Source organism: Coffea eugenioides, chromosome 2, assembly GCF_003713205.1.
Source record: "Coffea eugenioides isolate CCC68of chromosome 2, Ceug_1.0, whole genome shotgun sequence".
Classification (NCBI taxonomy): domain Eukaryota; kingdom Viridiplantae; phylum Streptophyta; class Magnoliopsida; order Gentianales; family Rubiaceae; genus Coffea; species Coffea eugenioides.
The window spans coordinates 60536779-60608867 of record NC_040036.1 but is presented as its reverse complement, the minus strand read 5'-3'; the positions used below and the strand labels follow the sequence as shown (position 1 = coordinate 60608867).

Genomic DNA, 72089 nt, shown 5'->3' with positions numbered 1-72089 from the left:
ATTTGGTTTTGGGACTAATTCGAAAACCCTAAGTTGGGGTTAGGATTGAAACCCTAGGTGCTGTATTAATCATAAGTTCGAGTGGTGGTTAAAGTTAGTTATGCTAGTGTGTGTTTTAGTGTGGGTAAGTATAGGATTTGATCCATTTTATATAGGTTAATAAGTTTAAGAAGGTTAGAAACCCTAAATGAGTAAAACCTCTAGTGTTATGATTTATTAGAAGTTTTAAGTTGGGTTTAAATCCTAATTTTGCCCTTGACAAAAAGGTTATTGTTTAATTGCTTTTATGTGGGATAAAGCATGTTTAAGTATAGGTGATTAATATATGAGGGTGATTAGTGAAGTAATTAAGTGTGGTCAAGTGTTTTAGATTAGATTAAGTTGGTAACCTATGGAGTAAATTGAAAGCTTTTCAAATGTTTAAGGGCAAGAGTTGATCAAATGCAAAGTTGAAGGTGTGAGGGCTTGAGAGCAAAAATGAAGCTTTTGTGTGATTGGTGGAAGTAGAAATATCTTCCAAGGCTTTGACCATCTTATACATATCATAAGATTACCATAAAAAACAAAACAAAATAAGAAAGAAGAGAGAGAGAGAGAGGTGGCCGAGAGCAAGAGCAAAGAGAGAAAGGAAAATTTCTTCAAAGTTCTTCTTCATCTAGCTTCCATCTTGATCTTGGGGTTTAAGGGAAACAACTTGGGCCTTGTTTGTGGTAGCTTTCTTCATTTACAAAGCTTTCTTGAAGGTAAAAGTATCTCTCTCTTGGAAGTTAAAGTTGGGGAATTAATTTTGAAGCCATGAAAGTGAAGTTTTGTTGTGATTATGAACTTGTATGATTCATGTGGTGTTTATGGTGTTGATTGATGGTTTATTTTAGTGGTTTATTGCTGCCCAAATTTTGGTTAAGTTTATGAAAGAATTAGGGTTTCTTGCTTCATAGTTATTCAAGTTGATTTGGATGATTGTTTGGCTTGTATATGGAGCCTATGATGTGTTAATTTCACTTGTGTGGTTAATTGTTAGTAAAATCAGATTTTGACCATGAAACCCTAGACTCCATTAGGTTAGTTTAGCTTGGCTAGAGTTTAGTTGGTTAGGGTTTGGTTAGTAGATTGTTGGAATAAGTTCAATGGTGCCAATGAAGTGAGGATAGGGATTTTGGTTAGTGTTTGGTAATTTTATGGTCTTAGAGGGAAAGTTTTGGCCATTAGTAGGCCATTTAGAAGTTAGTATATGTGTGCTTATTTGGTAGGAATTGGGTTAGAAAGCTTGCATAAGAACCATAGAACGGACCGTGCGGTTGCGGCGCGCAAAAACCGGCAAACTGGAAACCAAGGCTGTTCAGCATCTGAACTTTGGCTCCATTTTTCTTGATGTTACGTATGGATTCAGGGTTTACCCAAAACATAAAAGTTGTAACCCATTAAGTCCTTGTTGTGCCTGAAAAATTTCAGCCCAATCCAATTAGTAGATCCTGAGTTATGGCCAAAAATTTCACTTCTGTTCTAAACCCAGGATTTTGTTACGTTTCTGGATTTTGCCTCTGTCCGTGTTTAGTTCACTTCGATAACGTGCGAACTGAGTGTTGATACCTTCATAATAAATGTAGATCTTGGTCTTAGCTTCGAAACAGTATAAAGTGCATCCAAATCCGAGTTCTGTAGCTTCAGTTATGACTAAAACAAGATCGGTTGTCAGAATTGCCTTCGAATTTGGACAGTTCTGACAGGAACTTTGAACCCCTTTTTCCTTATGCTCCATACTGATTCAACTTTTGGTCAAAACACAAAAGTTATAACCTTATAAATAAGCTTTCTAACGCTTCTGGAATTTCTTGATTCTGATTTCTGAGTCATGAGTTATGGTGTTTCAAACAGGACCTGTTTGGTAACCCGAAATGAAATGACTGGAATAGTTTTGTGTATTTTTGTCCTGATTCCATTGAGATCTGGCTTGAGGTACCTTCATGAAAGTTGTAGCCCTTCTTCTTAGCTTCGTAACGGTACCTGATGCACTTCGATCCAATAACCCTAACCTGAAATTTGATCAAAATAGTTTTAGGTGCCAAATCTGCCGTTTCCGTTGCCGGCCGTTTACGTTTTCGTTTGCCGTTTCCGCACTTGCATGTGCCAATTTTGCCGTTTTGCTTGTTTTAGGCATGTTAGTAGCTGTTTGTGATATAATGTGATGCAATCTTCTATTTCAGATAGTGGTGAGTAAGACGGAGCCGGTGGGGCCTACTAGCTATCATTCGCGACGCGATTTTCGTACTTTTGCTATTTTGGTTCTTTGGGTAAGTATTCGGGCCGTTTTGTATATAACTTGCTTATGTGTTTAAGGTGAATGAAAGGGTACCTAGGCGAGGGTGTACTTTATCGCACTCGACCTAAACCCTAATTTACATGCATATTTATACATGACATGTCTAAATGAATTATTTTGGGTTTGAACCCCTTGAGCTTGTAGCTCGGGGTGACGTTTGTGAGTTTTGGGTTTGAACCCCTTGAGCTTGTAGCTCGGGGTGAAGTTTGTGAGTCGGGATCGATCTTCCGACCTAGATGGACTATTCGAGCCAGCCGGGGCTTGGTCGAAACCAGTCCAACCTAGTCTGAGGTCACCAAGTTTGTGAATCCGGTTCACCGAGAATGTGAACCAAGTTTGTAGGTTCAAGTTGTGAACCAAGTTTGTGAACCGAGCTTGTGAACCAAGTTCAATTTCGTTCGCTCGAGTAAGTTTGTGAGGTGACTGGCCAGTAAGAGCGATAAGGTGTTAGGTGGGTGTACAAGTGGAGTTCTACGGACTTTATTTGTGGTCGACGGAGTGTCGGCAGGAGGTCACGCTTGGTAAACGACTTGGCTTTGGAGCCAACCTGTATCCTTCATTTGTATTGTTACTTTTGCACTTGACTGGACAATTTTGTGAAATAGTTGGTTACCTAAATGTGAAATTTACGTTTTTACCATGTTTACTTACTAAGCATTTAACTTACCCCATTTCCTTTGTTTTCCTTAGCAGGGGACGATGCGGGGAACTCCTTGGCACATTCACTAGTATAGTTAGGTTTGCTTGTAATAGTTGGACAATTAAGATGGTTGTTTTGTTTTGGTGGTTTGTATAAGGACCCTCCTTAGGGTCTACTTTCTGCTGGTTGTTATCATAATGTAATATAGTGGTTTGACTAACTGCTTTTGGGGATGTAAATAGAACTCTTTTGGAGTTGGCTATATTGTGAATAGTACGCTTTTGGTTTATCTAGTTTTTATTGTTTTGAAATTTCGAGTCCTGGCGCGAGCTAGGCAGGCGTCCCGCCGATACCCTAGGGTTCGCCCTTGGGAGAAACGGAGGCGTCACAAAATGTTTCAGTATACTCGAGTATTACCATAAGGTTTGGAGATTATTGAACTGATTATTGAATGTAGGGGATTGTTTATTGTTTTGGAGAACATAAGGAGGTGAATTGGCGGAATGTACAATGATATTGAAATGAATGTACAATGACAGTGCAATGAGTGTCTCTTGACACTGAAATGAATGCTCAATGACATTCAAGTGGCTCTAATGCGAGCACTGTATCTTTTTAAAAGTGATTGTTTAGTGAAGTGTTTCCTCAATTACTTAATGAAAGTGATTGTACAGTGAAATGTGCACTACTTGCTTAATTGTACTGATTTAAGTATTTATTAAATGTTACTTGCTCGGCAAACTCACTGAGATTTAGCTCAGCCCTTTTAGCTTTATTTTCCTTACAGGAGTTGGAGATTAAAAAGTGATTGGATGGAATTAGAAAGTTATTTTGGGAAGATTCTTCACTGTGTGTATATATTGTAGCCATGTTTTCTTTTGTAATTTGAGACGGTTGAATCTTTTGTTTTGAGTTGGTGTAATATTAAGAATGTATGTTTAGAACATATGTTGTGTTTCTATTATTGAACGAATTTATGTTTCAAGCTGATTGGAGTTGTACTTAAGAGTGAATGTTCAGTTGTTCAATGATAATGTTATCTCTGAAGTTAATGTAAGTGAGTGAGTCCTGGCGAGAGTCAGGCAGGTGATCCACTAACTTTTAGGGTACATCCTAGAAGAAAGTAGGGTCGTCACATGGACTACTTTACTTATTTCGCTCCCATTAAATACGTTTCTTTTTTTTTAAATTTCCCTTGCGCATAACTTGAAAGTTCAAGAACGTAAATTTGCTGAATGTAAACATAGTAATACAGGAATGAGGCTAAAATTAGGTGCTAAATAATCAATTTTTATTCATAAGAAAATAACTGAGTTCCTTGACCAACTTTTGTAAAACGTACCTCACATTGTGTACAATAACTTTTTTCGTCGCTTACAAATTTACATTGGTCAAATTTGGTCCTTACCTAGATTTTTGACTATTTTTTTGCCGGAATTGATCACGTGTCTTGCATGTGATCATTTTTTAGGGGCAAAATTGTCAGATCAAAATTTACATAATCCATCTATAGTCCCTTATATTTCACAAAATGAATTATTTTGTCCCTCAAATTTCATAAAATGAATTTTTTCATCTTTCGCATTTCACAAAATGAATTTTTTATCTCTCATTGAGCAAGTGTACAATAATTTTTTTTTAAATTTATGTATATATCTATTTGATTTCACCTGAACAGTAAAAATAGCATATAATATATCTCTATTTGATTTCATCTAAATAAACTAATTGTAGTTGTACATATGCTATTCAATAGATATATACATGGGTTTAAGTCTAACAATTTTTTTTAAACCCATATATATATTTTTTTATTTCACCATGTGAATCTATTCAATATTTGTAACCTTTTCTATTTTGGTAATAATTCATGTATTGAGTTGTGTAATAAGACCATCTAATTAATCGGTGTTAATTCGAATTCTATAGTCATGTTAACAAATTGCAATTTAAATCTAAAATTTTTACTCATTACCTTTAAGACCAACAATTGAATTTCTTATCTTATGACTATCTTAAATTTTGAAAGTGTCAATCACTTATTTCTTTTTGTCATACTTTTCCTTTATTTGTTTTTCTGTCCAAATTTAATTCGATATAAACACTTGACTATGTTTAGAATTAAATGTCTTCTTTTTTTTTCAATTTTGGAGTAAAAAGAATGAACATGAGTGAAAAATTAATAATTTTTTTAAATCCCTGTATATATCTATTTTAATTTTACCTAAACAGTACGTTCAGCCAAAATCAAATAGAGATATATTACATGCTATTCATATTGTTCAGGTGAAATCAAATAGATATATATATTAGTTTTTAAAAAAAAAAAGTTAGTTGTACACATGATCAATGAGGGATGAAAAAATTTATTTTGTAAAATATGAGGGATAAAAAAATTCCTTTTTTAAAATATGAGGGACGAAACAATTTATTTTGAGAAATGTGAGGAACAAAAAATTCATTTTGTGAAATGTGAGGGACTATGGATCGGATTATGTAAATTTTAATTTGACAATTTTACCCTTAAAAAATGATCACGTGCAAGGCACGTGGTGGATTCCGACCAAAACTAGTCAGAAACCTAGATAGGGACCAAATTTGATCAATGTGAATTTGTAAGGGACGTAAAAGTACACTTTAAAAGTGAGGGACGAAAAAAGTCATTTTGTAAAATGTGAAGAACGTTTTAAACGATTTTCCCTTATTTTCAGTGAACTTCTTTTGGAGATTTTAAAAGTTTCTATGTATACTTTTGATGTCCCCTTCATTGTACTTTTTCTTGTTAAGTTAATAATATGAAGGTGGTATTTTCTAATGAAAAAAGGAGTTTTTTCCTCTAATTATTAATATTCTAAATTTATGGACTACTTTACTTATTTCCCTCCCATTAAATACGTTTCTTTATTTTTTTTTTGTTTCCCTTGCGCATAACTTGAAAGTTCAAGAACATAAATTTGCTAAATGTAAACATAGTAATACAGGAATGAGGCTAAAATTAGGTGCTAAATAATCAATTTTTATTCATAAGAAAATAAATGAGTTCCCTGGCCAACTTAACCAACATAAGCATTGACAATATTGATCTTAGAAACTTTGCTATGGCCTTCGTTGTAGCAATCATGTTTGTAGAGGAATTATCAGATCAACATAGGCAGTGACAATAATGATTTGGCGGTGGACGATCGAAAACTTTGCAGTGGCCTCCCTTGGTGCAATGTTGTTTGCAAAGGTTATCACAAGTTTGATCATCCCCAGTCTTTGGAACACAACTTCCAATGTGGTTATCAAAGCAGCACTTGATATCATCAGCACTTACCTGCAAAACATCTGTGCCATAGATGCCAAAGTGAGAAGTTGGAAGCAAAGGTCCATAGTTTTCTTGTAGAAACCTATAATTGATAGGTTAACATATCGTAAAAAGGAAATAACTGATTGCTGTTTCACCACATGGCAATAATTTATTATGTTTTTTTGTTAGTAAAGGTCATAATCCAAACAAAAAAAAAATCTTTGAGTAAAAACAATAACTTAATCATTTAAAAAAATAAAGAAAAAAAGAAATGATTCAACATCGAGATAAATAGATCTTTTTTCCTATCTCTCTCTCTCTCTCTTACTCCACTTTTATGGAACTCCATCAATTGTTCTTTCCGCGGTTGTTGGTAATTAGTTCAATGAATTCGTCTTTTATATGTTTTTCCTAATTAACTTTACTTTTCAAAGTACTTTAACATCCAAAATATACCTTAACGAGTAAGTGCTTATTGTCTAGCAATCATCAAATGACATCTGCGTTTTCTGTTCCTTTTCGTCCCTTTTTTTTCACGGAATTTAATAATTGCATGTCTCAATTCATCTTCACTGGCTGAAGCTATTAACTGTATGCTAAACTCCAATTTCTTGATTTTTTTGTTGGCTACATATGTCCATCACCCTTATTGATAATCCTGTCAAAATCAGTGTGCTCTAGAAATTTCCATATTTTGGGCGCTTTCCAAATTTTGAATTGAAGAATTAAATACATACATCTCCAATTAAATGCCAATGTAATCTCTAAAAAAGAACATCTAAAATACACTTAGCCGTTGGATAGAAGTAAATACCCCGACAAAGACTTCGACATTTTAGAATATTCTACATTATTTTCAGTGAAATTCTTTTGGAGATTTTAAAAGTTTCTATGTATACTTTTAATGTCCCCCTCATTGTACCTTTTCTTGTTAAGTTAATAATCTTCAGGTGGTATTTTCTAAAGAAAAAAGGGGTTTTTTCCTCTAATTATTAATATTCTAAATTTATGGACAACTTTACTTGTTTCCCTCCCGTTAAATACGTTTTTTTTTTAATTTCCCTTGAGCATAACTTGAAAGTTCAAGAACGTAAATTTGCTAAATGTAAACATAGTAATACAGGAATGAGGCTAAAATTAGGTGCTAAATAATCAATTTTTATTCATAAGAAAATAACTGAGTTCCCTGACCAACTTTTGTAAAACGTCCTTCACATTTTATAAAATAACTTTTTTCGTCCCTCACTTTTAAAAGTGTAATTTTTTGTCCCTTACAAATTTATATTGGTCAAATTTGATCCCTACCTAGATTTTCGACTATTTTTTTCGGAAATTTATCACGTGTCTTGCATGTGATCAGTTTTTTAGGGGTAACATTGTCAAATCAAAATTTACATAATCCATCGATAGTCCCTTACATTTCACAAAATGAATTATTTAGTCCATCACATTTCATAAAATGAATTTTTTCATCTTTCATATTTCATAAAATGAATTTTTTATCTCTCTCATTGATCACGTGTACAAATAATTTTTTTTCAAATCTATGTATATATCTATTTGATTTCATTTGAACAGTACAAATAACATATTTTTTTTTTTTTTTTTAAACAAAACCTTTATTAATGGTAAGAAAATTACAATGGAGAGGAGCTAAAACGCATCTCTATTTGATTTCATCTAAATAGACTAATTGTAGTTGTACATATGCTATTCAATAGATATATACCCATATATTTTAAACCCATATATATATATATATATTTTACAAGAGGTGATATGAAGGTTCATTCAACATCTTCTAGGTCTAAACCTAGAGTTGAGCCATCTCATGAGAAGTCATTTTGGGAGACATATCAACGTCTTCTACACCAAAAACAAATGGAGTCAAATAGATGCCGTCAAATTGAGCCTTCTAAGGAGGAGGTAGCCAAGTCTATTCCTAACAAAGGAGTATCTCATTGTGACAGCCCCACCAAAGGGTTCGGCGGATCGCCTGCCCAACTCTAGCCGGGACTTAGTCGTTCACTTCAACCCTCAAACAAAACCAGAATAAACCCACAAGAATAAATATAACGACGATCCAAAACTTAAAGCAAAACTTATGTACATTACTATCTCAAAAGGGAGTACAAACATCGAATATACAACGGTTCTCAATTCACCATACATCCAGCCCGTGCCAAGCACTAGGGCGAGAACCATTACAAAATCAAAGAACTAGACTAGGCTAGTCTATACAGAGCTCTCGTCCTGGCTCGCCGTCCCCTGTTAAGGAAAACAAAACTAAAGGAATGAGTTAAAAGCTCAGTGAGGTTCCGAACACATAATCAAACAATCAATCCAATACATTAAACATAGAGTATCAATAGTTCAAGAAACATTTACAATGGAAAGCGATAATAACACATTCATTAAAAGGATACGGGCTCACAAGGAGCCATTCGTTCGTTCGTTCGTTCATTCTCCTGTCATTTCCCCTTATTCCTCCAATCATTTGAAAATGCATTTTTGTAAGTAAAACCCACGTTTGCATTGACATTCGTTCATTCATTTCATTCACCCCCTCTTGGACGTTGGCCAGGCTCCACCAGAATACAAGGTAATACTCGAGTATACCAAACGTTTACCCAGGGTCACCATATCGCCCGACCGAATCCGCTTCTGGCTCGAGTCGATCGGTAACGAAGGACAGGGCCCAATTCAGTCAAAAGGCTTACACTCATGCACAACTAATCGTTCAATCATTGAAAATTTCACATTCATTTAGGTCGAGTGCGATAAAGTACACACTCGCCTATTAAACTCGTTTTTCCAATCATTGAACACATTTAACATGTTAACAATCATTCATACAAGCCATGTAATCAAGAAAGTATAACAAACAAGAAACACTCACCTATTTACGCAAAATAATATCCAAAATATCCTTCCGGATAATACCGTCAGTCACCGATGAACCCTAATATAATCCAAAGAATACATTATGCTTCAACCATCAAAGAGTTAAGTGATTCAAAGAAAAGTCGAATACGTACTAGTACAAAGTATAAATATGGTTTTGGTAGTAAAAAGAGTACATTGAAACCAAAGGACATAAGTAAAATATTTGTAAAACTTAGACTCACTTGTAAAACTTTAAAATCGCTATTTGAGTCGAAGTGGCAAAGAAAACATCAATACCCTAGATGGTTCACGTGGTATTCACTCTCAAGTCGCAAGTATATCGACCTAGTTCTCGAGCGTAAATTTGGGCAGCACGCCCTTTGTATTTACCTATTTTCCAGCCATGTATGGCTTCATTCTTTTCCTCAATCAAACCCAAAGTCATATACAAAATCATCTCATTTCAATAGCCATTCCATAGGCTCCAAGTCATACAAGTACAAAATCAAGCTAGGAGCATGTGCGGAAATGAAGGTTGAGTCAAGAAACAAAAGACAGATTTGACGTTGTTTTACGTAACGGACACAACCGAAACTACGCTTATCGGATTGGGTGAAATTTATACCATTCGAAGCTAAGACAAAGGCCTACAACTTTGATGAAGACCACTCAGTCCAGTTTGTAGTGTATCTAAGTCAAAATCTCAAATAACAGAACCAGACTCTCACATTCGGGCTTGTTAACCGCCTTATGCATAAACGACAATAACTCAGGCTACCGAAGTACAAACAAGGTGATTCTAGAGGTGTTGGAAAGCTAAGACATAGTACTACAACTTTTGTGTTTTGGCCAAAGGCTAATTCAGTACACACCAGGGTGAACAGACACGGTTAGTGTTGTGAAATATCAAAATTGTCCACTGGACTAAACCTATGAGAGTCAGGGATATTTTTGTATTTTCATAGGGTACATTGCTCCGATTGAGTTGAAATTTTGTAGGAAACTATAAAACATCATTATCTACAACTTTCATGTTTTATGCTAAGCCTAATTCGGCCTCTAACATCACGAACTGGAACCGGACAGAACTGAAGCTTGAATTTCCAGAAATCTGGACTTTTGTTATAGTCAAGCTATAATTCACATTTTTACCTTAAAATTACCACTACTTTCTCCTTTATAAGATTATATACCATATATATACACCATATAACACCTAACCCACAAGAAATATGAGTGAATAAATCAAAACCCTAACTCAATATTTCTCCCTCCAATCATCAAAACCATTTGAAACAAGCATCACAAGCACAACTCTAACATTAATACCCAACTTAATCATGATTAATGGAGAAAGAAAGAGTGATCAGCCATTATACCTCAAGACAAGACCTTGCAAGAGTGATCCTCCACTACTCCTTGAAATTTTTGGTTCCTTAAGCTTCCCAAGCTTCCAAACTAATGATTAATCGGTTTAGTTTTTCTTGTTCTCACTAAATCAAGCAAACCCAAGATGCAATTGAAGTTTTCTTTCCTCTTGGTTTTCCTCAAGGCTCACAGCCCTCTCTCTCTATTTTCTATGAGTTTTTGCTTTGTTTTCCTTCTCATTTACTAACATCCTAGATATTTAAGCTAAGGTCAAAAGTCACTTTTCCTCCACCAATCAAATTTAAGCTTAAGAAGACCTTAGAAGCTTCAAGGTTACTAATATCTTACTTTGCTGAGTCTCACACTATGGCCCCAATAACTTTTAATCTTTGCAATTAACTCCATAGTTCACCAACTAGTTGTAAAAAAAAAATATTGCGTGCATCGCACTAGCGGGCCCCACATCGATAATGCGTTTCAAATTTAACGTCCACTAACTCATACTAGAAAAATGAATTTAAAACTGTACTTGCTTGTAAAAATGCATAGAAATTTTAATATTTCCAACGAAAGTATAAAATGTAGGCAAACAAATAAAATAATCCTAGTTCAATTGCCGCGCTCAACCGTACTTCCAACATATACACGTATATACATATCGTTCACCCAAATACACGTAATATCAAAACCTTCCTTTGTTGAAAACAAATGGTTAATACATTTTCACTTAACAAGGGAAAGTGAGAATAAATAAAAGGCTAAGAAAATGTGACAATTTTAGGGTTCTCACACTCATCCTATCGAACCATTTGTTGAGAAGGTTGATAATGAGGAAACAATCAAGGGTTTTGAGCTAGAAAAAGAGATGAAAAAATCTGATAAGATAATTGATAAAAAGGAAGAAAAGAGAGAAAGTGAGCTGATTTTGAGCAAAAATATGAGGGCTTATTGTTTTCCTAATAAACTTACCTTTGCTTTGTTTAGTATTTCTTCTTTTATGCAGATCAAGCAAAGTCAAGTAGAGTTGATCTTGACGTGTTCTATTTCAAAGTCAATTGTACACTTTGCAAGTTTCCATGGAGTTTGTCTTCTAGAAGTTAGATCCCTTTGGTATCACTTCATGGAACAATGTCAACTCAAATATGTCCACACCAATGAAGAGTTAATTCGCGCTCATCTTGAAGGGAACATTCCAAATTTTGGAACTGGTTGTGTACCAAGGGTTCATTTAAAGAACGGGTTCCTCAATGATCATTGCAACTACAATTGTCATCTTACCCTTAGTCCACGTGAAGCTCCAACTTCACCAAATCTACCTTGGTGTCTTTCAAGTGTAATCGAGCATGAATTCGATTTCAAGGGATACATTTCATACCATTTTGAGGATCCTTACCTCATGACCACAAGCAATCAAGTTGAGCATACATTGAAGCTGGTTCGTGAGATTCAAAGTTCAACAAGAGTTGTTCTCCAGCTTAGCAAGTGGTTTTTGCATTGGATGAAATTTGTAGTCATCATAACAAGATTGACTAAAGGCATGCAACTCTTCTTGTCATCTTTCGTGCTTCAATTTGTGGGCAAATTGCTTTCAAGAGGAGGGAAATGATGAGAGCATGAAAATCTGAATCCCCATTCAAACACATGAAGAGTTAGAAGCAAATTAATTTAGTTAACTTATTCCCTTAGAAGTTGTGTCGTTTGATTAGTAGCATTAGTTAGGGTTTTAATTGTCAATTTAATTGCTGAAATATTCAGCCAAAAATTAGTCTTCAAGAGGCCGAAACTTAGTTGGTGTCTTAGCCAAATAAGTTATTCCAAATCACATTAGTTAGGTTTTCAAATAAGTGATTCCAAATCACATTAGGTTTTCAAGTCATGTAAGGCTATAAATAGCCTAACCTCTTAGACGTTTAGGGAAGTCAGATTTTATAATAAAATTGTGAGTTTTATTCACTTCTCCTGTCCAAGAGAGATTTCTTGAATACTTGAGAGTTTTCTTAAGTTATTCAACTTGAACTTATCAATTAAGTATACACCTTGATTGTGGCGTTCTTCTACCAATACTTTTGGTTCGCTGAAATACTAAGCTGTGGGTCGAGATTCGTCTTGGTTCGTAGCTTGTGTTTCTAGAAAGGTCAAGGTTTCGCATTCTAACTTGTATTCTTCGTCTAGATCTAGGGCTTGGTGGGATACGAATTCATACCCTCGGACGGGTTCGTATCAGGAATATTGATGGAAACGTTGAATATGAAATCCTTAATACATTACAAGAAATGGGAATGGCTAGATTAGGTTACAAAATTAAACAAATAGATTAAAGACATATTGCAAGTTTACTAATATCTAGATTTATTGGATAATTAAAAATTTGGTGAGATAATGCACTAGGATTTCAAGATAAAGTTGCTATATTAGATCATATAATAGAAGTAGAAGATAATCAGCGAAATATTGAAGCTCAGAGCATTAGACAATATTTTTTAGAATAATTCAGCAGATGTTTCCTAGGGTTCCTCTCTAAAGCACTGCATTGATTGCTCAGCTACTCGGAGTTCTGAGTATGATTGGCCTTCAGCCTTGGGCTGAGGGGCAAACGGCTTCCCTTTTAATGGGAAAATCTTTCTCGTAACTTTTCTCACAATAGCCACCCTCTCCAATTCAGATAGGTCCAGTGTCGAGGTATAAGGGAGAGGCAACAGTTGTTTTCTCTAAGGAAAAAGTGGACAAGCTGGCAGCCCCTTTCCGCTTGACTCTAGTAGGGAAATTCTCTCATGGTCGGCCGGTGCTGGAGGAGATTAGGAAGTTTTTTTAGTAAAGATAGGGTTAATGGACTATAGGCATGTATTGATAAATTGCTTAGCGGAGGCCGACTTCAATCGTTTATGGACAAGAGGAATCTGGTAGTTGGGAAAATATCCGATAAGGATATTCCGCTGGACAAGGGACTTCCATGTGCACAAGGAATCGTCGTTTGTTCCAGTTTGGATTTCCCTTCTAGCATTGCCGATCCACCATTTTGATAGACACTCGCTGTTCTCAATCTTGTCGTCTGTGGGACAACCACTGTTCTTGGATTCAGCGACGGTAGCTAGATCGCGACCAAGCGTTGCTAGGGTGTGTGTTGAGGTGGACTTGCTAAAACTAATTTGTTCTCGGGTATGGATAGGTGTTGAAGGGGAGACTGGCTTCTGGCAAAAGATAATATTTGAGGATTTGCCAAAATATTGTAGCACTCGTTGGAGATTGGGCCATTCCAAAAAGGAATGCAAATTAGACAAACCTGATGGGGTAGTTAGGAATAATCAGCAACAGCATGGCAAGATACTGAAGTCCTCGGCAGATGATTCAGCCACCCCACAACTCGTGGCGTCGATGCCTGATAACATAGGTCGGCAAAGTCAGAACGTTAATGCGTAGGTTGCCCTTAGTCCAAGGTTGAAAGGGAAAGGGGATCAATTGCCCGAAAATAGGGAGGAGGTTCCAATAGTACAGGAGCAGAGGACAGAACTACAATAGACGGATGTGATGGGGCTGAGGAAGAGAGAGAGCAGCCCGGAGGAGAAGGTGAATGGCTCAACATTTGACCACAAGGTGGTGGGGAATGAGCTAATAGCAGAGGTGGCAGAGAGAAACAAAAATCAGGCGGGGGTGGTGTCAATACCAGAAGGGAAGAAGGGTTGTCAAAGGCTCTGCGAAGAGAGTGGGAATAATACAGCGCGGTGTGTGGCTGTGTGCATGGAGTGTGCTGGTGCAAACCTTCTCGATGCGATGGCTGGTGATAGGGATGCAGGGCTTGGAGAGGTGGAGGCCGAACTACCAACTGCAGTAGAAAACTTATCTCCACGGGGTAGGGCTGACCAATGGGAAGAGCAGGAGCCTTCACTGCTCGAGTTAAACATTGACTAATCTGCAGCACTCAACAATGGATTTAAGAGGGCAAAAGGAGTTAGAGCTAGGTTTCCATCCGATAGACAGCTGCGCTCCACTGCAACATCCTCCATAAACTCGTTCCAGGTATTGTCCCATGAGATCCTTCTAAACTAAGCTAAGGTAAGGTATTCTAAACTAAACTAAGCTAAGCTAAGGTATTCTAAACTAAGCTAAGCTAAGGTAAGCTAAGGTAAGCTAAGGTATTCTAAGGTAAGCTAAGGTAAGCTAATGTATTCTAAGGTAAGGTATTCTAAGCTAAGGTAAGCTAAGCTAAGGTATTCTAAACTAAACTAAGCTAAGCTAAGGTATTCTAAACTAAGCTAAATAGATTATGCACCAAAACTGGAAGTTTGCAACATAACTTGAAACAACATGAAATCCTTCATAAAAGTCATTCCTTTACCTTTTGTAACATCATACATCAACTAAACTCAAAGATAAGGAAAGAAAAATTAGTTTTCTAGCAAATTTCACCTCTTTACCTCTAAGACCTAGGATGGAAAGCAAATCAAGAAGGTTGCAAGGCTTTCTTCCTCCTAGAACTCCTCCAAGAGCTTCCTTCCAAGCTCAATTCAAGGTTTGATAGAGTATATTAGGGTTTCTCTCTTGTTTTCTCATCAAGTAGACAAGAAATCAAGGCTTGAAATTGAGTTTTTTCTCTCCCTTTTCACCTCTCTAAGTTCGGCCACCACAAGGAAAATAAACATGAAGAAATAGTGATGAAAGAAAGCTTAAGTTGGATAAGTTTAAAGCTAGTCTTGGTCAAGAGGCTTTGGATGCTTGATAAGTAGCAAAACAAGAACTAATGTCTATCTAATAACCCAAATATCTTTCTTTCTCCTAATTATCTATTAACACCTCTTTCCAACAATCCCTTTTTCAACAAAACTCCCTCTAATTCACCAAATTTATTGCGCACATCTCACTAGTTGGTCACGCTAGCATAATGCACTACGAAACTCAACATACACCAAGTTAAATAAGAAAAAAGGATAAAAACTTGACTCAACCATTAAAGCAATCAAGAATTCAAGGCAAGTAATTAAAAGATAAAATATAAAAATAACATCGGGTCCTCACACACAAGCACACACATCACACACACCACCACTCCTGCTTCTTGGATCTCCCTATCAATTAGCACAACATGTGAGGACCCGTAAATTTTTCCTTATTTTATTTTATATTTTCGCGTACTTTTTCTTTAATTTGCTTTATTATATTTATTTGCCAGAGATTTTTATAAGTGAGTATGGTTTTTAAATAATTTTCCTGGTATAAATTAGGTCATGTCAAGTTGGAATGTATTATGGATGCGGGACACGCTAGTGCGTTAAGTGCGGTGAATTTCGATGACTAGGTTAAGTTTCGTATTAAGGGATATTATAGTACAAGGTACTAGGAGATAATTAGAGGTTAGTTAGATAAATTAACCATTGGTAAGCAAGAGGATAGGAATAACCCTTAATGACGCCACGCGTCACATTACTATTCAAAGTTAGACTTTGACCACCTTTCTTTACCTTTACTAAAACATCAATTTTGACCCAATTTGTCTTCTATTTCCATTGTCTTGGCCGAGCAAAGAGGGAAGAAAAACCAAGGGAGAAAGTTCATCTTCAACCTCTATTCCAAGCTCAATCTTGAGTTTCAACCAACCAAATCACAAACCAGTCCATATAAGTTGCTCTTTAGGGTAGATTAAAGCTTGTGGTGGAGTGCTTTTGGAAGAGGAAACCCTAAACTACTACCTTTCTTGAGGTTTCAAGGTACTTTGCTTAGAAACTCCTTCTTTGTTTGTAATAATGGTAAATTAGTGGCTTATAGTGGCTAAGTATGTTGTTTTGTGAAAGATTTCATGGTTTAAAGTAGAGTTTTGATAAATTTCAGATTTATTGGTGATTTTTCTGCCCTCATGTGATGATTAATGATTGGCCATGGAATGATAGCTTTGTTATGTGTAAAATGAAGCTTTTATACGCAAATTGTGGTTGTCTACGGAAAATTTCAGCTTGTGGAGTAAATTTCAGCGTTAGGGTTTCAATTTGGAGGCTTTCTTGTGTATGGTCTTGGAGCTATTAATTGGCTCAAATTGAAGGGTATTGTGGCCCTAATTAGATGTGTTTTATTGCCTATGAATCGTATGTGCAATTGTGGTTGGTTTGAGATGAAATTTGGTGTTGATGGTAGGATGGAAAAGTAAGAAAAGTTAGGGGATATGCTGTCCAAATTGTGAGGCTACTTGGTTCCTTCAAGTTTGAGTTGATTCTTGGTAGAAATGAAGGGGCTTTTGGGTTGTTAGTGTTCCTAGGTCCTTATGTTACCTTTTCGCCCAAAATCACATTTTTGTATCCTTGCATTAGTAGTTAACTTGATTAGGCATATGACTCGTAGTCGAGCCTAAATTGTGTAATCCGTTCGCTGGGTTGTGGATATGGAAATCATAATTGTTTTGCCATGGTTATTTTAGGGTTTCTTGGTGATTAAAGCATACTTTGGGAGGAAACTTTTGAAGTTATCTTTGCTCGAAGTAGTGAGTGTACTACTCCCCTCATTTGTTGCTTAACTTGGTTTACCTGTATTTGTAATCTGTGAATGGAATAACTGTACTATCTGTTTACTCTGATTGAGACGAGGGTGTACTTTATCACACTCGTTCTCTTGTCTGTCTATATGCCTATTTACTGTGTAAATTTGAAGCTGCTATCTGTGTCTGTTCTGACGTCGTTTGGAGGCTTGTATCCAACAACCCTTCTGTGACCCCTGAGCTCAAAACCTGTGGTTAGTTACTCGAGTTTGTAGACACCAAATTTTTACTCTTTTTTACTATTTTGTTTAATTTATCTCAAAATTTCATTTTTTAGCATTTTGGACATCAAATCTTTTAATTTAGTTTTACTTGTTAATTTTATTCATTTTTGCTTATTTGTCTATTAATTTTAAGACGTTTAAGCATTAAGATTTTTCGGAAAAAAGAGAATTGCTCACAAAAAAATATTCTTTAAATTTTAGATTCAATTTATGGAGGTTTGCTATTTATTTATTTTGTTAAAAAAAAAGGGCTCATGCGCCATGCTGCACTGGATCCAAGCTCCTTCTCAATATTTCATTTTAAGGCAGAAACAAGCTTCGGACATAAAAAAAAAAAATTTGCAGCTGGCTTTTTCTTCCCATTTGATTCGTTACTCCAAAGGGTTCCCAGTACAAACGGGATCAAAGGGGCAAGAGCAGGCCACAGAAACCCATTTCTGGGGTTTGACATCTCGGCCTTCCATCGTAGGTTTAAGTTTTGGGGTTCCTTTAAATGCTAGAGCCGCAGCCAAGAAGAGGGGTTCGGTGACGGCTAGGTTTTAGAAAAGCAGCAAAGGAAAAGAAAAATTGGGGGGAGGGATGGAGAGGAGATAGCTACGGCTGATGGCTGCTGGATAGAGAGAAAACAAGAAAGGCTAGAGAAAGGGCAACCAAAGAGAAGAGGAGAGTTCCGTGGGTAGGCGGAAAAGGAAAACTGAGAAGCTTAGGAGATTCCAAACTCTCGCTTGAGGATTCCTCATCAAGATCGCAGCAGATTTCATTGGGTTTCTGTGGAGTTCGATCATCCCTCAAGGTAATCCTTTCTTTCATCCTCCTTCGCCTACGCATCATCCTCTTCCGTAACCAAGAGTTTCGCTGCTTGATTTTTGTTTTCCCGTCCTATTTTTCTTCTTTCAGTTTCTTCCTGTTCATGCGTCGTTCATTCAAATATGGGCTGCATACTTCGGGTCATGTGTTATGATGAGTCATGAGTTCCTTTTGTGTAGAAGATTCCCCATGTTTCTTAGTTGGCAGCGAACCCCGTAGATGACAGATTTTTCTCTTCAGATTTGCATGACTTTTATTATGTTTTCTTGTTTTCTTTGCCTGGATTCTGTTAGAGTTAAGAGATGACGAGAGAGCTCATTGGCTTTTGTTGTTTTTACAAGTTCAGTGGCTTATAATCAGAATCTTGTCTTTGGGTTTTTCTTGTTGAGGATTTGTGAATAAAAGGTGTCATCTTGTGTCCATCCGTGAACTTGGAGAGATGTTTACTCTGAGTGTGTTCAGTCTTTTGTTCGTTCTTGATTACAAAATTTTTGTTTGGATCTTAGGTTCTCATCTTGTTAACTTGTTTTTGAAGTTTTCGGCAGGAGGTTTGATTGTGTTTTGATAAGCTGCAAATTCGCAGCAGAAATTTGCCAAAGGTTTTAGCCGAAAGTTTGTGTGTTTTGATGGAGGAATTTATGTGATTTCAGTGTTCCAGATTAAAGTTTGATGTCTGGTTCAGATTTTTATTACGTTCAGTGAGGAAGAACCTGCACACTTGCACTGCAAACTTAGGATTTGGCAGAAAGCTTCATGCAGTTCTTATGTTTTCCTTCTCGCAACAGTCCACAAGAACCTGGTTTTAATCATTTTTTCTGCTAGCTAAATCTTGTGCCTAAATGATTTAATGACGAGGTTGCATGTTTTGATCCGAGGCTATAAATATTTTGGTGTGAACTTGATGTGAGTTGCGGCTGCAAAAAGTTGCAGCAGAAATGCTAAGAAGCCAAGTGCTTCAATGGGCCGAAAGTTTGGTTTGCCTAAAGTGCTTGTTTCAGCTTGCTACTTGACTGGGATGGCATAACTTTACCGCAAGTTTCACCTTCTCTTTTGGTGCATTTCATGCCCTGCTTTTTCAATCAGTTTATGGGGGATAGATGATCATGCTTAGGGATGTTAAATGACAATAAGTTGAGGCTGCAAAATTTGCAGCAGAACAGAAAAAAAAAAAAAAGAAAGCTCTCGCATTCTCTTTGCTGTTTTCTTACCTGCACTTGCTCACCAAAGTTTCGGCCATCCAGTTTGCTGGTTGACCTTTATGTTGGAAAGAGGAATCAGATAAGAGGTGTTGGGTTTGCATTTTGGGGGCTGGAATGCTTGAATCATGTTCGAATGCTTACCAAAAGAGTGAATTTCAGGTTGCCAAACCATTTTACAAGAATGTTTTGTCCAGAATTTTTGCATCAGTTCCTTTACTGTTTCTTGCTTATTTGGAGTTTGAAGTTATGTTGGTGTTGTTTAGTTTGAAGTTGTGATGTTGGTTGAAAGAATTTGGATCAAATGCTTGCATGTTGGGTCGGAAATATGCATCCGGAAAGTGAAAGCGCAGCATTTTGTTTGCAGAAGGTGTCTTCGTAGCATTTGCATGGCATTTGCATGATAATCTTTCAATAATTTCACTTTGACCCCTTGGCTTCCAACTAATGCTGCTATGACCCAATCAATTGAATAATCTCCTCAATTTGGTCCTTGGTAGTTTTAATTTTACAACTTCATTGCTTCTTTGCTTCAATTAACTACCATGCTTTGTTTCAATTGCACTTAAGCCATGACTTTAGGGGCATTATGATCAAGTGAGCTTTGTATTTGCACATTTCTTTTAATTTTTCTTAATTAAAGTGGTGCCTTGACCCTTTTATTGTTTTGAAGCTATTTTCCCTTCATTTGCTTACCATTGCGAGGGAGGTACACTCTATCCTTTATTTTTGACGTTATTTGACCCTACGCGCGTATATGTGTCTTATGTGTGCAATTGCATGACTTTAAGTATTTATTTCATTTTTACTTTATTTATTTCTTTAGTTGCGTAGATTTTGCTTTAATTTTGTTTCAATTTTGTCATTTGGGAGGCACTTGAATGCCAAGTTGTAATAGTTAGGTTTATTTCATTTATTTTCCGTTTCCCCTTTTAGATTGTAGTAGGCCTTCCTCTCTAAAAATGTAATAGTTAGGGCCTTAATTGCCTTATGTGTTTTGCATGCTTAGGTGATATGTGTTTAATCGCTTTCTTAGGTTTTGGCATCTAGATATGCATGCTTATGTGTTATGTGAATTACGTGCTCACATGTCTACTTGCTTTAATTATGCACATTACTTATATATGTGTATGATGGATGCAAATGCACGTAACCGTGGCTAGTCCAATGCTAGTCATGGTTGTCTCCTCGAGCTCTCGCAAGTCCAATGCTTGTGAAAAAGCGTTAGTGAAGGGCTAGTCCAATGCTAGACCAATTAGGGCCGTCCCCGCGCTAGCACATACTTGCATGCCTTCATTACATCTTCATTCATTCTTTCCTTTTAGTTTTACATTTTTGCATGACCCTTCACTCCCTTTCCCTTACATATTTAGGATTACATTTTCATTTAGATTAGCTCATTTGCTTGATTAGATTAGGGAATAAACTCCTTGGATATGGGATATGGACGAGTTTGGCTTTTCTAGCCTTAGCACGCTCGTATTCCCTCTATTACAAGGGAAAATTGAGTCACGAGCATTAGTCCCCCGTACCCATCTTGCTTGCATTCCTCTAGGGTTCATGCATTTCATTTACCCCCTATCATTTCACACAACTCTTATTGTGTACATTTTCACTCTGCCACTTACACTTTATATACTATCACGTGCACACACGCACTTCATACTATCACTCTACTCACCTTACTTTGCACATCCATTTGCACACTTCCACTTACACACTATTGCTTTCTATTACTTTTTCACTTCACGCAAACTCATATTTTCACATTGCATACATTCATTCCACTCATTTTTCGTCATTAGCATTATTCGTGACCTCTCCAAAGAGTCATTATTGGGCATCACTATTAATGTGATTGGCACCATTCAAACTTTGAAGAGAAATTTTGCCCCCCGATGTCCCCCTAGGTCTAGGTTTTGCATTCATATAGTGCATCCAAATGTGATAAATGCTTTGGTTAAAACAAGAAAATCTTTGACTAAATCACGCAACTAGCCTTGGCTAGGTCGAAGGGGTGCCTTGGATTTCATCCTTGCCTTCCCCTTCGTCAAATGTGACTCCCGAACCTTTTTCGTTGGTTTACGTAGACTAGGAGTCGTTTAAAAGGGGTTTCTTTTCTATCTTTTTCCTTTAAAAAATTCATTTTTAGGTGACTTGGTACACCTTAACTCTATACCAAGTGGCGACTCCGATTTTTATTTCAAAAACCCTTTTTAAACTATATTTTGGGTCAAATCGTCGCATTTTCAAGTCCCATTTAGACCCACTTTCTTTGTAAATCAAAAATCATTTTTCAAATCAAAAATTCATTTTTTTAAACCATTTATTTATTTATTTTTCTTGTAAAAAATGGGGCGCGACAGCTGGCGACTCTACTGGGGACTTAGAGAGTCCGAGCATTTGATTTAGTCGATTGTTTTCTTCCTTTAACCTTCTTATTTATTACATTTGGATGTTTAGGATTGCATTCCTCTTTCCCTTTTGCCATTTTTCACTTTTTAGGGATTTTGCATCTATCGCGCGCCTATTCGCTCTTTGCACACTATGTATGTGATGAATGGATGGATCATTTATTTATTTACTTTTACTTGTTTCGCGATTGCATTTTGGGATGGGGGGTAGTTACCCTAGAACTTTCGACCGCATCTAATGGTACAATCCCTCCCCTCACTAAGAAAGCACTTCATACGTGCATGCATAGTCTTATTTACCCTATTTTTTTCTTTTTCGTGGGCATTTCCCACACCTCCTTGTAGGATTAAGATCGATTGCCTTGGGTAGGCGGATGGTGTGCTCTGCGCCCATAGCGCTACCTAAGGGATCACTCGAGCCACCGATCAAAGGCTCTGGGAGTGATGACCCTTCGCCTTTAGGTCTGAAGGCTTGGGAGCCGAAGCCTCATCGAGTCTAGATGCATTAATGAACCAAGCCTCATGCATCTATAATAGAATTGCCTAGGGTAGAGTCGACCTTATCCTGAATTAGGGACACTAGGCACGAGGGGAGGGATCCAACCCCCCTTTTCCTTTTATTGCTTTACCTCTTTGTATTGCTTTGTTACAATGTGCTATGTGTATTTATTGAACTAACTTTTCTTGGTTTTTGTCTCCATTGCATTCATCAGCCCTAGAAAATAAGAGTCCTGGCATGGTACTCTCTAGGAGCCTACCCCGTTTGATGTGACACGTTTAAATTCAATGCTTCGCATTTGTAACATGAATACATTTCATTTTAGCCTCACCCCGGCATACAAAAGGGGTCCCTTTAGGTCACGTTTTGTGTACTGCATATTTATTCGCTTTGATAAATTGGCATCATGCATAAACCTTAGAAAGGGAATGCCATTTAGGAGATCTCGTGTTAGGAATAAGCCACCTTGTGTCTCGGATACTTAATCCAAGGAGACTTGTACGTTTACATTTTGTACCATCCAAAGGGGTAGTGCATAAGGTAAGGTAGGATCCGATCATTTTCATAGAGTGATCTTTGGAATATGAGCGTCTAATAATCACTTTTTGGCCATTTTATCAAAATTGGTAAAAATCCCTTGCTTAAAGGACATTAACTTGAAGAAATTCGCAAGTAATTCCTCATTTTTGAGATGCTAAACTTCTTGAGGCCAAATCTTGATTGTAGGAGGCTCATAGGCTAATTCCATTGATTTTTGAATAAACCATCAATTCCATTCAGTTCATTTGGTCAAATTATTTATCAATTTCATTTTGTCAATTCATTTTAGGACAATTTAGTCAATAAATGATCAATTCCATTCAATCCATTGGACTATTTTATTCATCAATTTCATCCAGTCCATTTTACCAATTTATTCATTTTTAGGGCAACCTAGTCGATTTTGAATTCATTTGACCAGTTTACCCTTTTTAGGGTGATCTAGTTAATTTTGAATAAATCATTTGATCCATTTGACCAGTTTACATATTTTTAGGGCAATGCGGTCGATTTTGAATAAATCATCATTTCACTTAATCAATTGATTTCATTCACTTCATTTGATTAGTTTAATTTATTTTTAGGGTTATCCATTCAATTTTGAATAAATAATCAAATTTCATTCATGCATTTGACCATTTTACCCTTTTTAAGGTGATCCGATCAATTTTTGAATAAATCATCAATTTTATTCAACCCATTTGACCAATTAGGGTTTCAATGTCAAATTTCAAATTGGGAAACCTAGTTGATTTTGAGAAATCCAGCCATTTGATTGGTTGGGGTTGTGACCCATGCTTTATGAGAAATTTTGTCAACGAATTTCAATCTCTCTGATAGGAAGTTCGTCAAGGTCAAACCGGTGCGGTTTAGCAAATTCTAGGATCGATCGAAGTGATCGACCCATTCGGACGTTGTCCTCATTGTGACAAATGTCTCTCGTCACTTCAATGGGCCAAAATTTTCAAATCATTTTTCACTCAATCAGTTGATCGGATTCATCAGGTATTGTATGGTGCCTACCCTAGAGGATTGCATTTTCATGATAGGCCTATCCTTGGCACAAAAAGGGCTCCCCCATAGGACATGCATACCGATTTTACAATTTTGCTTACTAACTCTGGGTATTTTTCTTTTATTTTTCCCCCTCCCCCCTGTATTCATAAAAACATTTCAATAAGGTGAAAATATTTTGTCATATCTGATAACAATTTTGATCTAATAAAGTTTAAAAATAACAAGTATTACTTGATTCTTGGGCAGGCCCTATAATGTGAATTTGAAAATTCATCTGAAAGCGCTCGTGTAAAACATTTAATAGATTTCATTGCTCAAAGGGAAAAGGGGGCTATTAAGAGAGAAAAGTGTGTATACATGTGTAAAGGAATTCTTTAGAATGTTTCTCATATGTATTGCTTTTAAAATTTTTCGAGCATTGCCAATAATGAAGCTTTTATTCAGACAATTATTTGTTTTGTATATATTCGTGTATATTTCATTCTTTATTGAGCTCATTAAGAGATTTCATGATGAATTTTAAGAAATAAGCTCAAATTGAGATTTTTCAACCTCTTGCCTGAAAACTCACAAATGTATACACCAGATTGGTGATCCGAGCTATGCAATAAGAGTGCTCAAAATTAAAAGAGGTCACTCAAAAGACTCAATGCAATACCTCTTTCTCTTTCACTGTACAATTGATATTTTGCCCACTTCCATTAACCCCAAAATAAAATCAGTCACATTGATTGATAAATTGGGGCAACTTTTGCTTGAAAATGTTCACGGTGTCTAATCCGGTTCAATCACATCTAAGTGAAAGCAAAAATGTGCATTATTCTTGTTTGTTTTGAAAATTTGGAATGATACTTCGAGCATTCGTTTCTCTGCCTATACAGATTTTATCATTTGCTCTCCCATTTGAGCCTTTAAAAGAATAATTTCGTTTCAAATAAGTGTCTTGATGATCACTACCCTACATTGGAAAATTTTCAAATATCAAAAAGGGGAATGGATTCTCAATGACCATTTTGTTACTTTGGTTTCATGAGGTGTAAGAATGATACTTTGGTCATCGTTTCTACAACCTAAACACCATTTATCCTTTACGTCCTCATTTGAGCTAAAATTGGTGGTTCTTTTCAAAAGCACCTACGATCGCACCCCCACATTGGGGAGGGAGATTGGGGAATTTTCCAAAAAGGAGAAAAGCAAAAAATGCTAAAACTAAAAGAAAAGAGGGAATCACAAATTGAAGAAATTTGATTCCACTTGGGTTTCAATTTTGGGAAAAAGAGAAAAGAGAAAAGAAAAGGAAGAGTTTTGTCCAGCGGATCACCTATGTTTCACAGATATGGATGAACAAGGGTCTTCCTCAGTCAGTTAATTCAGATACATCCAAGAAATTTCGCATTAATGAAAGTTTCCTTTCAGAGTTATTGTAAGGAACAGAATAAAAGTCAGGCCCTCTTCTTTTCCAATCAAACATTCTATCTCTAGTTCTCCCTTTTGAGCCTTCAGAATAAAATACTTCATTTGACAACCCCTGAGAATCGCAAACCCCACACTGGGGCAAGTTTGAGTTGAAAAAGAAAAGTTGCAAGAAGTGAAAGTGATAATGCAACAAAATCAAAAGGAAAAGAGAAAAGAGAACCTCAGTTCAAAAATCAACTGGGGCAAATTTTGTGAAAGTTCAAAAGAATGGCAGAAGGCCGAAAACTCAAAAGAAGAAAGAAAATGAAAGAGAAAAAGCCTCAATTGAGAATAAACTGGGGCCAGTTCTGATTTAACCCTAAAAGGGGGTTGATACAACAATGCGATCTCGGATTCTTCAAACCGTTTTTGAAATCCGCTTTCAAGCTTTAACTTTTCTAAGCATCCCACCTGACCCCATTACAAAAGCCGAAAGTCCTGGCTTCTATTCTTTGCAATATCTCCGTCAAGGAATTTTCTAATTGGCAAGTGATGTTCATATACTGATGTCAAGAAATTTTTTGAATGTAGTTCTGAATTGATTAGGTGTGAGGTTGACACTGCCCTTCATGTGAAACCCCGCGAGGGCACTTTTAAAAAAAAAAAAAAAAGGAAAAGAAAAAGGAAAAAGCGAGCGAAATGAATGCAAAAGAAAAATGCAAAAAGATTTGATGATGAAAGTCCCTGGGGAATGATGAGAAAAATGCAAACAAAGTCTGAGATTTTTTGAGTTCAAAATGGGGGCAATTTTGGAAAAAATGCGATCTTCGGTGCAATGTTCTTGATAGTCTTATTCTTTAACTATCGTTTTCAAGCCACATTCCAAGCTCATAAAGTCCATCGCTGACTTATCCTTCATGACAACCCAAAGTGAGGATTATGCTCATAAGAAATCCATCAATCACTCATGATCATAAGGGTATAACCAGTTTTCACATGTTTAACTATCGTTTCTACCCATTTGTTGCAAGCTTAAAGCTTATATGTTGACTCAATTTTCTTAAGAAATAGGGGTGACAAACTATTTGCTTTCACTAAGATGTGATATTGAAGGGATTACATACAATTTGGGCACAAGAATAAAACAAGTCCCGACCTCTCATTTCCCTTAGCCACTTCAAAATCAGAAATAAGATCACTTGATTGGTCCTGAAAGAGAGCCAACAGGAAATGTTGACACATTACCCAAAGCATCGATGCTAAAGTGAGGAAGAAATCTTCTGTAATTTGGTGTTATTCTGAGAGATCCATCATGAAATTTCTGCATGAGTTCAAACTCAACGTTAAATTTCTTCACGTTGTATATATGATTACTTTCTAAGTTTAGAAAGTGCGATTTCTCTTTGTTCAAATAAATGGGGAATCATCTGAACAAATTTTTGCAATCAAAGGAGCCCAGACTGGGGCAAATTTTTATTTGTAAGATTTCGCAAAATAAGCCCACACCGGGGCAAGTTTTTTATAGTCCATTTGAGGATTTTGTCAAAGAGACAAGCAAGACTTTCAAATCAATCACACTACTCTTTCCATGAGTAGTAGTTGCAATATTTTAAAATAAAGTGCATGTTGTACTTTGGCAAGCCCTCTGTGCAGGTATCCATGGCTGAAATCGATGAAGAAGCGTAAGTCAGAATCTTACGAATCAAGGCCTCAAGGAGGAGCAATCATGCCATAATGCAAATCAATTGATCGGTTGCACAATAATTGGTGGAAACTGGGGCAAATTATTTTTTTGAAAAGATTCTCAAAAAAAATCAAACTTGAATTTAATTTCTTGTTCCTTGGCAAATTTCAATTTGATCTCAGCGCCCGCCGCGCACCCTTCCATTCCCCATTCTTGACAACCACATTTAAATTCACTGATTTTACCACCGTTAGCATCGAGTCTATCTCACTAACGTGTGCGTTTCATTTAACCACCGTTAGCATCGAGTCTATCTCACTAACGTGTGCGTTTCATTCAACCACCGTTAGCATCGAGTCTATCTCACTAACGTGTGCATTTTTATTCCACCACCGTTAGCATCGAGTCTATCTCACTAACATGTGCATTTTTATTCCACCACCGTTAGCATCGAGTCTATCTCACTAACGTGTGTGTTTTATTCAACCACCGTTAGCATCGAGTCTATCTCACTAACGTGTGCGTTTTTATTCCACCACCGTTAGCATCGAGTCTATCTCACTAACGTGTGCGTTTTTGTTCAATCACCGTTAGCATCGAGTTTATCTCACTAACGTGTGTGTTTCATTCTACCACCGTTAGCATTGAGTCTATCTCACTAGCGTGTGTGTTTCTTTTCTTCTACCACCGTTAGCATCGAGTTTATCTCACTAACGTGTGTGTTCTATTCTATCTCCGACAGGCTCGGGTGTAATCCCACTGACCGATCATCAAGGCAGGCTCGGGTTCAATCCCACTGACCGATCACCATGGCAGGCTCGGGTTTAATCCCACTGACCCGTTATTAAGGCAGGCTCGGGTTTAATCCCACTGACCAATTCATCACTGGGGCAAATTTTTTTGGATGATTTTTCAAGTAAATCTTATATAGTTTTCTCATACATACCAGCATTTTATTTTGCATCGCCGCTAGCCGTGGGTCAGTCCCACTAGTGAGCATTTTATTTTTCATCGCCACTGAACATGGGTCAGTCCCACCAGTGTGCATTCCATTTTCATTGCCGCTAAACATGGGTCAGTCCCACTAGCGTGCATTTTATTTTTCACCGCCACTGAACATGGGTTAGTCCCACCAGTGAGCATTTCATTATCATTGCCGCTAAACATGGGTCAGTCCCACTAGCGTGCATTTCATCTTTACTGCCACTAAACATGGGTCAGTCCCACTAGTGTGCATTCCATATTAAATTTTGTTCGGGTCAGTTCCATGATTTTAAGTTTGTTCGGGTCAGTCCCATGAATTTAAATTTGTTCGGGTCAGTCCCATGATTTTAAGTTTATTCGGGTCAGTCCCATGATTTTACATTTTGTTCGGGTCAGTCCCATGATTTTAAATTTTGTTCGGGTCAGTCCCATGATTTAAATTTTGTTCGGGTCAGTCCCATGATTTAAATTTCTGTTCGGGTCAGTCCCGACTTTTTAAATTTCCTGTTCGGGTCAGTCCCGATTTTAAATTTCCTGTTCGGGTCAGTCTCGATTTTAAATTTCCTGTTTTAGTCAATCTCATTTTGAATGTCTGGTTCGGGTAAGTCCCGTTTTAAATTTCTCGTCTGGATTAGTCCCATTTTAAATTTTGTTTAAAGGGCTCAGTTTTCATTTCAAAAACGGCAGTCGTTCGACTAGATGCAGCCGAATAACACAGGTAAGTATTTGGTGTCTACTTCTTTGTCTCAAATTTTTCCAAAACTCAGACAAAGAGGGGCAAACTGTAGACACCAAATTTTTACTCTTTTTTACTATTTTGTTTAATTTATCTCAAAATTTCATTTTTTAGCATTTTGGACATCAAATCTTTTAATTTAGTTTTACTTGTTAATTTTATTCATTTTTGCTTATTTGTCTATTAATTTTAAGACGTTTAAGCATTAAGATTTTTCGGAAAAAAGAGAATTGCTCACAAAAAAATATTCTTTAAATTTTAGATTCAATTTATGGAGGTTTGCTATTTATTTATTTTGTTAAAAAAAAAAAAAAAAAAGGGCTCATGCGCCATTGTAAGGCCTGGTGCAACCCAATGAGTACAAACAATTTCACAATGATGCACAAAGATATATCAAATTTAAGCACAATAAAGAAAACTTAATTAAAGAGAAAAGATAAGAAATGCAAACCAAATATCAATCCAATAGCCTCTTCAATAGATGGCGATGCTAACCAAGATGTACATGTGAAGGCTCACTCCTTCCTCACCCCAAACACACTTTGGTTGAGCCAAGGAGTTTTACAACAATTCTAGTTAACCCTCAACAACCTACACTTGAAAGATCACTCACCCAATTAAGAACTATTTTATACAAATGAGGCAACCTTCACCAAGGTTTTACCACTTCAAGTGATAGGTTCACCTTCACCAAGGTTTTACTTCACCTAAAGAGTAACCTTCACTTGAGCAACCTCACAACCCAACTTTCCCAACCCCTTATACAACCAACAAAGAATCTTTCTACTCAAAAATCTCACTTGTAAGCTTGTATTTTGTGTTGGCAAAAGTCTCTTGTCTTCTTGTGCTTTGGGGTGTTTATAGAAGGTGAGAAATGACTCCAAAAGGCTCTCCAACGGTCAAATATTAAATGCTGTCAAAACTAGCCGTTGGCCTGTCGAACGTCCGACAGCTTAGTCATCGTCCGATCCCATCGTCCGAAAATCAGTCAAGTTGTTGTTCGGACGTCCGATGGGATTTTATCGTCCGAGCTTCAGTGTCCGAACGTCGTCCAGAGAGTTATCAAATCTTCGTGGAAATTTTAGGACGTCCGATGAGATTGATGTGCGTCCGAAGCATGCGTCCGATCCATCCGGACGACCGATGCTTCCTCACGAGCGTCCGACAGAATTTCCTTCTTGATGTTCTTCATCCTTTCGGACGTCCGATAGGTTCCTTTCGGACGTCCCACATGAGTGCCCTGTTTTTGCTTCTTCTTTTGTGCCACAAGAATCTGTTCTAACAAATTGCTCACATAAAAATATTAGCCCAAATCTACATTTTGGTTTGTTAATCATCAAAACCAAGGACTGATCAACCAAGGTCAACAGCCATGCTGCACTGGATCCAAGCTCCTTCTCAATATTTCATTTTAAGGCAGAAACAAGCTTCGGACATAAAAAAAAAAAAATTTGCAGCTGGCTTTTTCTTCCCATTTGATTCGTTACTCCAAAGGGTTCCCAGTACAAACGGGATCAAAGGGGCAAGAGCAGGCCACAGAAACCCATTTCTGGGGTTTGACATCTCGGCCTTCCATCGTAGGTTTAAGTTTTGGGGTTCCTTTAAATGCTAGAGCCGCAGCCAAGAAGAGGGGTTCAGCCAAGAAGAGGGGTTCGGTGACGGCTAGGTTTTAGAAAAGCAGCAAAGGAAAAGAAAAATTGGGGGGAGGGATGGAGAGGAGATAGCTACGGCTGATGGCTGCTGGGTAGAGAGAAAACAAGAAAGGCTAGAGAAAGGGCAACCAAAGAGAAGAGGAGAGTTCCGTGGGTAGGCGGAAAAGGAAAACTGAGAAGCTTAGGAGATTCCAAACTCTCGCTTGAGGATTCCTCATCAAGATCGCAGCAGATTTCATTGGGTTTCTGTGGAGTTCGATCATCCCTCAAGGTAATCCTTTCTTTCATCCTCCTTCGCCTACGCATCATCCTCTTCCGTAACCAAGAGTTTCGCTGCTTGATTTTTGTTTTCCCATCCTATTTTTCTTCTTTCAGTTTCTTCCTGTTCATGCGTCGTTCATTCAAATATGGGCTGCATACTTCGGGTCATGTGTTATGATGAGTCATGAGTTCCTTTTGTGTAGAAGATTCCCCATGTTTCTTAGTTGGCAGCGAACCCCGTAGATGACAGATTTTTCTCTTCAGATTTGCATGACTTTTATTATGTTTTCTTGTTTTCTTTGCCTGGATTCTGTTAGAGTTAAGAGATGACGAGAGAGCTCATTGGCTTTTGTTGTTTTTACAAGTTCAGTGGCTTATAATCAGAATCTTGTCTTTGGGTTTTTCTTGTTGAGGATTTGTGAATAAAAGGTGTCATCTTGTGTCCATCCGTGAACTTGGAGAGATGTTTACTCTGAGTGTGTTCAGTCTTTTGTTCGTTCTTGATTACAAAATTTTTGTTTGGATCTTAGGTTCTCATCTTGTTAACTTGTTTTTGAAGTTTTCGGCAGGAGGTTTGATTGTGTTTTGATAAGCTGTAAATTCGCAGCAGAAATTTGCCAAAGGTTTTAGCCGAAAGTTTGTGTGTTTTGATGGAGGAATTTATGTGATTTCAGTGTTCCAGATTAAAGTTTGATGTCTGGTTCAGATTTTTATTACGTTCAGTGAGGAAGAACCTGCACACTTGCACTGCAAACTTAGGATTTGGCAGAAAGCTTCATGCAGTTCTTATGTTTTCCTTCTCGCAACAGTCCACAAGAACCTGGTTTTAATCATTTTTTCTGCTAGCTAAATCTTGTGCCTAAATGATTTAACGACGAGGTTGCATGTTTTGATCCGAGGCTATAAATATTTTGGTGTGAACTTGATGTGAGTTGCGGCTGCAAAAAGTTGCAGCAGAAATGCTAAGAAGCCAAGTGCTTCAATGGGCCGAAAGTTTGGTTTGCCTAAAGTGCTTGTTTCAGCTTGCTACTTGACTGGGATGGCATAACTTTACCGCAAGTTTCACCTTCTCTTTTGGTGCATTTCATGCCCTGCTTTTTCAATCAGTTTATGGGGGATAGATGATCATGCTTAGGGATGTTAAATGACAATAAGTTGAGGCTGCAAAATTTGCAGCAGAACAGAAAAAAAAAAGAAAGCTCTCGCATTCTCTTTGCTGTTTTCTTACCTGCACTTGCTCACCAAAGTTTCGGCCAACCAGTTTGCTGGTTGACCTTTATGTTGGAAAGAGGAATCAGATAAGAGGTGTTGGGTTTGCATTTTGGGGGCTGGAATGCTTGAATCATGTTCGAATGCTTACCAAAAGAGTGAATTTCAGGTTGCCAAACCATTTTACAAGAATGTTTTGTCCAGAATTTTTGCATCAGTTCCTTTACTGTTTCTTGCTTATTTGGAGTTTGAAGTTATGTTGGTGTTGTTTAGTTTGAAGTTGTGATGTTGGTTGAAAGAATTTGGATCAAATGCTTGCATGTTGGGTCGGAAATATGCATCCGGAAAGTGAAAGCGCAGCATTTTGTTTGCAGAAGGTGTCTTCGTAGCATTTGCATGGCATTTGCATGATAATCTTTCAATAATTTCACTTTGACCCCTTGGCTTCCAACTAATGCTGCTATGACCCAATCAATTGAATAATCTCCTCAATTTGGTCCTTGGTAGTTTTAATTTTACAACTTCATTGCTTATTTGCTTCAATTAACTACTATGCTTTGTTTCAATTGCACTTAAGCCATGACTTTAGGGGCATTATGATCAAGTGAGCTTTGTATTTGCACATTTCTTTTAATTTTTCTTAATTAAAGTGGTGCATTGACCCTTTTATTGTTTTGAAACTATTTTCCCTTCATTTGCTTACCATTGCGAGGGAGGTACACTCTATCCTTTATTTTTGACGTTATTTGACCCTACGCGCGTATATGTGTCTTATGTGTGCAATTGCATGACTTTAAGTGTTTATTTCATTTTTACTTTATTTATTTCTTTAGTTGCGTAGATTTTGCTTTAATTTTGTTTCAATTTTGTCATTTGGGAGGCACTTGAATGCCAAGTTGTAATAGTTAGGTTTATTTCATTTATTTTCCGTTTCCCCTTTTAGATTGTAGTAGGCCTTCCTCTCTAAAAATGTAATAGTTAGGGCCTTAATTGCCTTATGTAGTACGAGCATTAGTCCCCCGTACCCATCTTGCTTGCATTCCTCTAGGGTTCATGCATTTCATTTACCCCCTATCATTTCACACAACTCTTATTGTGTACATTTTCACTCTGCCACTTACACTTTATATACTATCACGTGCACACACGCACTTCATACTATCACTCTACTCACCTTACTTTGCACATCGATTTGCACACTTCCACTTACACACTATTGCTTTCTATTACTTTTTCACTTCACGCAAACTCATATTTTCACATTGCATACATTCATTCCACTCATTTTTTGTCATTAGCATTATTCGTGACCTCTCCAAAGAGTCATTATTGGGCATCACTATTAATGTGATTGGCACCATTCAAACTTTGAAGAGAAATTTTGCCCCCCGATGTCCCCCTAGGTCTAGGTTTTGCATTCATATAGTGCATCCAAATGTGATAAATGCTTTGGTTAAAACAAGAAAATCTTTGACTAAATCACGCAACTAGCCTTGGCTAGGTCGAAGGGGTGCCTTGGATTTCATCCTTGCCTTCCCCTTCGTCAAATGTGACTCCCGAACCTTTTTCGTTGGTTTACGTAGACTAGGAGTCGTTTAAAAGGGGTTTCTTTTCTATCTTTTTCCTTTAAAAAATTCATTTTTAGGTGACTTGGTACACCTTAACTCTATACCAAGTGGCGACTCCGATTTTTATTTCAAAAACCCTTTTTAAACTATATTTTGGGTCAAATCGTCGCATTTTCAAGTCCCATTTAGACCCACTTTCTTTGTAAATAAAAAATCATTTTTCAAATCAAAAATTAATTTTTTAAACCATTTATTTATTTATTTTTCTTGTAAAAAATGGGGCGCGACAGAGTTGAGCCGGCAAGGGCCTGGTCGATTAGATAACGAGCTACGGTAGTCTGTTTCGGAGAAATCTTTGGGTATTGGAGACTCTGAATTTTCGGTATACTCGAGTATTACCACCCACTGTTACTTTTGAGGTGTTCGGGCCCGTAAGGGGTTTGTTTGGTGGACGAAATTTGGTGTAAAGTGGGGTCTACGGACATGTTTGTTCAATATACGTTGACGGAGAGTCAACGGGTTTGGATCAAGTACTGCAATGGGAATTTTGGCTCCTGAGAGCCACCTGTATCCTTTCCATTTGAGGTGTTTGTTCATTTCCTGATATGTTGGGTATATGTGCCTTGAAAGTGAAATGCCATGATTCGTAACTACTTGTATTTTGGTACCTCATTGAGCGTAAGCTCACCCCCTTCCCGCTATCTTTGTTTTCCTTACAGGGAACAACACTTTTGAATCGTGATTTTGAAGAAAGGGTCGAGCTAGTATAAACGTTCTTTTGTTAAGCTCTTTTGTAATCAAAACCCTAATTTGTCTTTTAATCAAGTATTATGTTTTGATTTGTAAAGTTTTCAATGTATGTATATAAGTGTTTAACCATGTACATTAAGTGTATTTGTTTGAGATGGTACCTTTGGATTTGTTGAGATGCTACTTGTAACCATTGGACGAGCGGACGAGCGCGGCGTTTGAACAAGGAAAGAAAATTTCTGGCGGGAACTGTTCACCGAATTCGGCCGTGTATCCGGCCAGTTCTTGGCCAGATATCTGGCCGGATTAGTAGAGGATTTTGAAAAAATTTTGGGTTGCTCACTGCCTCGAATCCGGCCGGAAATCTGGCCAGATCTTGGCCGGATTGTGACGTGACCGCTTTCTTTTTGCGTTTTCATTTTCATTTTCGATTCTGTTGAGACATTTAATCGAAGTACCATTGTACCTTACGGTTCAGAAATCATGTTTTTGACTTAGTAGTCTTCGATTGGTTGTTTTCTTGGGGTTCGATTGTGCGCTATGTAGGGTTTTTGTGATTTGACTCCGTAGTCCCGGCGAGAGTTGGGCAGGCGGTCCGCCGAACCCTTTGGTTCGTCTTAGGGGGAGATGGGGCTGTCACACAACATCTTAGAAAATTGAAAAAATACTAGTTGCAAGGGAAAGGAAGCAGGGGAATGAGTTGGGCTTGGGAGCTTTTTCATCAAAATCTTTAAGCTGGAAGGCTACAATTAACATTGACATTATTTCTTTTCCTCCATTTTCTTATTGGTGTTAAAGTGGCTTCGTTGATTTGCTTGTCTATTGCCTTGAAGTTTTTTCTAGTTCTCTGTTTTCAAGATGAATAGGGTTTTGAAAAAAAACCGAAATTTTTTTCTAGTTTTGAAAAGGAAAATCAATTACTTATTGGTTCTTTTGATGATTATTAGCTTTATGAGACTACTTAAAAGTGAAAATTTGCAAGTTTGTACATAAAAAGCTGGGAAATCGATTTCTTAAACTGGGTCTATTTTTTGTCTAATTTGCCATTTTTTTTGCTATTTCTTGTCAAACTAACACCATAGTTGCATTATAGAATCGATAAGCGTCATGTTGGTATAAGTTTTGTGAGTTTTGGTGAAGATTTAAATAAGTTTCAAAAAGAGTGGCCTGGCTGTAAATCTGCAAGTTTACCACTTTTTGTTCTTTTTTGCGAAAACTAATCTCTCAAACGGAATCTATGCAAAGAACTGAGATTGTGATGTTATTTTGGCAAATTTTAGCGACTGATGAGGTTGTTAGCTGGCATCGACGGCACCAGAGCAGCCATGGCCATCAGCGATAAAGCTTAAGTCTACCAGAAAGAAAGAAGAAAGAATGAGAGGAAGAAGAAAGAAGGAAAAATAGAAAAGAACAAAAAAGAAAAAGAAAAAGAAAGAAAATAAAGGATGGACTTGTTTTTATTTTAGATAGTTGGACTAGTTTGTTTACATGATATGTTGACCTTGGTTCCTAACTTTTGATGATTACAAAACAAATGGATGTTGCTAACATCTCCTCAAAGGCTTTTTCAGAAATGAAACAAATCGGATTCAAAGATTAAGCACATTTAAAAAAGACAGAGTATGCTGAACCTATCAGACGCTCAAGAAGACAGTACCGGACGTCCGATAATCATTGCACAACTTCGGACGAATACTTCGGACGTCCAATAGGATCCTTCGAAGTCGACGAATCTATCGGACGCTGAATATGTCTCTACCGGACGTCCGATAGAAACAAGATAATTTCTCAAATCTCTTTGATTGCTGTCGGACGCACAAAAAGCTTGCATCGGACGTCCGAAAGAATTGAAGAAAATCTCTTAAACTCACTGTCTGCTGTCGGACGCATAAAACAGGGCTATCGGACGTCCGACACTCCAACGGCTAGTTGACTGTTCAGCTACTTTCTATCCGTTGGAAACTTTAATGAAGCACTTTGTTGATCTCCTATAAATAGAGTATGGTCAGAATCTTCAAACAACTTTTGCACACTGAAGATACAAAAGATCTAGAGTGATTTTAGTGAGAAAATACTCATCAAAGAAGATTTGTAGTCTTAGTGGTGTGAGGTTCATTGTAAGCTTTTCATTTGTGAGTGAATCTTTCATGAGTGTAGCTCTGTGAGGGTTGTCCTGAGGGATAGTAAAACGTCCTGGCTTGACCGAGTGGTGTTCGGGGCAAGGAGGAGGTGAACCTTCCTTTGTACGCAAGAGTGATTGTAATTCATCAATTTGAAGAAGTTTATTTGAATTAATCTACAAGCTCAAGAGGAGCTGTGTAGTTAATTGGTTTGCAATTTTTTCCCTTTTATTTACTTATTGTTATATTGCGATTTTTTAATTGCTTATCGATTGGCTTTTCAATTGGTTGTCTTCGATCCTTACAATTGGTATCAGAGCTTAGTCTCCTAGAGATTAACCTCAATCGGCTTTGGAGTAAAGATGACAACCAACAATGCTATGTTTTTTGAAGGACATTATGTCATTAGACCACCTATGTTTAATGGGTCAAATTATGTGAGTTGGAAAGAAAGAATGATTATTTTTTTACAATCTATTGATATTGAATTGTGGTTTATTATTAGTGAAGGTCCATATGATGTCTCTCTTATAGATGGAAATACTCATATATCTAGACCAAAAATAAGAAATGAACTGACTGTTATGGATAGAGCTCATCTCACCTTAAATGCAAAAGCCATGAATGTGTTACATTGTGCTTTAGACTCAAATGAATCTATTAGAGTCAAAGGCTGCAAGTCAGCCAAGGAAATTTGGGATAAACTGAGAGAAATTCATGAAGGTAGTGAGAATGTTAGAGAACAAAAGAAATCCATTCTGGTTACCAAGTATGAATCGTTCAAGATGGAACCTCATGAAAACATTGATGAGATGTACTGTAGATTCAATGACCTCATTAAGGATTTAGAGGTGCTGGAAAAAGAATATTCTCTAGGTGAGAAAAATAGAAAAATCCTAAATGCCTTGTCCAATGATTGGAAAAATAAAGTGACTGCTATTGAGGAGGCTAAAGATTTGAATACTATGCCTATTGAATCTCTTATTAACTCTCTAACCTCTTATGAGCTGAAATTTAAATCCAAAGTGCAAGAGGAGGAGGATGCGAAAGTAAGAAGGATCATTACTCTAAAGGCATCACAAGATGAAGATGATTCTGCCTCCCTAGATGAAGAAGATGTGGAAGTTGATGACAGTGATCTTGCTTTCATCACAAGAAGTTTCAAGAGGATTCTCTACAAAAAAAGATTTAGAAGAGGAGGACCTAACAATTCAGATTCTAATCAATTCAACAATGCAAGAAACAAAGGAAGATATGAAGCCAACAAAAAGCAAGGTGACAAGTGCTTTGAATGCGGCCAACCTGGACATTATGCAAGTTAGTGTCCAGTGAAGAAGAGAAAAGGTGAAAGAAAATTCAGATTCAATAACTTCCAGTTCACATGGAATGAATGCAACTCCAATGGTGAAATTGAAGAGGAAGAAAAATCTGCTCAATTGACTTTCATGGCCATTGGAGATGATGAGGTAACAACTTGTAACTCTCAATTTGAAAGTGATGATGAAACTGATGATGATCTTGAATCTTTCATTATAAAATTACATGATAGTTTGAAAGAATCCTATGCTAGAAACAAGGAGTTAAAACAGAAAATTAGTTTTTTGCTTCGAGATAATGCAAATCTTTTTCAACAAAATAAAAAGTTGAATGCTGAAAATGATTTCTTCAAAAAGAGTGAGACTGCTTTACACTTTGAGCTTGATAGAAAAATAAAGCTTTGTGAATAGTTCAAAAAGGAACAAGGTGATTTAAAAAGAAGAATGGATGGTTTAAATGAGTTGCTCCAATATAAAAAATAAGACTGTTTTCAAAGTAATAAATCAAAACCTCATTTTGGCACTCATCAGATAAGACTGAATCAATATGCAAATGAGTTTACTATCCATAGGAAAAGGCAAGTCAGATTTATTAAACCCGTTCATGTGAATAACTCTTTGGTTATGTGTAATTTTTGTTGTCAAAAAGGTCACATAAAAAGTGATTGTTATGTGAGGAAAAACATGAGAAGAGGTATGAAATGCATGTGAATAGTTAAACATGATGCTAACTCTAACAAGTAGGGAATACTGGTAAAATTGATGAGATTCTTATTCATAATGCTTTTCTGTAATTCTTTTTTGAAGTTTCTGATGCTTAGAACTATTTTTTTTCTTGATATTTTTGAATATTACTGAATTTATATGATGTCAAAAAGAGAGAAAAAAGAATAATGCTGATCTCATGATGATTTGCTGTGATTGCTGTCATTTCTCTGTTTTTTATTTGGATTATTGGATTCTCTGTTATTGTTGCTGATTTTTTGTAGCTGATTTTTACTCTCATCTTATGATGACAAAAAGGGGGAGAAATGGATGCTATGTGTAAGGGGGAGTTATTCTGAATTCATAAGTTTAGATGCATTGTGTGAGGGGGAGTTTATGCTTATATGCTTAATTTTTTTTTTCTTCCATCCATTGTTTTGTCATCATCAAAAAGGGGGAGAATGTTGACCTTGGTTCCTAACTTTTGATGATTACAAAACAAATGGATGTTGCTAACATCTCCTCAAAGGCTTTTTCAGAAATGAAACAAATCAGATTCAAAGATTAAGCACATTTGAAAAAGACAGAGTATGCTGAACCTGTCGGACGCTCAAGAAGACAGTACCGGACGTCCGATAATCATTGCACAACTTCGGACGAATGCTTCGGACGTCCAATAGGATCCTTCGAAGTCGACGAATCTATCGGACGCTGAATATGTCTCTACCGGACGTCCGATAGAAACAAAATAATTTCTCAAATCTCTTTGATTGCTGTCGGACGCACAAAAAGCTTGCATCGGACGTCCGAAAGAATTGAAGAAAATCTCTTAAACTCACTGCCTGCTGTCGGACGCATAAAACAGGGCTATCGGACGTCCGACACTCTAACGGCTAGTTGACTGTTCAGCTACTTTCTATCCGTTGGAAGCTTTAATGAAGTACTTTGTTGATCTCCTATAAATAGAGTATGGTCAGAATCTTCAAACAACTTTTGCACACTGAAGATATAAAAGATCTAGAGTGATTTTAGTGAGAAAATACTCATCAAAGAAGATTTGTAGTCTTAGTGGTGTGAGGTTCATTGTAAGTTTTTCATTTGTGAGTGAATCTTTCATGAGTGTAGCTCTGTGAGGGTTGTCCTGAGGGATAGTAAAACGTCCTGGCTTGACCGTGTGGTGTTCGGGGCAAGGAGGAGGTGAACCTTCCTTTGTACGCAAGAGTGATTGTAATTCATCAATTTGAATAAGCTTATTTGAATTAATCTACAAGCTCAAGAGGAGCTGTGTAGTTAATTGGTTTGCAATTCTTTCCCTTTTATTTACTTATTGTTATATTGCGATCTTTTAATTGCTTATCGATTGGCTTTTCAATTGGTTGTCTTCGATCCTTACATGATGTGGGCTGTATTTTTTCTTTCGGATTAAAATGGTGTGGCCTAAAACATTATAAAGAACCCAAACCTATTTTTTTGCTTTTCTTAGGAAATTTGAATATTGACCCTAAGTTTTTTAAATAATTTTATTGTGGCCCCAAAACTTTAGATTTCTTGCATTTAAGTCCTTATTTTAATTATAATTTGACCCCTAGACTTTCTATTTCTTTAATTTTTGCCTCTTATTTTTTGAAAAACTATTTCAACCCAAAAATTTTTAATTTTTGTAATTTAGTTCCTAACAACTTCGTGATTTCTCAATTCTAGTAATTTCCTTTCTTTAATTGTTAATGATGCTCCTCTTAAATGCATTTAACTTGTAATTTTGGGACATTTTAATTTTCTTTGTGTGTTTGGCCTGATAATGTAAATTTAGTATATTTTAATACTCTCTTTTAAAGTATTTCTAATTAAATTGGTGTATTGATCTTTTTATTGATTTTGAATAATAGATAATCCCCCATTCCCTCATTTGGCCACTAGTTCAAAAAGGAGGTACCCTTATTATCCTTTAATTTCAATTATATGCTCTTACATGCTCTTCTATACTCCTATGTTTTTCTTTTACTATTATTTTTATTTTATTTATTTTGGACTTTTATTCATTGTCATATTTATTTATTCAATTCAAGTTCTATAATAACTTGGAGGGTACCCGAATACCCAAGATGTAATAGATAGGTTTTTTTTTTGCAAAATTTGTAATTAGATAGGTAAATGTAATAAATAAAGGTTATATTTTGCAAAGGTTGTAATTAAATAGACAAATGTAATATACAGGTTAGATAAGTTTATTTTCTTATATTCTCCTATTAGATTGTAGTTAAGTTCCCTAATGTAATAGTTAAGTCTTGTGTGCTTAAGTTTTCATGTGTTTATGTGACAGCCCCACCTCCCCCTAAGGCGAACCAGAGGGTTCGGCGGGCCGCCTGCCCAGCTCTCGCCGGGACTCAGTCGTTCACTACAGTCCTTAATTAAATTACAATATAAAAATCAAATATACATCAACTGGTCCACAAATACACATCCGTCTCCAATAATTACATGTCACAAATGCAGCGGAAACTAATCCCAAATATACATAAAATAATTCCAAATCCAAAATTGTACAAAGTTTAGGCCATCCATACACGTGCACAAGTACTACAAGTCCTTCCTTCGCCACGAGCCCTGTGGAGGGGAATAAATAGTTTTTGGGGTGAGCTAAAAGCTCAGCGAGTAACCAGAAAATCATTAATCAAATCGGTTTCACAATAGTTCATTTCAATGATGTCATATAGCAATGATGTCATAAATTAAATGATAAATCCGGAAGCAACTACATCATTTGCAAAACAGTAAATATGGATTATCAATAATTCAAGAAACATTTACAATGGAAAGCGATAGTAACATTCATGAAAGGATACATTCATTCTCCTGACATTTCCTCGCTCATTTGGTCATTCATTTCATTTCATTCACCCCGTCCCTGGCTTTTGGCCAGGCTCCGCCAACCTACATAGGTAATACTCGAGTATACCAAACGTTCACCCAAGTTCCTAATCGCCTGACCGAGTCCGCTTCTGGCTCAAGACGACCGGTAACAAGGGGCAATGGCCAGTTCAGCCCAAAAGGCTTACATTCATGCGTAAGTAACATTTCAATCGAAAATTTCACATTTATCGAGGTCGAGTACGATAAAGTACACACTCGCCTCGAAAACTCGTTTTGGAAATCATTATAAGCGCTTAACACGTTATCAACCAAAATACAAGTCATGAAGTCAAGAAATATAGCAAACAAGGCACACTCAAATGCCAGCACACATGATATGCAAGAAAACATTTCAAAAGGTACTTTGGAAACAGTTCAAAAGTAAATAATATAAGAAACGGTTCATAAATAACTTTAGAAGTAGTTTGAGGTCACTCACCTCCACGGCTCAGGAACCAACCATCATATATCATTGTCTTGCTCAAATCCAAGTCTTAGATCACAAACTCAATGCAATCAAGTCCCTTCAAAGTTCGGACAGCACTTACCCTGAATTTGCTAACTTTCCCAGCCATCATGGCTTCATTATTCTTCTCATTCAAACCCAAAGATACACACACAACAACAAGTTGTCAAAAATATAATGCATTTACCGCACTTGCGGGTCCCACGTCCAAAATACGCTTTTAATTTCTCAAAAACTAACCGATACTAGAAAAATCATTTTAAAACTATTTTTGCTCATAAACATTATCTGGGGAATTTTTCTAATCAAGAAAATGTAGAAAAGGCGGGCGTTAAAAAAATAAACCCTAGAAAATTAAAAAAATTTCCGAGTTCTCAAACTCATTTTTTTCGGGGCGTCACAGTTTATGTGTTTTATTTACTTTTCTTAGAATTTTACATCTAGATATTATTCTTATATGCTATGTGCTCTACGTGCATTTATGTATTTACTTACTTTAAGTTATACTTTATATATTTTATTATAAATGACGACTACATGACGTCACCACACTAGTCCAACGCTAGTTTTGGCCTTTCTCATTTCCTTACTAATCTAACACTAGTGAGGATATGTAGAAGTGAATTAGTCTAATGCTAGACCCTTTGTGAGAACCCTGAAAATAGACATATAAATATCAGTGCATATTTCATTTGCATTTTAATTCTTTAATAAATTTTAGCACTAAGTCTAATTGTTTTCAAATAAGTGCGAAGAAATAAACGTTATGTGCAAAATAAAAGAATTGTGCTAAACTACTAAACTTCTTAGTTTTGTTACATTAACTTCATATTTCGATGGTAAACTATTTCATTGATTTAATCATTAATTTCTTTGAATTCTAGTATTGTAACTAATTGTTTTGAAATAAAAGTGTAAAGATAATTTTTATGAAATAAATAATATAACTATGCCAATATTGAATTATTCGGTTTTATTATACAAAAGTAATAATTCTTGAGTTATATTAAGTTTACTCTTTAAAAATAAATTCCTTAATTTGCAGTAGCTAACATTCTTTCCGAATAAGATTAAGGGTATACAAAAACCTTAGTATTAAGATACCATCGATAAATTTTACAATACATGTATACTAGATACGTGTAGGACGTAAAAATTACGATAATTGAAACCTCGTGAGATTAGCGCATCATTAGGAGGTTCAATTACATTCGGAATAAATTTTTGGGATCAAACTAGAATCAAGGACTTAAGTGTTCATTAGAAGGAATGTGAAAAGACTAAACTACCCTCCCAAGCTCACCAAAACCACCATGCAAACCCAGCAAATTTCGGACAACATAATTACCTCACCTCTCACTCGGCCAATACATTTCTTTCACCACCTTCACACTCCACCCTCCTGCACACTCAACCTCTTCTCCTAAATACCGCAACACCACCACCCTTCACAACCTCATTCCGCTTTGGACCAACAACAAAAGAGTGAGGGAGAGACTTACCTCGTGAGTATCGACCAAGAGAGAGTGAGAGGCCGAGCTGCAACATCTTCCATTTCTGTTCGTGAGCTAGAGGAAAGAAAGGGGAGAGCTAGTGGGAGTCGTAGGAGCTGCTGATCATCATCATCTTCGTCAACTTCAGACCAACATCTACCAGCTGCAACCAAAATCTGCTGCGTGCATGAGAGCCGAGAGGAAGGAAAATTTTTCAAACTTTCTGTACGAGAACTTAGCTTGCTGTGAGGTAATTTCTGGATCATTTTAGGAGTTATCAGAGGTAGATTGAACCCTTTAGGGACATGCATGCATGGTTTAGACAGCCGGTTAATGAAATCAAAGTCCTAGAAAAATCTGCTTTGGAAGTAAATGCTTCTACTGAGAAGCTGATTTGAAATGCGGCTTCATTTTGTTTTTCCTGTGACAATCAGAGCACTTTAATGAAATTAGCCGTGTGAATACTTGATGATTAAGACCATGCATGTTGATTGTGCTTTCGGATGATAACGGTAAAGCACAAGGAAATTCTGTTTTAAGAAGAAATGTCTTAGCCGAGAATCTGGTTTGGAAATGCAGCTTTAATGTTGTTTTCCTAGAGTAATCTGAGCATACAATGGTGATTAACTAACTGAATCTTGGATGATTATTATGATTTGGGCCATGCATGATAATTTTATGCGATTGGATGATGGAATCAGAACCTGGAAAATTCTGTTTTAGTGGAATGGAGTTTTTTGTTGTGAACCAGAAATCTGAATCGCAGTTGTAATCTATTCCAATTGATAATCTGAGCTTTCGGCTGTGTTACCTAACTTAAGACGAGAGGATTATGGCCTTGCATGTAGAGTGATTTGATCAGATGTTGGAATCAGAGGTTTGAGAAAATCGGTTTGATGAAATGGAATTACCGTGAGCTGGAAATTTTGAAATGCAGTCTAATGTAATTAAATGTGATAATTTGAGTTGATATCTATGTTTATCTAAGAGAACAACATGATGATTGAGGCTGGCATGAGGATGATTAACTCGGCTAACCAATAAAATAAAACGAAAACAGAAATCTGTTTCATGCATGTTATTTCGAGGCTAGCTGGAGTTTCTTTCTTGGAAATTTGATGACTTGTGTTGTTAATCCAATTTAATTCTTGAACCAAAAATGTTAGTCAGTTAGTTAAGTAGTTGTATGTTGAATTTGAGTATTTAAATCCCTGAATAAGCCAAGGAAGAATTTTATACAAGATAAATGGTTGCTGGAAAATTTAGCTAACCAAACGTTTGAGCGGAAAATATTAAATTGTTTCCAGATTTCACCAGTTGATGTTGAATATTTTCCCTTGGCATATAATGGTTTCGAAACGCAGGAAAAGGTGTATTTTAAGATATATAAGTTGTTTAACTATGAAACAGTGGATATTTTGGAAGTTTGAATCGAATTGATGAAGTGTAAACCTGGAAAATTTTCCAGCCTTAGCCGAGTTTGATAAGGAATTACTTATTGATTCCTTTATAGAGTTTGGGGCTGTGAAAGATTATATTATTGTTGATATCGCTTTATAATACCTTGAGATGGTCATGCATTTGAATTTTGGGGTGACAATTTGATACTATGGATGAAATTTCTTGGCTTTGGTTCAAATACTTGGGTATGAGGTTGTTGCAAATTTGGTCCTTGGTTTAGATACCTGTTAGTAAATTTAAACACTTGAAATGTTAGCTTTATTGCTATAAAAACGAATTGATGGTCGTCAAAGGCTAATGATTGATGAAGCCTTGGCCATTTGAATGGTTTTATAAATATTAAAGAGTGATGAACTTTGATTGCTGGAATTTCTTGAAGGCCTTACCTTCATTTTTGTTTTAGTTAAGATGTGATATGAGCTTGCCAAAACCAAGTGCTAATGATTGACGAAGCCTTGGTTATTCGTTTTATTCTTGATCAGAATTGAATCTGTTAAAACCTAGGGCTAATGATTGACGAAGCCCTAGTGAGATTTCTATTTGAAATGTGAGTTGGTTATATTGACAAATCTTAAATATTATGTGCTTGTAAATCGAGATTGTAAGGAATCCGTTTTGGTCTTGTGCACTTGAGGAAGTTTTAAGCAAGTTATTTAAATATATCTTCACTCTAGTATGGTTCGATAAAACCTAGCACTGTATGTTAAAGTTAGAAATTTCGTGTAGGGATTTTCTAAACCCTGCCAACTCGATATCTCTCCTTTAAGCGTAAACTAGCCTTATTACCTTTAGAAAATGATTTCACTAGTTTTAAAACCCTAAGTCTTGATCTATTTCCTTTTCTTTTCTTAAAATTGTCCCTGGCTAATTGTCTAGAGGAAAATTTCCAAAATACAAGATTTTAGTGGCTTTAACTAAAAATAGCTGAAAACTTCCTCGGCAAGAAAACTTATTCTAAATAAAATAGTACTAGCCGCACTCGTATAGAGAAAAATATTTTTAAGGAAAACCATATAAAACATTTCCTACTTTTACTAAATTTCAATCCTAAGTGGATGGTCGAATTGTTTCAAGAAAATAATACTAGTTACCCTTTTCTAAGGAAAAATACCTCAAGAAAAACTATAAGAAACATTTCTACTACTTTTGTCAAGTTTCAACCTAAGTAGATTTTTGAATTTACTGTGGAAAAGTAAACTAGTAATATATTAGATAAACCTCGATGTGTATAAGCTTAAAAACTGAATAAAAACTCATAGTTTCAACATTTGATATTCTAGGATATTGCGAGGTCGCGGAATTCGATTCCCAACTTGATATCTGAACTCCACTCTTGGTGAGTGTCCCTGCCTGTTCTATGCTTACTTGGTTAAAGTGCTTTCTTGACTCGATATGTGATAATTTTGCAAAACTAGTTTTTGATCCATCGAAGTGAGCAGTGTGTACTTTATCGCACTAGCCGTTCGAGTGGTGACTTGCGTGAATCATTTTCTCGTGAATCCATAAATCTAAATGTAGTTACGTCGTTGGGTGAATCCCTCGACGCGTGAATCTAACTACCATAAATCTAAATGTAGTTACATCGTTGGGTGAATCCCTCGACGCGTGAATCTAACTACAATAATGTCGTTGGGTGAATCCCTCGACTAATTTTATACGGGTATATCTCGAGTATACTGCGTCGGTAGGCGAAGTTCGGGCCCGAAGCAGAGGTATGAACGGTGACGGGTTAGGATTAAAATAAGTGGATCTACATGGACTATAAGTAGTGAAAGTTGACGGAGGGTCAACTACGAGGGTATCTGATCAAGTGAGGAGAATGGCTCCCGAGAGCCCCTGTATCCTACCTTGTGCTGTTATACGCTTTCTTAATTGATTAAATTTGTTTAAATTGTTATCTGTTGGTTGATTTATGTGAGTGCATGTCTTGGGGCACCACTAAGCTTTAGCTCACCCCACGTTTATTGTTTTCCTTAACAGGTTCTGGAAACTGAAAGCTGGATGCTTACTTATGTTTTCCTTTTGGATTGTATTTGAATACTATAACTTATTCTGTGGGCTATAATGTGTTATTTGAGATAATGCACTTTTCTTTTGGGTTGCCACTTGAAGCTGAAAAATGTGTAAACCCTAATTCAATTACTTGGCTTGTAAGTTTGAAATAGAGAGTTGTGTATTTATCTATCCGGATTGGTACGACTTTATACTTTGGTACGCAGTACGTGGGACGTTTGAGAGCCTTGACTGGCAAATTTATCATTGCTATCTCTGAAGTTAATGTGGTTTAGTGATTGACTTTTTTTTTGAGGGAAGCGATATTGTAATAGTTTAGGTTATTCTTCGGAAGGATTCGGGTTAGTGAGCGTGCGTGAGTCCTGGCGAGAGCTGGGCAGACGGCCCGCCAACCCTCTGGTTCGCCTTAGGGGGAAGTGGGGTCGTCACACCCTTGACCCCCTTCGCACACTAGATTCATGAATTGTTTGTCATTTCATTTCATGCATATTTTTCTATTTTTAAGATATTTTCTAATTTGCATATTGTTTTCTCCTATTTTATACCCTTATCCTGTGAGTGTCCTAATTGCTTCATTTAGAATTGCATCTCATTTATGAATTAGTAAATTAGATAGTTCAATTGGTTATTTAGGTTAAAAGAGTCACCATTCGAATATGGAAAAAAAAGCGACTAGTTTTAGCATAGTATTACCCCTCTATAAGAAAGAAAACTGTGTGACAAGTTTTAGTTCTCCATACCCATTATGTCATGTCTCTCTTTCTAGGGTCATTTATACCTATATATATATAAGTTTTAATTGTCTTTTCTTCAAGTCTCATCTTTACATGCTTGTGACCTCTTCAAGGGATTATTATTGGGATTCACAATTAATATGATTGGGACTAATTAGATCTTATAGGGACATTTTGTTTCTTCTGATGTCTCCTTTAGGTTTAGATTTGCATTCATGTAAAAAACATCAAAATATTATTAGTCTAAGGGTTAGATTAGGAAAAATTTGATAAACCTCACAATTAGCTTAGATTAGGTTGAAAAGATGTCTTAGGTTTGAATCAATCTATCTTTTGCCTTTTCTTTCTTTAACCATGACTTTAGGAAAAATTTGATAAACCTCACAATTAGCTTAGATTAGGTTGAAAAGATGTCTTATGTTTGAATCAATCTATCTTTTGCCTTTTCTTTCTTTAACCATGACTTTCAAACCTTTTTCTCTCAATTTCAAAGATTTAGAGTTATCTGAATAAGGGGTTTCTCATTTTTTCTATGAAAAACTTTTTATCGTTGAATTGGTACACTTAAACTCAATGCCAAGTATCGACTCCCTTTTTCTCAAAAATCCTTTTTTAGACTATTTTATTAGGCCCACATTGTCGCATTTATAAAAGTCCCATTTTGGCCCTTTTTCACATATTTTCAGTATTCAAAAATCCATTTTTTCATTAAATGCCTTTTTATTTCAAAAACCCATTTTGTCTCCTTGTGACTCACTTTGCCTCTCCCCCACCAAGAAACTTGCTTCTCATGTTTTCCTCTTTAGTTGGTATTTACAAGCTGGTTCTCCCGATTACTTATAAGATAATCTCCAACCTTGTCAGCAAGATGTTAATAAGAATAACAGGTTAGTTGATCACTTCACAAACTCAACACATCATCCCCTATTTCTTAGTCATTGAGGGCTTAATCACAAAGTAAGCACGTAATTACAATGACTACATGGTTTACTACATTTTTGTATCTCTATTTTTTATATGTCATATTTTCCTCTTTGGACTATTGGTGAGGGACCTACGCTCCTGCTTATCAAGTCAGGAGTTCGCCTCCTGGCATGCAAGGTTGGGGTAGGGGTTTAAGGAGGGAATAGGAGAGTGGGAAGGGGCAAAAAGGGATAATTTCAAAAACTTCCCTTGAGGTTTTTAACAATTTCACCTAATTTTCTTGAGTTTTGAAAAATTACACATACCTCCCTTGAGTTTACCCTTTTGGTAACTAAAACTATTTAATGGTTAAAATTTTGAATGAATAATCCAAAATGCTCTCATGATATTATAAAGTTCATTTCACCTTCTTATAAAATTATTCAAAAGTTATTGAACATGCACAAAATTTCAAACTCGTTTTCAACCCTCATTTCTACTATTTTGAAGGTGGTATTTTTTAAAGAAAAAAAGGAGTTTTTTCCTCTAATTATTAATATTCTAAATTTATGGATTGTGAGAACCCGAGAAAATTATATGTATATCATAAAATTATTTTATTTTATTTACTTTGATATTAGAAAATTTATATATAACGAATAAACGGTTACCTTAAATGCCTAATTGAATCCCTATAAATTGAGAATTTAAAAAATAAATTCAATAAGTACATGTCTAGAAGTGTAGAAAAATTTTACGAATTAAATAAATATATGACGTGCATATCGTAAATTATGTTAATTGCAAATATTACTAGACACATAACATACACTAGAAGTTTAACAAGTACATGTCTAATAAGTTTTTCTTAAAGCTAAACGTGTCAAAATCAATGTAAGAAATTTTTAGGGTAAATGCAAATTAGAATAAACGAAATTTTGAATCAATGTGTGAGACAATAAAATTACGAACTCTTGGCAAACAAATGAAATTAAAAAGACCAAACCAACCTTAGACCTTTGGTTAATCTTCCATGCAGCCAAGAAACCAACTAACGTACTACATAAAATGAAACAGAAAGAGGCATAATACTCGACTGAATTGGAACCGAATGGAAGCTATCTAAGCGGTGGAAGGAAAACAAAAACAAGTAGGTTGGCTGTGTGCTGGGGCGGTGAATAACACCTGGGATGACAGCTGCCCATTTAGTTGCTAAGTGAAGTGATGATCAAGGAAGAAAAGAGACAGCGGTGACATTGTTTGGGCGGTGGCCGAGTGAAGAAAAAACATTTCATTTCTTTTCTTACCAACCACGCACTAGGAGCAAAGCTGAGAGAGTGATTTGGACACCCATTCAGCTCAAACATAATCGAGTGAGAGGAAAAGAAAACATTTCTGGTTTCTCTTTGCCTCCAGTCTGCAACCGAGAGAGTGAGAGTGAGAGAGAGGCACTGGCTCGCTTCATTTCTTCAGCTGGTAGCCTCAACACCGCGAGCCAAACGTGAGAAAAAAAGGGAGAGCCGGTGCAAGAGTTAGAGGGACGAAGCTAGGAGCAGGAAACCAAACGTGCGATCTGCATTTTTTTTCAAACGTTAGGAGGAAGGAACGAGGTACGTGACTGCAATAACCTTCTAAACAACTAGTACACTTGGATATTACTGTGGAATGCTGGAATGTAGCTAAGAAAAATTAAGTTTGACTGAAGGGAAAACTTGTTTAGGGAGTGGTTACCTTTCAGCTCCATCCGAGGAAAAAAAACTGATCATGCAGCTTGTTAACCGAAAGTAGGGAGAAATCTTCTGCTAGAAGTTCAAACTATATGCTATTTTCTTGTCGTACCTGAGAACTTAGAGCAGGGTTGATAACTAGAGTGAGAAGAGCTTGTAGCTGAAGTAAATGCCGGGCAATAACTGTGAAATCTCAGAAAAATTGCAGAAACTGAGTGTTGAGCTGGAACTTGCAACTGATGTCAAAATTTCTTGGGTTAATAACGTTATGGGATGCATGCAACAGATTATTTGTTTCCTTCTTCAGTTTAAGGGTCAGTCGTAGGTTAATGAGTGTGAAATGGAGAGAACCATACGTGAAAGAACTCTGCGGCAAGCTGCGGTACATCAGTTTTGCAGCCTTGCGCAGAGCTGAATTTTAGTCAGCTTTCCTTTTGAGTTTTGAGCATAAACTGCCCCGTTTTGCTTAAGTTACTTGAAGATGAATCAATATGCTTTGTACATAATCTAGAACAGAAAACTGAGGAGGAATGAAAAGGGAAAAATGCAGCTGCTAAGCCATGCTGAAATTCTTTTAGCTTCAGCCGAGAGAGTTAAACAGAAGGTGCTTCTGACTGTACATTTTTTACCTTGAAAATGCGAGAACTGAGTGTCGATGTCTTCATAAGAAATGTAGGTATATGTCTTAGCTTCGAAACGCTATAAAATTCTTCTCAATCTGATAACCGTAGCTCCAGTTATGATCAGAATACCAGAAGATGGCAAAGCTGCCACTACAAGAAATTTGGCCTTTTGTGACAATATTATGAGTGACGATGAAAAACTTGTCATAATTGACCTAATTCAGTGATGACTTTTGATGTCGTCACAGATGACCTCACATAGACTTATCATTAGTGTCATCTGTGACAACATGGGATTAGTCGTCACAACATGGGTAGCGCGCAACCTGTTGGTGTGGTGGGAAATTATCTGTGTGACAATTTGGGAAAATGTTGTCACTAAAATGGTCAATATAGTGACAACTTTCAACATCGTCATTGTCACTCTACCAATTTAGAGGTAGTGACAACAATTAGTTGTCACTGTCTAATGTATTTGTTCCTAAATCACTTTCATTAATTCTACTATGCCACCCTAACTTTTGCGATTTAGTCTCAAATGTGATAAAAAAGTTTTATTAATTCTATTATGACACCTTAACTTTTGTAATTTAGCCCCATATGTAGTACACCAATTTCTTTAATTCTATTATTACACCCTAACTTTTGCAATTTAGCTCCATATTTAATTCACAAATTTCATTAAGTCAACTATAGCACTCTAACTTTTACAATTTATCCCCATATGTAATACACGAATTTTATTAATTCTGTTAGGGCACCCTATGGTGTTGCAATTTAGCCCTTTTTTCTATTAGCAAAATACAGAAGGTATCTTAATAAACTATGTATACATATTTTATAATTTTTCCAAATTTAGGTAATAATTTGTTATAAATCTAAAAAAATTTCATACATTCCCTATTTATCCTGATGACAACATGGTGGAAAATTAATAAATAGCACAATCTGAAAATAGAGGTCGTTAATAGTAGAATTTAACAATAACTGAATATGAAATTAAGTCTAATCCTAACATTTGCATGATCAAAAAGTTGTTACTAATTATAATAGTCACATTTATCATTTATGAATTGGTACTTATACCAAATACATTTAGCATTTCATACATGTATTTGTAAACTATTTTGCTTGTTCAATCAACTAATTCGATCGTCAGGTTTTGTTAGACTATAAGTCATACATAATTGATAGCGCCAAAAAATGAGTACCGAAAAGATTTGGATTAAAAGAATGTTTATTTTTTCAAATCATAAATATATTTCTAACAACATTTTTAGTTTTTGTACTATTTTATTATATAATAAATTAGAAAGAGTCCTATATTAGTTAAAAATGCTAAAAAATTTTGCGCAAACACACTAAATTTTCATATTCTATTATTTTAATACAACCTAAGAGTGAAAAAAAAACAATAGAAGAACTTAATTACATAACATAAAGTTGAGAAAAAGAAAAAATAGAGAGATAGGAGAAAGAACGAAGAAAGCGTGAATGTTTTGCATCTAAATAAGAAGAAGGCGTGTTATTTATACATTCGGAACTAAGAGCGGCAAATTGAAAAATTCAAGAGGCGTGGCGCGCTGAAAGAGTTTTAAGGAAACGACATCGTTGCTTCATTAGTATGCACTTTATGTCCAAAACACTTAGCCAAAATTTCAGACATCTCCTCCCCCTCTCTTTACCCTCCTCACTTCACCGAATGTACTACTCTGTATCAAGCTCGCACTACCAAACCCGTCCATGAACTAGAGTTTTCGATTGTCTTCCATAAACAATTAGTGCAAGCACTTTCAATTTGGGTAACTTTGTTGAGCTCGCACCACCAACATCCCTAATTCGGCTGTTGCATTGGCTTGGTGGCAAGAAATTAGAAATTAGGGGCTTGAAAATTTGGGTGAAACCTGGAGTTTAGAGCTTGAAATTTGGGGAAAACGGGAAGTTAGGGATTGAAGGCATAGTTTGAGGTAATTTCAATATTTGTGTCTAATTTTGCATTGCATGGTAGGGATGTTCGTGGCTATGGCTAGTTGCACCTTCTCTGTTTCTCGTCAAATTTAGTTTTTAGGTTCTTGAATCCCTTTTTGTTCTGGTTTTATAGATTTGTTGGATTGTCATGAATTGATTCTTTGTTAGTGACTTTTGGCTAGACTCCTGTGAATCTTGATTTGGGTTTTGGCAAAATTTGGTCAAATTTCTCATGTCTCTTTGGAAGTGCTATTTCTAATTGAAAAGAATAATAAACGAGCTAGTCCATTTTGGCTTTTTATGAAATCTCAAATTGGAGTTTTTAAAGGGGTGAACGCTTCAGTTTTGTGCTATGGTACAGAAACCAGAGAAGCCAGAATTTTGCAGGAACCAGAAGGAAACAAGTTCAAATAAAAGGAACCAATTAACAATGAATCAATGGAACAGTAAACGTATGAACTGGATCTTTCATTAATTGAATCTTGGAAACCAAAATTACAAGAACAGAAAGGATGGGTTTAGCTAAGAAGGCGTAAGAATCGAAGGAAAATTGGGAGGGAAACTGAGGATTGCTCCTCAAGCTAATTCAGATGAATCTGAATGAATGATTTCAAAAAACTAACTAAAATCAAGCAGACAGGCCTGCTTTTAATGTTAACAGATCCTAACAGATTACTAGCTAGACTAATAAGAATAAGACACGTGTCCAATGCATCTGCGAGTTGCCGCGCTTTTGAATTTCTGTTAGAGCAACTGAATTCCAGGAAAGGCGTGATTCCTTCGATGACCTTCTGGCCCAGTGATCACGCCTTCCTCTGCTGACAGTCACGCCCCCTTTGTTCCTGCTACCTAGCTCCTGCCTCTGTCCTTAGATAAGCTCCCATTTCATTACATTTTGATTTGGTTTTTCGGTAAAAGCAAGAAAGATTGTTGCTTTTTCATCCTTTTGTGGAGTTGGAGATGATTTGAGTTCGTGGACTCGAGGAACTTGAGGTTGGTTTAATGTGTTGAGGTTGTTCGATGGCTGTGGAAGATTTGGTTGAGATGAAATTCAGGCTTGCTGATGGTAGTGACATTGGACCAAGCAAGTTTAGTCCTTCTACAATCGTGTTATCTCTAAAGGAAAAGATAACTTCTTTATGGCCCAAAGGTTATAGTTTACTGAAATCTACACAAAAGTGCTAATTTTGCTGTACTTCATATTCCAATTCTTTTGTTTATTTATACTTTGATGTTTTGTATTGTGTTCTATCTAAGCTATGAAAATTTGTCTACCCTTTTGTAGATATATATTGTGGCCAATTTTGCTATCTTCAAAATCTGGTGTTGTTTCGTTTACTTCGCTGTCATGGTTTTCCATTTTGACATGTTTGCAGGATGTTTCTCTGATAAAGGATTACCTTATGTGATTCATAAGGTAATTTTTTGTTCTTTGGCTTGTTTAATCTTGTTCCTACTGAGACTTCTGCCTATAACTTTCTATGGTATGACATCCAAGTTCGTTTCATAAATAGTTAAGCTAATTTCTCCAAATCTTTTAATACATTATTTGCATTTTCGGCTTTCTTGTCTGACTTAAAACTTTACTGATTTAACCTCCTAGCTGCAAATCACTCGCCCCTCAGGCATAGGCTGATGCACACAAAAGGAAATGTAGACATACAACCAAAATGAGTGACAGTGGGGAGGTGGCAAGTTAACCCATGTGTCTTAAGTTGAAGCAAATAAAATGAAACTCAGACTATCTTGCCTTCCTTTAGCCACTGAAATTACTCTACCATCTTTAGCACTGTACTTCCCAAATCCATGTTAGACAAGAAGTGATATTTAAGCACCTGAAATTCCTTCATTAATAAAACCTGAAAGAAGATATCTAAAGTTGTAGACTTCATCTTCAGTGGTCCTGCTAACCTGGGACTTAAAATTCTTTCTTTTATTTCAATTAAAATTTCAAGAACAAGGTCTTCCATAGTAAGTTATTGGTGTGCTAGATTCATAAGGTAATTTTACAAAATTTTTTTTTTTGTGGGAATGCTGAAAACCATAAATTGAAATCACAAAATGAACTTAATCAGACATGGATGACCATTCTACTGCAATCCAGCAGTGATAAAATTTTTTGTCAAATATGTACTAGAATAACAAGTAAATTCTTCTAACAAGAACAATGAAATGAGTAACTGTCTAGAAGCTTATTGTTGGAAAATCTCCACCTAAGAAACTGCACTATAACAAGCAACTGTCCTGATATCTAATTCTCTGGCTGGTTTGTTATAGCCTTGCCTGCACCAGGACTAGGTAGACTGCCCATCCAAGCCGGAGGCAACATACTTGTGTCCTCGTGCACAGTCTGGAACAAAGGTGGCAATGCACCGTAAACTAATGTTGTTTCTTTCATGGCTGAATTTGTAGCACCTAATCCATCTCTGGCCTCTCCATTTGACCAAACACTAATCTTAGGTTGTAGTCCTTGGATCGCCTCAGCATTGATTTTGGCAATGTCCTTGAACATGCCACTTTCAATCATCAGACAATCTCTTAAAAGCATTGTAGTTTCCACCCAATGATGTCAATAAGGTGCGGATTTTGAATCCTTGTGCTTCTGCAAGAGCCTTCATTCCTTTAGCTTCTTTCTTTTTTGCATAAAGTTCTGCATCTACAGCTTGTTGAACTGCATATAGTTGAGCTTCTGCTACCACTTTTTGAGCTTCTACAGCCTTTTGTCTCTCGTATAGCACTGCCTCAGATTCCTTTTGCTTCTTGTAGAGAACTGAATTTGCCTCTTGAACCTTAATCTCATAATCAACAGTAGCCTTGCTGAGTTGTTTAGCCTTTAGTTGCTCAGTCTTGGCCAATGCATTTTTCCTCTCAACTTCTTTTTTGTAACTCTGCCTCCCTAATAGCTGCAGCTTTTTCAGCCTCCACTTCAGCCATCTTTGCCTGCTAAGCCCATCCAGCCTTTCTGGTAGCTAGAAGAGCATTGGCTTCAGCAACATTAGCCTCCCTTTGATTCTCAACAAAAGGTTGTTCATCCAACTAGCAACATCAGCACCATTTCATGCTTCAACTGGTGGCCAGAGAAGCTTAAATAACCAGTTCTCTTCTCCATTTTCAGGTTAAGGAGCTTGAGAGAAGATTAATTGAAGAGCAGGAACACAACTTAGAGGCTATTTCACTTTGTCAGAAGGTGATGCTTACTCTCTTTCATATGTTTCTTCCACAAAGAATATTAGAAAATACATGTTGATTCCCTTGCTCCTCTTTGAGCATATCTGTAGATATTACAAATAAAGTGCAATTATGCAATTGACTTTCCAATATTTTAGATTATACACAACTTGTTAACTGCTTAGACATTTAACATTCAAAGGCAAGAACTTTTCCAAGTTATTTTTCTCATTGTGGTTTAAGTTACTTGGACCCTTTTCTTTCTTTGAAAACTGGATAATATTGTTTTAATATGAAAATTATTTTAAGTTTCCAATATTGTTTTAAAACAGCCACAAATCCTTTCGATCCTGTTTTTTACCTAGAAATAGATGTCAAAGTTGAGTTATATATTGGAATTCAGTTATTTTTATCACAAACTCAATAACCAAAAGTAGTAGCTGAAAGAAAATGCTCTCATTTATAAACATTTGACTATATATGATCACGTATAGATTAATTGTAACCAAAATTTCATCAAAAATAGGATCAGCACCTCTATGTCCTCTTACTTTCATTTGCGCCTTGTTTGCAAACTCAAAAAGAAAGCATATACAAGAAACATGCATTGGAAATTCTGAAAAGTAAATATCACTTCAAATTGTAAAATTATTTGAAGTATGTGTACAAAAAACCAAACCAAGATACCCAAACTAATTCGAAGTATCTTAAAGCATTGTTGTGTATGACTATTCATTCAAATTTAGTCATATAAGGTTGTAATAGCATATTTTCTGACTAAAGTCTATTCTAATGCATATAATACTTTATTTTCAATGCAGTCCAATTTGATATTGATCATGAGGAGGCTGTTGGTTATAATGATAGAGATGCTTGAAGTCTGACATTGGTGGTGCAATCTATACGTTAGTTTAGAAATCTAGTACTCTATTTTTTGGGAAGGATATGTATTAGCCATTAATGCTTGAACTGATTTGTGGGCTTTGGGACCCAATATTTTTGGTTGACTTCTAGGTTGATGAATTTACAGATGTTTGTGGCTCTATATATATTAATTTGTGACTTCATTCTACATTAATTTTGCCTTTTGTCAAATTGAATGTTCTGCTATAATTTATTGGAAATGTTATATTCGTAATGGTTACAAAGCTGATTTACAAGTTCATTGAGTGATGACTATTCTTGTCACTGAATAATGGGACTGATAGTGACAAACTCAGGTCGTCACTGTAGACTTAAAATTTGTGATGACTTTTGATGACAAAAATATAAGTGAAATAGTGACAAGAAAAGTCATCACAGAATGATATCTTTTAGTGACGACTTTTTTCTTATCATTGAATAACAAGATTTTGTGACGACCTTCGAAAGGTTGTCACATGGACCCATTTGTGACATAGAATATGTGACAAGCATGTGACAAACGAAAAAGTCATCACTGTATTCATATAATGACGACTTGGTGGCTTTTAGTGACGACTTTTTGTTGTCACAAAAGGCCAATTTTCTTGTAGTGTGCCTTTCTCGTTGCCTTTCCTTTTGTTCCCGAATGTACTTTGCTAAGATGCTAGCCGTGAGAAACCAACTTTTAACCAGCATTTCTTCTAATTTTCAACCTTGTAAGCTTTCATAAATGGTAGCTACGGTTGGTCTGAGATTTAACGACTATATCTAGTTCCACGAGCAGAGTTAAATTAAAGCAGTGAGAGGAAAACTCATGATAGTTATATAGCTAAATTGTCTTTTAATCACTTAATATTGTCTTTACACATATGTTAAAAACTATAAATTTGAGGGACGAGTGTAGTGGAATAAAATTTAATTTACAAATAACTTAGAGTTTAACTAATTTAAAAAAGGGAACCAATGGAATATTTCTAAGCTTTAAACTTAGAATCTTGAGTAGAAAATGATTTAATCCTAATGTAAACATTTTATAAATTATTAATTTGGAGAGTATGTATATTTCTTGATTTAAGATAATAAAGTCAATAAGTCTCAAAATAAATTGGGGAATAAATATTGCGTATATTTTGTATTTTAAGATCAAACTTGATTTTAATAGTTTAAATAATAAGGTAGAATAAATATTGAATATGTTATATTTTATATTTTAAAGTCAAACCTAATTCGAATAATTTAAATAATAGGTGAACATCTACAAATTGTAAAGTTACCATGGAATTATATATTTATCTCAGGAAATAGCTGCGAGCCAGGAAACAAATCCGAGGCTCGAGAGTAAATGTTTTTCGAATTTATGTATTTAACTGTTTATGTGTATCTAAGTGAAATTATGTGACAAATGTACTTATCATGAATTATTACTAAATGATTCATTATAAAGTGTATCTCAATTGTACCCTCGCCTTCTAAGTCGAGGGCGTATTTTATCGCACTTAGCTTAGTTGAGGTTGAAGGTTGATAATTGACTAAATATTACTGTAAATGTGCATGAATGTAAGCTGTATGTGTACTTTACCGCATCGGCTGAACTGGGTCCCAAAACCCTTTGTTCAACGGACTATTCAAGCTAGCAAAGGAGTTGGTCGGATAGGACGAAAGCTTTGGGTAAATGTTTCAGTATACTCGAGTATTACCATGAGGTTGGGAGATTATTGAACTGATTATTGAATGTAGGAGATTGTTTATTGTTTTGGTCCTTTTGGAGGACATAAGGAGGTGAATTGGCGGAATGTACAATGATATTGAAATGAATGTACAATGACAATTAAATGAGTGTCTCTCTTGACACTGAAATGAATGCTCAATGACATTGAAGTGGCTCTAATGCGAGCACCGTATCTTTTTAAAAGTGATTGTTTAGTAAAGTGTTTCCTCAATTGCTTAATGAAAGTGATTGTACAATGAAATATGCACTACTTGCTTAATTGTACTGATTTAAGTATTTATCAAATGTTACTTGCTCGGCAAACCTCACTGAGATTTAGCTCAGCCCTTTTAGCTTTATTTTCCTTACAGGAGTTGGAGATTGAAAAGCGATTTGATGGAATTGGAAAGTTATTTTGGGAAGATCCTTCACTGTGTGTATATATTGTAGTCATGTTTTCTTTTGTAATTTGAGACGGTTGAATCTTTTGTTTTGAGTTGATGTAATATTAAGAATGTATGTTTAGAACATATGTTGTGTTTCTTTTATTGGACGAATTTATGTTTCAAGCTGATTGGAGTTGTACTTAAGAGTGAATGTTCAGTTGTTCACTGATAATGTTATCTCTAAAGTTAATGTAAGTGAGTGAGTCCTGGCGAGAGTCAGGCAGGCGATCCACTAACTTTTAGGGTACGCCCTAGAAGAAAGTGGGGTCATCACATGGACTACTTTACTTATTTCGCTCCCATTAAATATGTTTCTTTTTTTTTAAATTTCCCTTGCACATAACTTGAAAGTTCAAGAATGTAAATTTGCTGAATGTAAACATAGTAATACAGGAATGAGGCTCAAATTAGGTGCTAAATAATCAATTTTTATTCATAAGAAAATAACTGAGTTCCCTGACCAACTTTCGTAAAACGTCCTTCACATTGTGTACAATAACTTTTTCGTCCCTTGTATATTTACATTGGTCAAATTTGGTCCCAACCTAGATTTTAGATTAATTTTTTGTCGAAATTCATCACGTGTCTTGCATGTGATCATTTTTTAGGGGCAAAATTGTCAAATCAAAATTTACATAATCCATTTATAGTCCCTTACATTTCACAAAATGAATTATTTCGTCCCTCACATTTCACAAAATGAATTATTTCGTCCCTCACATTTCACAAAATGAATTTTTTCATCCCTCACATTTCACAAAATGAATTTTTTATCTCTCATTGAGCAAGTGTACAAATAATTTTTTTTTAAATTTATGTATATATCTATTTGATTTCACCTGAACAGTACAAATAGCATATAATATATCTCTATTTGATTTCATCTAAATAGACTAATTGTAGTTGTACATATGCTATTCAATAGATATATACATGGGTTTAAATCTAACAATTTTATTTTAAACCTATATATATATATATATTTTATTTCACCATGTGAATCTATTCAATATTTGTAACCTTTTTTATTTTGGTAATAATTCATGTATTGAGTTGTGTAATAAGACTATCTAATTAATCGGTGTTAATTCGAATTCTATAGTCATGCTAACAAATTGCAATTTAAATCTAAAATTTTTACTCGTTACCTTTAAGACCAACAATTGAATTTCTTATCTTATGAATATCTTAAATTTTGAAAGTGTCAATTACTTATTTCTTTTTGTCAGACTTTTCCTTTGTTTATTTTTCTGTCCAAATTTAATTCGATATAAACACTTGACTATGTTTAGAATTAAATGTCTTCTTTGTTTTCAATTTTTGAGTAAAAAGAATGAACATGAGTGAAAAATTAATAAATTTTTTAAATCCCTGTATATATCTATTTTAATTTTACCTAAACAGTACGTTCAGCCAAAATCAAATAGAGATATATTACATGCTATTCATATTGTTCAGGTGAAATCAAATAGATATATACATTAGTTTTTTTTTAAAAAAAGTTAGTTGTACACATGATCAATGAGGGATGAAACAATTTATTTTGTAAAATATGAGGGATAAAAAATTCATTTTGTAAATTGTGAGGGACGAAACAATTTATTTTGTGAAATGTGAGGGACAAAAAATTCATTTTGTGAAATGTAAGGGACTATGGATCAGATTATGTAATCTGGATTTGACAATTTTGCCCTTAAAAAATGATCACGGGCAAGACACGTGGTAGATTCCGACCAAAACTAGTCGGAAACCTAGATAGGGACCGAATTTGATCAATGTGAATTTGTAAGGGACGTAAAAGTACACTTTTAAAAGTGAGGGACGAAAAAAATCATTTTGTAAAATGTGAAGGACGTTTTAAACGATTTTCCCTTATTTTCAGTGAAATTCTTTTGGAGATTTTAAAAGTTTCTATGTATACTTTTGATGTCCCCTTCATTGTACCTTTTCTTGTTAAGTTAATAATCTGAAGGTGGTATTTTCTAATGAAAAAAGGAGTTTTTTCCTCTAATTATTAATATTCTAAATTTATGGACTACTTTACTTATTTCCCTCCCATTAAATACGTTTCTTTTTTTTTTTTTATTTCCCTCGCGCATAACTTGAAAGTTCAAGAACGTAAATTTGCTGAATGCAAACATAGTAATACAGGAATGAGGCTAAAATTAGGTGCTAAATAATCAATTTTTATTCATAAGAAAATAACTGAGTTCCCTGGCCAACTTAACCAACATAAGCATTGACAATATTGATCTTAGAAACTTTGCTGTGGCCTTCGTTGTAGCAATCATGTTTGTAGAGGAATTATCAGATCAACATAGGCAGTGACAATAATGATTTGTCGGTGGACGATCGAAAACTTTGCAATGGCCTCCCTTGGTGCAATGTTGTTTGCAAAGGTTATCACAAGTTTGATCATCCCCAGTCTTTGGAACACAACTTCCAATGTGGTTATCAAAGCAGCACTTGATATCATCAGCACTTACCTGCAAAACATCTGTGCCATAGATGCCAAAGTGAGAAGTTGGAAGCAAAGGTCCATAGTTTTCTTGTAGAAACCTATAATTGATAGGTTAACATATCCTAAAAAGGAAATAACTGATTGCTATTTTACTACATGGCAATAATTTATTATGTTTTTTTTTAGTAAAGGTCATAATCCAAACAAAAAAAAAATCTTTGAGTAAAAACAATGACTTCATCATTTAAAAAAATAAAGAAAAAAAGAAATGATTCAACATCGAAATAAATAGATCTTTTTTCCTCTCTCTCTCTCTCTCTCTCTCTCTCTGTATATGGTATTTCCTACAAAGGATGGGAGATAAAACAAATTTTAAATTTATTATGAATTGGGTATATCAATATATCAAATTCTGAAGCCATACCTTTTGAGAGCACAAGTCCTACAAGGAAGAACAACAGGAAAAATCTCAGTTTGGCCATCTCTCTTTTGGGCTAAGAATTGTAGGGTTATAGCCAAAAAAGCTTTTTGCTGTTAACTTCTTGATGGAGGAAAAATTGCAGCTATGAAAAATATTACAAAGTGATGATGCTTATATAGCAAACCTCTTAGATTTTTATGGTAATTGTAAACATGGTGCGTTGTTCAACTCACCGGAAAAATTATAGGGACTTTTCTTTATATAATTACTTGCCTGAAATTATATGTTCCTTCGAAATCAGATCTGCAAAACTAGAGCGTATGAATCAAAAGATTTACTTTCATATTACGTACTTGACGTGGTTTTAATCATGCTACTATATTTTGTTCCTTATTTCTGGAAATTTTGTGTCATTTAATGAGTTAACAAAATCAGAATCTATAACGGGGTTTAATAATAAATTTCCAGTTAAATATAATATAATTAGATGTCAAATCTACAGGAAAGTATTTAAGTAAGCCTAAAGTTTAGGAACAGACTAGTCATCTTCCATTCTAGTTGTTAAGAAAAATTCTGCTGTAGAAGGGAAAATATCATCCAACCTTGGAAATGACTCAAACCATAGAAAAACATCTTAGCATTGCGGATTTTGGACATAATTAATTATCAAAAAGATTTCATGTCATTGACTCCTTCACAGACCTTGCAGGTTTTTTGAATCATTGAAACGTAAAATTGCAAAGCGCACACCCTGGAGACTGTGCTAAGGAAATAAGGGCAACAAAAAATAAACTATTAAAACATTATTGAAGAAAGATGTGGTGAAAAGGTGGAAAACAGAATAGTGCCACAAATTGTCCGAAAAAAGCCAAGGAAGATATTGCCAGATTTTCCACTTTGTTAAGATTTCGCTGGTTAGTTTTGGTCTTAATTACAAGAAAAAAAATGCTTAATGGTACATATATGTAACATATGGGGAAAATATATATGTAACCTATGGGCTGATTCTGTTTTTCAACCCTTTAACTTCTTGCCATTTTCATTTTGCACCGAAACTTCTAGTATTGAACACTTTGCACCCTCAGCTTTTCCTTAAGTGTTACTTTGACCCTTTTGTTAAAAGGTCAGTGATGTATTCATCAGTCATCAGGTAGCAAATCAAAATTCACTTTGGATCCTAAAGTCTAATTTGTGGATAAATGAAATCCCTTAATACAATTTTGATCGCCTATTATATATTATTCTTGTATTACATATTTTATATGCATACACATGCATACATACATACGTGTGTATATATACATACACACACGTATACATACGTGTGTATATATATGTGTGTGTGTTTTTGTATATACACACACGTGTGTATGTATGTATGTGTATGTATGTATATGCATATGTATATGATATGTTTGTTTCAATATGTTCAATAGGCATATATAGTTTTTAATCTCATACTTGTCACACCATGGTACTGTCCAATTTACAATTTTTTTTGTAGATTTTATATCCCCAATTTAAAAGTATAATTGAACCACAAATGACATGGAACTAATTAATTAAACCACAAATGACCTGAAACTAATTGAGGATACATGACATGGTTTCAAAATCAAATGTTAATAGGAATTTAAACGTGTTAACATGTGCCCTCCTATTTTAAAAGCTTTTTTTGTCCTTGAGGCTGATTTTTCCAAAGCTAGAAATAAGTTAGGAGTTGGCAAATAAAACTACAAAAGATGGAAATGTGAACATACTATAAAATATCCATTTTCACTACGCAACAGCAACAATCATAATATGTAATTAGTCTCAGCTATATTGAAAACAAGTTCATGTTTACAAGCACAACAGTCATTAAAATATATGGTGATGGTATCATCAAATATGAAATCGTACTTTTATTGTAGTCTAGATATAAATTGGAAAACCAATCCATAGCATTAATGACATATATTCAAGACGTCTTTGGCAAATGGAATTTCTGGCCATGAACTAATCCAATATTCTATATCTGTAATTGTGCATTCATGAATACAAGCTGAACAAAGCAGATAAAGTTACAATTTAAACGGTGGAATTTGGTGGCCACTGGCTTGTGTCATGAGTTACTTCCAATTATCACTGCAACAATTTCGATGCCTCATTTAACATATATACTATCATGAATGAAAGCAATTTCCAATTATCACGTGTGCTGCGGGTTACTTCCAGTCATCACCTATAACAATTTTCAAGTCTCATTTGGCACACTATCATGAATGAAGGCTATCAAAATTGATAGGAAAAATGAGCTGTAAAATTCATGTCGGGACTGGTGTTACTGAAATTGAAAAATTTGTCCCTTGATTGTCTCCTCTGTCTCTTGATACAATACTGACACTTTCTTTTGAATTGGCTGGTATCTTTATGTCACTTCACTTTTTATTATGGCTCACAACCTTTTGAATTATTGCTGTACCTTCTTTCAATTTATATCTCATTTGGATCTTGTTCACATGGTTGATAAGTGTGTATTTTGTTTGTCTTAAGTGTGTTTTATTTCTTTTTATAGCTAATGAATTAGGTTTCTAATGAATTTTGCATGTTGCGGTTTAAGTGTCAAAAATTGCATATCTATGGATTAAAGTGGTGAAAACTTCATGTTGTTGTAAGGTTTAATGATCCAATCATTAATTGGAGTGACTTGAGAAGATATTTGGATGATTATTGATCAATTGAAGTGATTTAAAGAGAATATGAAGTGCAAAAGATGATATGCAATCAAGAATAAAAGAGGAAAAGTTAGACAGGTTTGATGCCTGTTGGTATTTTGGCTATATCTTGAGTTACAAGTATTGAATTGCGATTAGTCTTAAGTCATTTTGAAGCTAACACATAGTTCTACATTTCTTGTGAAGACATCAAAATTCAATTCATGAGTTTTCCTGGTCAAAAAGCCGAAATATAGTCTACCATTTCTATTATCAAAAACTGAAACAGAGTTTTGACTAGTTAAGAATATTTTGGTTATTTTTCAATCTACAGAGCCCCAAATCAAGTGATTCTTAAGGCATTGGAAAGATAACCCAAAGGGCTACAAATTTTATGTTTTGTACAAGAGCTAGTTCAGCCTCTATCATCGAGAAAATATCAGTTGAAATTGGTATAAAAATAGAGCAAGGTTGAAAACTAACCAGAATTGAGAAAACTTGCAAAAGAGCAAAACGTGAGGTAAGAACGAGACCTCAGCCCGCGTTTTCAGAGGTCACGTTTTCTTCAATTGTAACTGCAACTTGTGCTCTATTCACACAAGCTTTTTGACCAATTTATCTGCAAGAATTTCAGCTAGATATGAGTAAACAATCATAGAGACTTCAAGAAGCAACTTTTGGTGATTTCAAGATGCATTTCACATCAACTTTAACAACTCATTTGGATCTTGAATTCTCTATAAATAGAGACCTTTGGAGAGCTTATTGGATAAACTTTGGAAGGCTAGAGACACTATCAAAATGTAGTCTTCACTAGTTTTTCTTAGTTCATTAGTTTAGTTCATTAGTATAGTATAGTTAGTATAATTTTTTCATCTTGTACTTATAGTTAGATTTGGATGAAGAATTAAGGAGCAAGATGGAAAGTTTGGAACTCATGTGACAAGGGTGGCTTCTCTCCTATCACTTTGTCTTTTGTATTTGAGTTCATGTTATGCTATAATACAAGTATGGTCTTTTCTTTCATTTTCTTCATGTTTAGCTAAATTTGTTGCCTAGATTTATGAATGAACTTTCGATAATTTGTTAGTGATATTTACTTGATTATATAATGATATTGTTTTGAACAAGTTATTTATTACTTTTGCTTTTCTAATCATGATTAACTAGCCATTAATTATAATAATATTAAGGTGTTAAGTTAGCAATGAAAATCGGAATTTGAAACTAGTTCAAGGAAGTGTTAAATCTAGGGAGTACACTCACGAGAGTAGAGGTGCACCTTTGTGGCATTATGGCTTGTTTCATATAATTTCATAGAAGAAAAAAACTTGTGGTTAGTTTCTTAACCATGAGAGGAGATATGACTTATTTACAAATAGAATTGATTCACTACAAGAGTAGGTTTTACATACATTAGGAAATTATGCCATAACTAGTTAAGAAAATAACATTCAATTAACCAATAATTTCATTTACAAGAGTAGTGAGGAATACCATATCTTTAGGAGCTTTCTATTGTTATTTTTAATACTTTTATCTCATGTTTAAGTATAGATTTAATTTCTTGTACTTGTAATAGTCTAAATAATAAAGGAGTTCAAAAACCATCAGTAATTGACAATGTTCCTTGTGGGTTCAACCCTTAATACCCTATACTCATTCTCGACCTGTATACTTGTAGAAAATCATGTGTGGGGCATTTAGAAATTTATAAATGTAAAACTTGACGTGTGCGGGGTATGATGTGAGGACCCATATTTTAATTATTGCAAAATATTCTTAAATTGGTCATTTAATAGTATTTTTGCATGTGAATTACTCAAGTTTTCCCAAATTGCATGAATTTCTCGAAAATGAGTCTAAACAATTGATTCTTTAAACAATTATTATTTTAATGACCAAATTTATTCGAGTTAAATTATTTATGGTGCTTTTGATTGTTATATATACTTGTCGCATTTGCATCTTTGACTTTTAATAAATTTTATTATTGTTGGTTCTTAGATAAGTATGTAAAAATAAATTTAAAGTTGCAAATAAGTTAATTGTGCAAAATATTGGGTTATTTGAATTTTTGCCAAGTTAAGTTAATATTTCTTGACGCAGAGTGTGTTATTGCTTTAATATTAATTCCTTGAATTTCAATGGCTAATTTTAAGTATCGATAATGATAGGTGTTAAGGGAGACTAGAACTAAGTTGAATCGTTTTAAGGGCAAACTTTCTACAATTACCCTTAGGATGATGTATTTCAATAATTGAATTCTGCAAGGGTAGTATACCAGTAGGCATTCGATTTACATTTGGGATAAATTTTGGAATTTGATTAGGATTGAGGACGTAAGTGGAACCTCGGATGAAATGTGAAAAGACCAAAATAGCCCTTCTCCAATTCAAATTCACCATGCAGCCAAGAAATGATTCTTGAACAAATGCAACTCCAAACACTTCCCAATTTCTGCCGAATCCGTTTCCACTTCACAATCCAGTAGTTTCTATCCTTAGTGCCGGTTTCTTTCTCCACTACCACACGCCACTATATCAACTATTAATCACCACAACTCTTCCATATCATTTGTTTCACATTTCCATTGCCTTATTCTGCCGTGAGCTGTGAGGGAGCAATTGCATAGGAATTAACGACCGAGAGGGAGAGCTGAGCATCTCATTGTTTCCTTTCGGCCGTAAGCTAAAAGAAGAGAGAGGGAGACCTGCTGCTCACTCTTTATTCTAGCCGTGAGCAGGTGGAAAAACCGAGAGCTATATTATCTTCAATCCAGCCGCGAGTTTGAGCAAGCAAGAGGGAGAGTGGCGGACTGAAATTTCTAGACTGACCGAGAAGGAAGAATTTGCAGCTGCCAGTCGTGTGTTTTAGGCTTCAAGCTAAGGTAATTTCTGGTCTTAGCTGAGTGGTCTATGGGTTGATGAGGCTGTCTATAAGCATGCTTGTGGGGTTGTGTGGTCAGATGATAGTTAAGTCACAGAAAAATCTGTTTGAGCAGGAACTATGGTTGCCGAGAGTTTAAGCTGGAAATTTGCAGCTTCGGTTGACCAAGTTTTGATGATCTGAGCTATATGTATGTTTAACTAACCAAAGTCTGGATGATCTAGCTCTGCATGAAGCTAATTTACTTGGATTAAGCAAGAAAATTGAAGGAATACCAAAAATCTGGTTGCATGCATGTCAATCGAGAGAGTTGGGATGAATTTCTGGCTAGATGGTAATTTTGATGACATTTGAACTCGGTCTTGGATCCAATATTAATAGATAGATTGTTAATTGGTGTTGCATGTGTATTGTATGGTCAGAAATTCGGTTGGTTGGCTGGAAATTTTTATTGGAAGTTGTTTGATTGTTAAACAAATTTTCCAGTTTAGCCGTTGAAGTTGTTTTGGAAATTGCATGGGTATTTTAGCATGAAATTTGCTGGAAAGTGGTTGATTTTCACTTGGTTAGGTGTTTGACTAATTAAAATCAGATGATTAAGCTTTGCAGGAAGTTTATTGGTCCGGCTAAGCAAGAAAAAAAAAAATGAAATAGTGAACGGCTACATGCAAGTTCATCCAAGGATGGTGAACAGAATTTCTGGAATTGTGGATGATTATAGTTGCCGACCGAACTTGATTTGAACTAGTTATGATAAGTAATTTCATTAAGTAGCCTTGCATGTTAGTTTTGGGAATAAATACATAAATTAGCGTGAAGTTTGGATGGAGATTTAATGGATGTCTTGAATTGGCAATTGCTGGATTTTTCTTGATTGTTGAAACAAGAAAAGAAAACCTGAGTTCCTAAGTGTGCTTATGAGTAAGCTAACCGTGACTTTCTTTTATGTTTGAGTTAAATTTCTAGTTGACTTGCTTTAGCCGAGAGGAAGAAACAGAGTTTTTCCAACTTTTCCTTTTGAATCTTTGGTCATAAATCTCATATTATTGCACAAGATGCTCCTTAGCATGATAATTACACTTTGCATGTTGAGCTGAAATGGAAAAAAAAAAAGAGGAATTATGGAGAAAGTTTCAAATTTCAGTTACCAACTGCTGGAAAATTTTACCCTAGTTGATGACAGATTTATGGGGACTTTTTGGTGGAACAATTTGCTGGAATTATCTGTCATTTGACTCATTCCATGTTGGACAAAATGCATGTTAGGTGTTTAGTGTTTAAAGCAAGCTAAGGATGGAAACTTTGTTGAAAATTTTGAAGTATTCTTGCTAGAAATTTGGACATGGTTGCTAGCCGTACTAGTTCAAGCTTTTAGCGAGCTTATTTGCTGGATGCGTGTATTATTCGCTTTAGTTTAAATTGAGCAGGTTATAAATTATACGTTTAGTGATTCGAGCAAGTAAAAGTTGAAGATTTAATGGATATTTTGAATTCTTAGAATCATTTGGAATTTAAGTTGACTATAGTTTTTTTCTTGTATTGAATGGGTTGGTGTTTGAAAGGGAGTAATTGTTTGATGTCAAGGGCTAATGATTGATGAAGCCTAGTGAAATTTATATTCGAATTGTGTTTAAGCAATTATGGCAATTTGGAAGACAATGTGCCAATGAATTGGAATCGTGAAGTCTGTTTTAGTCTTTTGAATTCAAGTAACTTTAAATCAAGCTTTGTGGAATTATTTTATCTTACTATCAAGTTATAGAGATTGAGAATAGCGCGTTAATATTTAAAATTTAAATGAAAAGTGTAGAAAACTTGCTCGGCAAGAAAACATGATTCTTTTTCACTTATATTCTAGTACTTGAGCTTTTATTGAAAATTTTCTAGTACGAACACATTTTTCACCTTCTCGATTTCCATGCCAAATTAAGCATTTTACTCTTCTTTTGAAATTGATAGTCCTTGCCACGATTTATCTCGGAAATGGGACTTTTAAATTCCTTTTGGTTTTATACCAATGATTAAGTTAAAACTTCCTATTTCAATTTGTTTGAGCTTGAGGCTTGAGTGTGTGTATCTAAGAGGTTTTCTTTTATTCGCCTTAATCGAGCATCTAGGTAATTTGTAATTGTGATTAATCTCAGGTGATTCAGAGGACACCGAGAAGATCTTTTAATTTCCTGCTTTTGCTCTTGCTTTGCTCCGGATTACAGTGAGGGATTCCAAACTGTTTTGCACAAAATTGCTTCTCGAACTTTTATAACCACTATTTGTATAATTGCTTATATATATATACGTGATGTGACTTGATGAGTGCTTCTTTCATGCCTAAGTGGTCAATACTTGATGAATCTTGTTCATTTGAATGAAAAGTACTTATTTCTAGGCGAGTGTGTACTTTATCGCACTCGACCTAACTGTTGCTGTATTGCTTAACTGTTCAATATTTCATTGTTTATATGTTATTTGCGTATGTTGTAGGCCATGTGTACTTTATCACATTGGCTGAACAAGGCCTTTTCCCCTTCGTTATCACCTATTCGAGCCAGAAGCGGACTCGGTCGGATAGGTTGATAACCCTGGGCACTGTATTTTGGTATACTCGAGTATTACCACTGGAGGGATAAGGTGATGGCCAGTCAACCGAGGGAGTTATCGATGGGAGTTATAAGGACGGGAAGTGGACCGAGTACTGTATCCTTTTGTGTTTGCTTTACTATTAATACTGTTATTGCTCTCCTAGTTGACATTTCTCGGGTAAGACTCCTCATGAGCATTAATCTCTGAGACGAAGCAATCCTTGTAATGTTCTTCTAGTCGGACGAGCCACTATTTGTTTGGCTAAAATTCATGAGAATATATTTATGTGGTCATGCATTCAAAATGTACGTTAGTGGTTTTTAAATGATTTATGAGTTGTACTCATAATAAAGTTGCCAACAAAAGTATTACTTCTACATGTGTTTCCAAAGTAACACTTACGCATTGGTTTATAAATACTTGATTTTCCCTTTTGAAACCTCATTGAGCTTTAGCTCACCCCGAAAAACATTTTAGCTCTATGCAGGGTTCGAGAAGGATAGTTACTCAAGCACAAGGTTTTGGAGTACCGTGGATTATCCTTTATCTGGGTTGTGATTGATTTTCTTTGTGGAATGTAATGGTTATTTTGAAAATTTGTGAAACTTTATGGTATGATGTACTTGTGGTTGAAGTGAATGTAAATCTCATGATATTTTGGGGATTATACTTTTGTAAGAATGATTTGAATTGTGAACATAAGGATTGTACTTAAGTTATTAGTATGAAAATTTAGATGAAGTATTGGACTTGTACTTTGGTATGTTGGACTGGTGGATATATTATACTCCGTTTGAGCTTTTAAGAACCATCGATTATATTCATGCTTGAGTTTCGTAGTGAGTCCAGGCGAGAGCTAGGCAGACGGCCTGCCAAACCCTTTGGTTCGCCTTAGGGGGAAGTGGGGTCGTCACATATGAGCTTAATTTTTATATGCACAGGGAGGAATTTTTGTGAATTTCGTTAAGGTGATTTGTTGTGTAATAGATTTTGTGAAATAAGAGTTTGAATTTTTTGGAGAATTTTCTGGGGTCTTTTCTTTAGTATTCTTCTTGGAAGAGGTAGGAGTTTGAGTGGTTTGAGCATAAGAAAATGGAGTGAAATATGAAAGAGATTGAAATGCATTTGAAATAAAAATTTGAGTAGTTTTCATTTCATAATCCTTGATAAATAAGGCCTTTGATAAACTTCTTTTGCTTATTTTCCTACAAAGTATCAGCAGATGATAGAATTCAATTCTAGAAATTCTTGTCGTATCCATTCTTTGCAATGAAAAGCATCACTCCCATGTTGACTGGGCCAATATGCATTTATCTAGTATCCCTGAATATTTCTTTCTTTTAGAAAACATCTTGTAGACACCAAATTTTTAAATAATTTGTATGTTGCATCTAATTCATGATTTGGTTTTAGATTGTCTGCATTTTAGTTGTTACCTTTTTATTTGTCTTTTATTTGCTAATTATTTGTCATATTAATTTTGTTCACGTTTTAGTTTTAGTTTTAGTTTTAAGTTTTAACGTAAAATTTGTGAAAAAGAGGAAATTGATGAAAAATGGAAAATTGTGTTTTGTTGATTCTAGTTTATTTAGTTTCTACCCAATGTTAATTAAATTACTTTTTTTGTTGTTTTTGTTGTTTGTTATCTATTTTTATTATCAGTTTTATTCAATTAATTTCAAAAAGAAAAAAAAGAGAAAAAACCGAAAAAAATCACAATTCTATTTCTGCCGGTTCCATTTCCACTTCTCAATCTAGCACCTTCCATTGTTATTGCCGACTCCACTCCACTCACAATACCTTAATATATACATCCCACTACGCTACATCATTTCCTTCTGGACTTCAATACTCAACTTCCTTCAACCGTGCACCATTTTCCTCTACACACCACCACACCTCAAACACAACCACTTCACTTCATACCCTTACCTCGTGATCATCGATTGAGAGGGAGAGAGCTGCAACCTGCAACCGAGAGAAAAGAAAAGAAAGGAAGCGTGCGAGCTGCGAGTCTTCGGTTCTGTCCGTAAGCTTGAGGGAAGAGACAGTGCGTGAGTTGCTACTGCACTCTCCACTTTCACTTCAACCAGCTGCAATCCATCTCCAACCGCAACACCACCACACCTGCAACCACCGGCAACCAAGACGGCAGCCAATCATCCATCGCGTGCGTGATTTAGCCGTGAGGAGAGTAAGACAACTTCAGCTTCTGCCGCGTGAGTAAGCTTCCAGTAGAGGTAATTTCTGGACTGAAACCAATAGATTATAGGTTGATTAAGCTGTATATGGACTTGCATGTGAGGTTGGAGTGTCCGGATGAGGAAATCAAAGAAAAGGAAAATCTGATTTTTGATGAAAATAGTTTTGCCGAGGAGTTGAAACAGAAATGCAGCTTTAATCTTGTTTCTTTGGAGTAATC

The 72089-nt window shown here is 35.6% G+C and overlaps 1 pseudogene; it reads right to left on the bottom strand.

Moving 5' to 3' along the window:
• Positions 1-54646: 54646 nt before the first annotated feature.
• On the bottom strand, positions 54647-56631 carry LOC113759990 (annotated as a pseudogene).
• Between the last annotated feature and the right edge of the window lie 15458 nt (positions 56632-72089).